Source organism: Dipodomys spectabilis, unplaced genomic scaffold (assembly GCF_019054845.1).
Source record: "Dipodomys spectabilis isolate Male_0828 unplaced genomic scaffold, ASM1905484v1 ptg000170l, whole genome shotgun sequence".
In the NCBI taxonomy this organism is placed as follows: domain Eukaryota; kingdom Metazoa; phylum Chordata; class Mammalia; order Rodentia; family Heteromyidae; genus Dipodomys; species Dipodomys spectabilis.
Window position 1 is genome coordinate 910,434 of NW_024870847.1, and position 72,089 is coordinate 982,522.

At 38.6% G+C, this 72,089-nt stretch overlaps 1 non-coding gene across 1 annotated transcript; it reads right to left on the minus strand.

Moving 5' to 3' along the window:
- Nucleotides 1-36,159: 36,159 nt before the first annotated feature.
- On the minus strand, nt 36,160-36,266 carry LOC122119486. Its single transcript, XR_006149573.1, has one exon. It is a non-coding gene; the product is annotated as a U6 spliceosomal RNA (small nuclear RNA).
- Between the last annotated feature and the right edge of the window lie 35,823 nt (nt 36,267-72,089).

Genomic DNA, 72,089 nt, shown 5'->3' on the forward strand with positions numbered 1-72,089 from the left:
TATCAAAATTGGCTTCATACTCCACAAATAAATTTTTGGCCATGCTGGGATTTAAACTCACAGCCTAGAGTGCCCAAACCATAAATGGGATATCAGACTTGGCAGACCATCCTCCGGCAAACTGACCTGCCAGAAAGTTTTGAGGACCTGTGATCAAGCCACAGTAGAGCCATATATATATATGTTGATAGATGTGTAGATTGAGATATATATAATTATATACATATATACACAGAGAAAGGGACTGTGAGGATATTAAATTATATACATATTATTACCAATTATTAGTTATTAACTTATGCCTCTATTTAATGAAGTATCCTGGTTGAATACTTGCAGTCCTAGCATTCGAACTCCAGGTCTGGGTAGTTTATTTCAAATGCAAACCATTGGAATGACACCGTGAAGATTGCAGATTGTTACGATTTAAAAAAAGAACAACAAGAAGACGAGAAAGCAAGCCCCAGAACACACACGTACACACACGGGCCTGTGCACATGCACACATTAATATCCTTAGGACAAACCAATGGCTTATACCAGCAATCCAAGCTACTCAAGAGGCTGAGCTCTTAGGAGGGCAGCTTGAAGCCAGTGCAGGAAGGAAAGTCTGTAAGACTCTTCTCTCCACTAAACTACTAAAACAGATAAAAGGTGAGCTGTGATTCAAGTGGTAGAGTGTTACCTCAGGGACAGTGCCTAGGCAATAAGTTCCAGCTCTGAGATGTTGTTTTTGATTTTGTTTTGTTTTGGTTTTAATAAACACCCTTTGCCATCCCAGCCCCTACTGGCCATAAATTCAGATTTTGGTCATCCTAGATCTCACTTCAGCTCCTGCCACTTCCACATCACTGCCACAATTGGCTGGTGTGTGGCCAGCACTGGGTTAAGAAGTGAACTTACACTGGGGGCATAGCCAGGTCAAGGCTAATGCCCCAAAACATTGAGGTACTGGACATAACAGTCTTTCATCCCCCAGTTCCCTGGCCCTGGAATCTAAAGTCTGTGCCTCTGTATTTTGGGCATCCGGAATTGTCCAAAAGGGCCTGAGAGGCCCAGCTGGGGCCAGAAGATAGACTTGCTTGCAATAAGGTACATTGACATTTCCTAGACACCAACGGATACTTACAAGCCACCTTGACCTCACCTCCAATGTAGCCCCAGATCCTCCTTGTTTGGGCAGCCTTCAGTCAGCTATCAAGCTCAAGTTGACCAGAGCCACTGGCAACCACCCTACTGCCACTCCACTGCCAGCCTGCTGAGAGGGATATGCAGCCAGAGGCCCAGATGAGGAAAAGGACAGGACATCTCATGACTGAGCGCCACCCCTCCAGAGGCAGAGGAGAACCTATGCCAGCCAGCCCTGCTGACCCAGAATTCCCTGGAGGCATACAAAGATATGGACAGCTAGACTTGGGCCTCAAAAAAAAAGCTGGAATATGCAGGTCTCTGGCGATTTAGGACTCATTGTAGACACTGATGGGGGCTAAAGGGAAGGTTGCTGTGGAGGAGGGGCATCATCCATGGTCAAGAAGAGGTAGACAGGTGTCCAGGAAGGGGACAGAGAAAGATAAGGGGAAAATACACACAAAAACATACAGGAGCATCCCAAGGCCTCCGCAGTCCCTGAGCAACTGAACATCCGAACCCCCAAGAAGATGGCACTACTATCCTCAGACCAAATGTAGAGAAAACTCAGAGCCTCTCACACGTTTGGAATGGCTCATAACACAGCATGGCATTTCCTGCTGTACACACCGCTATCCAGAAAACTCAGCTACCTTATTTGGGGTTGTCAGTCATGGGGTTTGAATTTTGGGCCTGTGAGTAGTCCCTCAGCCCTTCAGCTGAAGGTGCACACTCTACCAGGAGCAACAGCACCACTTCCAGGTTTCTGGTGGTTCATTGGAGATAAAGTCTCACAGACTTTCCTGCCCAAGCTGGCTTTGAACTGCGATCCTCAGATATCAGCCTCCTGAGTAGCTAGGATGACAGTTGTGAGCCACTGGTAGCACCTGGCTTCAGCCACTTTCCTACAACCAGGGGAAATCCAAATTGTCATGCCACCAACCACATGCAACCCTACATTTCGGACTTTGACACCAGCATCCAAAACCATTATTCCATGGATGAAGAAAATATGATTGACACTACCCTCCCACCCCTGCTCCCATTCGCTCACTTCCTGCCTAAGACAGGCCACGACCTCTGAGTTCTGGGTAAAGCAACCCCCACCCTTCTGTGACTTCACACTCAGGAAAACCTGGGGAGTTCTTAGATATGTCTGTACACTGAGGCCAGTACCTGGTCTCCCAACCACCGCACCCTACTCATTCACCATCTAATGCAAGCAAGGGATGTCTTTCTGTTTTTTTGTTTTTTAATTTTTTGGGTCCGGTCATGGGGCTTGAACTCTGGGCCTGGGCGCTGTCCTTCAGCTCTTCAGCTCAAGGCTAGTGCTCTACCACTTGAACCACAGCAGCGCTTCTGGCTTTTTTCTTTTTGCTTATGTGGGGCTGAGGAATCGAACCCAGGGCCTCATGCATGCAAGGCAAGGGCTCTAACACTGAGCCACTTTCCCAACCCCTTTCTTTTTTTTTTGGTTGAGGGGCTTGAACTCAGGACTTGGGTACTGTCCCTGATGATGATTTTTCCTCATGGCTGGGGATCTAACATTTGATCCATGGTTCCACTTCCGATTGAAGATTGGAGATGAGACCCTCAGAGGACTTTCCTGCCTGGGCTGGGAAACAAGATCCTGTGGATCTCAGCCTCCCTACTTGGGAGCCAGGCGTGAGCCACCAGTGCATGGTTTGTGGTTTCTCATTCTTTAGAATTTCCACCTAGTCCTTCTCTAGACACTACCACCTAGACTCTCCTCTAATTCCTTCAGGGACAGCAAAGGGAGGCTCAGAATCTGGGTAGGGCCATGGGCATTAAAAGGCCCCCTCCTCATCAGTACCCCTCTCTAAGCTCTCATCTGCCTCCTCTGGATGGCCTGGTCATCTGGAGCAGATCAAAACCAATAGGACTTCTGGGGCCTGCCCTGTATCCCCCTGCCCCAACCAATGGGTACCTGAGGATTTCTGGGTCTAGCTGCTCCATGTCCCGGTGGAAGATACTGTGAGAGTTGCTGATAACTAGGTCCAGGGGTGCCCAGGTTAGAAGGAGTGTCCAGCTCCTTTCTGTCAAAGAAGGAGACACAAAGCATGGATGGATCTACTAAGAGCTACAGGGCATAGCCATCCACCTGTCACCAAGGTCCCTTGGAGTGCTGTTTTATATTGACATTCATGGGGCTTGAAATCAGGGCCTGGGCATTATCCCCAAGCTTCTCTTGCTTGAGGCGAGTACTCTTCCACATGAGCCAAGGTGCCACTTCTGGCTTTTTCTGTGTATGTGGGACCTAGGAATCAAACCCCAGGGTTTCCTGTGTGCTAGGCAAGCCCACTACTGCTAAGACACAATCTCAACCCTGGATAGCTGTTCTTCTGTGACCCCTCGGGCCTGTCTCAGGACATTCTTGAACATCTGTACCGAGTTTCTCACCAGTATCCCTGGCTGGAAATGAACATACTCAGCTATGTTGTCCTTTATCTACAGCATCATTGCTCTTTGTGCTCCCTGTTAGATCCTCCTTGTTCAGCAAGGTCCCCTTTCAAGTGTTGCCTCTAACAAGTCTACTTCAATTGTTCTGGCAGAGGAAGATCTTCACCACTCTGCAGGCTGCCAGCCTTGTCTCACTCTGCCATCCGGCTGGTGTGGGTTGAAAGCACACAAAGGAGAAGGACAGGCTTACACCAACCAATTTATGAATGTTCTGATACACTACCCAGGGACTGGTGCTTTATCACACTCTGTGAGAGGGCACTAGAAGCCCAGACAGTCTGGGGGCAGCAAGATGGGGCCATTATTTTTTGTGGGCTTGAACTCAGGATGTGGGAGCTGTATCTCTGAGTTTTCATGTTCAAGGCTCCTGCTCTACCACTTGAGCCACAGCTCCACTTCTGGCTTTTTGGTGGTTCCATGAAGCGAAGAGTCTCACCAGCTTTCCAGCTTATGGCTGGCTTCAATCTTTGATCCTCAGGTCTCTCCCTACTGAGTAGCCAGGATGTCAAGCATGAGCCTGAGCCAGAGGTAATGGGCACCAGAGCCTTTCTTTTTTTATTGTGAAAATGCCATACAGAGGGGTTACAATTACATGGGCAAGACAGAGCCTTTCTTTTCAGCTTCTGTTTATCTCATGTCAATTAGCAAGCCCTAGTTAAAATAGTCAGTTAAAGGGGATCAGTTTCCTTTCCTAGGTCAGTTAATCTAAGGAGATAGTCTTTGAAAAGGCTAGTTTTAGTTGGCCTAGATGAATGTGTGTGTGAGAGAGAGAGATAGAGAGAGAGAGAGAGGGAGACAGACAGACAGACAGACAGACAGACAGACAGACAGACAGACAGACAGAGAAAGAGTATGCGTTTCGGTGATACCTACCCCTATCTCTGCAGTGCCTCATCCTAGTGGTGTGTCCATCCAGGATCCCCACCCCAAGGAAGGTGGGTAGGGGAGGGTACATGAGGTCACCTCAAGTGGGATGATCTGAATTCTATCCTGCAACTGAAGCCTGCAGAGCTAATAGAGAGAAGGATAGGTTTAGAGGAACATCGAGGGAAGCCCCTTACCTTTGGCTAAAGTACTAGAGAGAAGACTGAATCCATCGTTTCTGGTAGTAAGATAACTGGTGCCCAATATTCATTTACTTTATTATTTTTTGTGAGTCCTAGGGCTTGGATTCAGGGCCTTGGTGTCGTCCCTGAGCTTCTTTTTAGGCTGAGGCTCTACCACTTACACTACACCACCACATCTGGCTTTTTTCTGGAGGGAGGAGTTGGTTTATAGGAGATAAGAATCTCACAGACTCTCATGCCTGGGCTGGCTCTGAGTCATGACCATCAGACCTCAGCCTCCCAAATATTCAAGATGACTGGTGGGATCCACCGGCACCTGATTGCCACCATCCATTTATAATCTTCTAGGGCCAGTGCCGGGCTACCTGCACTGCATCCCCGTTGTTGTGAGTGGGAAGCAGACATGGGTGGGTTTGATACTTGAACAGTCTGCCTACTTTTGAACATTTTTCCCGGTCAGTTTGATGGCTTTCTCCTTATTTATAGCAATGACTTGGCTCTGGCACAATAACAAATGACCCCCAAGAGGTGCCAGGTCTTGGGTCTTTTCTCTCCACACCAGCCCCCCTCCCAGAAAAGACACACTCCAGCAAAGCAAAGTAGACAAAGAGTGAATTCATTTTTTTAATAACCAAGGTCTGGCCAGATAAGGGGTGGTGAGGATCAGAGGCCTGGTATTGTTCTGGGTGGTGGGACAACCCAACGCCTTCTTATCCATTTTCCTTTCACTATCTTAACAGAGGATAGTGGGGAAGGACTCATGGAATGGATGGACAATGAATAACCATCATGGTCTAGCCCTGGCACAGAGGGGCTTACCTCAGGGAGCTAGTTCAACCAAGTTAGGACATTCAAGTACAATCTCATACTGAGGATCCCCTGACCTTATTAAAGCCTCAGTGTCTCTCACTGTCCTGCCTCGACACTGGGCAGTGAGGTGAGGTCTAGTTATCTAATCACTGGATGTGGGAACAAAAGGATTTCTTGGCCAAGGGACGCATACTGGAGGGCTCTAGGTCCCTCCCTCTTGGGAAGGAGAAAAGGGCTGATCCATCCCAGAAATCTTCCTGGGTTGTTAGTATCCTCAAAGAAACAACCCTGCTCAGAGGCCAGTGCCTCTGGTTTTGTCACCAGCCTCTACCCAACCCTGCCCCACATTCAGTCAGCCCTCTTTGAATCCCAGATCTGCCATATAGACTAAAAGCTGAGACAGAAAAGAGACCCACCTCTGCCTCTGAGAATGGCAGTCACAGGATCCTAGTGCTCCCTAGAGGAAGTCTCGGGGCAACACGGGTCCCGACTTCCGCCCTCATTCCCTGGCTGTCCTGTGCCCATGGCACACTTACCTCTGTCTCTGTTGGAGGACTGAACACCAGGGGTGTCATCTTCAGATTGAGCCCTCGAAAGTCCCAGTCCCCAAGGATGTTCTGCACAGGCATCCTGACCCGGATGAAAGCCAGGGGGTCAGCGGTCAACCCAAGATGCCAGGACTTTTAATAGCCATGTGGCTGGGTCGAAGGCTCTATCACTGATGGTCTAGGTTGTCAGGAGAGGTCATGACTCCAATGTCCTGACACATCTGACCTGCGATCGTCCTCCCTCTTCATTTTCCTTCTTATGCCTTGCCCCCACCCTCTTGACACTCCCTCACCACAACACCTCCCTAGCCCTCGGACCAGAAAACAAACTTGTTGTGGCCGGGGATGTTTGAAACCTGGTCTTAGCCCTCTGGTCTACCTGAGGCTGGTACCCTCTGCAGTTGGCAACCACAAAGCTCCTGAATGTCATTAAGTTGCTGAGGTGGCAGTGGCTTGGTCCTACATACTGGCTTTAGGCTCTGAAACTGATCGCACAGAGAGTGTGAATGGTTGGCTCCCTTTATCCAGGGACTCCAAACCAACGCTCACATGCTCCCTTCTTCCTTACTTTCTTCTTTTTCCCTCCATCCATACCTCCTTTCTCTCTCTTTCCTTTATTTCTCTCACTCCTGGGCCTTGAATTCGGAGCTTGGGTGCTGCCTTTGACTCTTTTTACTCAATGCCAACAGTGTATGGCTTGAGCTACACATCCACTTCTGGCATTTTCTTTTGGGTAGTTAGTTGGAGATGAGTCTTACAGGCTTTCCTGCCCATGCCTTAAGCCTCGAACTTCCCATCTCAGTCTCTAAGTAACTAGGATGACAGGTGTGAAGCTCTGGCATCCAACTCAAACCAAGGTTTCTTCATGTGCTGTGGAACCAGCACTGGAACATTCCATCGTCTATGACCTCCCTGGAGCCTGGTGGACACTATAACTATTTGGGGATAAATAAATGAGCATCTGATTACAATACTAAAGAAAAGTCCCATCCAATTCAGGTAAACATCCTGGGTGGGGGCAAAGCCTGATGTAGCTCTCCCACAGTTCTCCCTCCTCCCTCTTCTGCCCTCCTGGTGCCACCACACTTAATTGTTTTGGCTACCAGGATGGGGGCCATAATGTACTTGCGATTCCAGGGCTTCTGAGATGCCTATCTTCTCAAAGATCTCTGTCCAGCGGCTGACTAGCTCTGTGGCACTCAATTCCCCTCGCAGATATGAATGAGGTTGCCATGAGCTGAAGAGCCTGCTCAAGGGGCTTCCACTCCTCCTGGGGCCAGACAGGATGGTCCACCATATCTGGCCGCCAAGTTTCATGTTGCAGAGGAAGGATCCTCAAGGCATCCAGGGTCTCTGAATCTCCCAGAGTCTAGTACAGGTGCTGCGTGGGGCTGGGAATGTGGCTCACTGGTAGAGTGCTTGCCTTGCACACATGAGGCCCTGGGTTCAATTCCTCAGCACCACATAAGCAGAAAAAGCTGGAAGCGGGGCTGAGGCTCAAGTTGTAGAGTGGGAGTCTATAGCTGAAGAGCTGAGGGACAGCACCCAGACCCAGTGTTCAGGCCCCACAAACAACAAAGAAAATAAAGAAACCACAACAGGTGCTGGGAATCGTCTCTGCTCACAGCTGGCAGACTGGGGATTGTGAAGTAATAATCTCTGCTCCCCACGACATCCTCAATTGTGGAGGTCACCCTAGAAAGAGCCGGAGGAGAATCAGCAGCTGCCAGAGAAAGGCAGTGAAGGCACGAAATTCATAGTAGGAGACCACCTGGCTTGAGAACTCTGACTGTGCCACTTTGAATGCCATTGGCGGCTGAAATGGTCCTTCTAATTTGACTCATAAATCCAAGCGTTAGTGGAAATTGCCAGGTTCAAGAAAAAACCCTGGAAAAGGTGGCATTTCACTTGCCCAATCAAACTTAAAGGGTTCCAAAGTCAGTGGTCCCCTTTTCCTTCCAGAAAGCCTACAGCAGGTTACAGAAACTGCCATTCAGAGAGCCCTAGCTAGCTGCCATATCCTGATACCGAGCAGACTCCAGCAGGGGTAACACACTTGCCTACTACTAGTGCCCAGCTGGAAATGGCCCAGGTGGGACACAGATTGCAGTCTGCAGGACTCCAGGGAGGTCTGCCCACCGGTGCATTGCCCCGGGAGGCAATCCACACCACCAGTAGGGGTGCGGAGCCACCTGCTCAGATGCCCATGGACACCGTCAATGCCCTGGGTAAAGTTGCCCACTCATCCTCGGATGTGTTGAACCATCTGCCATGTCACACCATTCACCACTTCCCAGACCCTCCTAGCTTCACAGCCCCTGCCATAACCCGCCCCCCTACTCGTTCCCTAATTGTGTTTGGCAGACACATTCCCAACCCTTGAATTAGCTCCCAAATAATAGGTCTAATTCTAACTCCATTATTTACTCATGTAAAACACACACACACACACACACTCATGGAAAACACACACACACACACACACACACACACACACACACACAATCTACATTTTCCTAGACTCCCCTTCTTGAGCAGTATTCAGTGCCATTAACTTAATGCTTGTTTTCTCCAAATTATTATGATAGGGATTAAACTACATTTGTATTAATGATAATGTATTTTTGTACTTTTTGTTTTGCAATTTTGTGTACTTATGTGAGAGAACAGTGATTTGTGAAGATTAACCAGAAATCAATGTGTCGGTAAATAGGTAGATGACAGGTAGAATCAAAGATGCAGATAATACCACTTGAAATTTTATTTCTCTAAGTTTAAATATATGCATATGTATGTATTTAAAATTTCTGCCAAGATTTTATTTGCATTAACAATGATCTATTTGTTCCATTATATAAATTTAGCATATTGTATGTTTCATAGTAGATTAATACTTACAGAATTTCTTTCCTTTGGAGACCAGGTTCTGCAGTGTAGACCAGGCTTTCCTCACCTCCTTATTCTCCTGTGTCAAGTTCCTGAGTATTGGCTGGCATTACCATGTGGTAGCATAGTACCATGTCCAGCTACATTATTTACATTTTTTACAGTAGAATATTACTGTGAACAGCTTTAAGCCATATATCTTCATGAGTATGAATGAATTTCTTGTGAAAATGTTATAAATAGAGTCACTGAGTGAAGGCAATTACAGTAGGCATGCCTGTAATCTAGCACCCAGGAGAATTGTCAGTTTAAGAGCTCCTTGAGCTAAACAGCAATTCCATTTTAAAACAAAAAAACAACAACTGGTGAGCTTGGAAGAGAGAAAGTATTGTTAAGTGGGGTGATAGGAACATACCAAATTTAGTGTGTGTGTGTGTGTGTGTGTGTGTGTGTGTGTGTGTGTGTGTGTGTGACTGTGTGTGACTGTGTGTGTGTGCACGTGCATGTGCTTCTGTTGGTCCTAGGGCTTGAACTCAGGGCCTGGGCACTGTTCCTGAGGCTTATGCTCCAGTTTGGTTTGAACCAAACTTCACCTCATGTTTTTTAGAGGCCATTGGAGATGAGTCTGATCCAGTTTCCTGTCCAGGCTTAGAAACTTGATCCTATTTTCTCAGCCTCTTTTGTAAGTAGGATTACAGGCATGTTGTATTATTGTTAAGTAATATAGTAAACATCATGCCAGTTTACACTCCTTCCAGCAGTGTTTGAGTGTTGCACAGACACCTAAGATAAAACCCACTTCACGTTTGATAATATCCAAATCTCATAATCCTGTGAGATAAGTATTCCTATGCTCAAGTTACCTGTGAAGAATTTGAGATCCAGAGAATTTAGTTTTGAGTCCCCATCTAGTATACAGTGGAGCCTGTATTCAATCCCTACTAGTTCTGTTTATTTCAGAAAACATGGAGTCATAATGCGGTCTAGTTAATGTGTTTTTCTAGCAAGTACTTCTCTTTGCAAATACAGTTCTGTGTCTGACAGATTACCTTTCTCTCTATTTAGCTGTTTGCACCCCCTTTCATTAGCTACGGAAAGCACAAGTGATGAGAAGAGCCATTCTTGAAGGGGAAATTGATAATGGGGTTTGACCTTGTTATCACATACATATTAGTCTGACCTTCCAATAGAGTTATGCCTCCAGCACTATATTTCTGTTTTTTTCTTTGTATTATTATTATAAAGGTGAGTTACACAGAAGTTACCCTCATATGTCAGGTATGGATATATTTCTTTTTTGAAATGTCACCCCTTCCCTTGCTCTCTATTTTTCTCTCTCACTGGTTTGGTTTTATTAAGTTTCTTCTTCTTCTTTCTTCTTTCTTCTTTCTTCCTTCTTCTTCTTCTTCTTCTTCTTCTTCTTCTTCTTCTTCTTCTTCTTCTTCTTCTTCTTCTCTTCTTCTTCTTCTTCTTCTTCTTCTTCTTCTTCTTCTTCTTCTTCTTCTTCTTCTTCTTCTTCTTCTCTTCTCCCTCCTCCTCCTCCTCCTCCTCCTCCTCCTCCTCCTCCTCCTCCTCCTCCTCCTCCTCCTCCTTCTTTCTTCTTTCTTCCTTCTTCTTCTTCCTTCTTCTTCTTCTTCTTCTTCTTCTTCTTCTTCTTCTTCTTCTTCTTCTTCTTCTTCTTCTTCTTCTTCCTCTTCTTCTTCTTTCTTCTTCTTCTTCTTCTTCTTCTTCTTCTTCTTCTTCTTCTCTTCTTCTTCTTCTTCTTCTTCTTCTTCTTCTTCTTCTTCTTCTTCTTCTTCTTCTTCTCTTCTTCTTCTTCTTCTTCTTCTTCTTCTTCTTCTTCTCTCTTCTTCCTTCTTCTTCTTCTTCTTCTTCTTCTTCTTCTTCTTCTTCTTCTTCTTCTTCTTCTTCTTCTTCTTCTTCTTCTTCTTCTTCTTCTTCTTCTTCTTCTTCTTTTCTTCTTCTTCTCTTCTTTTTTTATTATTACTATTATTATTATTATTATTATTATTATTATTATTATTATTGTGCTGTAGAGGATTTAGTCACATTAGTGTGGTAATGATTACATTTCTTTTGTCATTGTTTTTGTTTTAGTCAGTAATGAGGCTTGAACCCAGGGCCTGGACATTGTCTCTGAGTTCTTTTGTTGAAGAATGGTACTCATATGGAGCCACAGCTCTACTTCCCTGAGTGCATTCCTTTTTGGACAATGTAATCCTTTCCCTTCATCTCTTCCAGTTTTCTCATCCTTCCCCACAAACAAAATGCATAGGTAATTTTCAACATAGTACCAATTGAATACCAGTGCTGCACATGTTCATCCTTTGTCCTTCCTTTTCTATGACCTGTTTAACTTCTCAAACAGAAATAAATTTTTAAAATGACAAAAATGAAAGAAAATAAAGAAAAATATCATCTTGTTTCTGTTTCCTGGTCACTGGTTATTTTTGAGATAGGGTTTGTGTGTGTGTGTGTGTGTGTGTGTGTGTGTGTGTGTGTGTGTGTGAATGTGTGTGTGTGTGTATACTGGGGCTTGAAATCAGGGAGCTGACCTATAGCATTTTTACTCAAGGGTAACAGTCTATGACTGAAACAAAATTTCCACTTCTTGATTTTGAACGGTTAATTGGAGATCAAAGTTTCACAGGTTTTTCCTACCTAGCTAGCTTCAATTCACTTTCCTCAGATCTCAGCTTTCTAAATAACTAGAGTTACAGGTGTGAGCCACTGGTGGTGCTTGGCCTACCTTCTTTTTGTTGAGTAGTTGAAATATAAAACAGTTGAAACCATAGTAAAAAAGAAATCAATTTAACTTTCCCAGCTTCATTAACTTTTAATATTTTGTCACATTTGATACATACAGAAAAACATTTTTTGTAAATGCTCCTGCAATTTGGTTTTCATCTGTTTTATCCTCATGATGAACTTGATTTTATAGCTTTTTAACTCTAAATATTGATGAGAATATGTCCAGAGGGCATTAATGACCTTTTGTTGGCTTTCATAAGGAAATGGTGCAAGCTAACTCGTGATAAATTTGTGTGCACGACCCCGATAACATATCCACATTCTTCGCCAGAAGACAGTAGTGCCTGTTACAAATCATCTAGATCTGACAAAACTCTGACTCAGGCCTTGTTAAGACCTTCTTGTGTGTCCTCTTAGAGTGCAATCCTGACACTCCACTGACCATGACAGACCACTGATGGACCTTCTCATGACACAGCCAAGGTTACTAGTCAGGCATGGCACCTACAGTGTGATGGGAGACATGACTATTTCCTATGAAGGAATGACACAGGAAATGTTAAGTCCTTAAGCTCTCATCAGTACCAAGGGCTCCTTCCTCACTGAGCATTCGATCCTAAGATTTAAGGAGACATCAAACTCTCTCTTCCTTTTGCCAGTTGTGTGCATGTTTTTCCTCTTCTGCTATCATCTTCTGTGGAAAGAAACGATCTGAGCTGTATAAGCCATCTTGCTTATTCTAGGCCCTTTGGGTAAGTCTGGCTTTTATACATAGACAAAAAGAAATGCAGTGATAAAAAATAGGAAACAACATTTTTTCTATTCTATTTATTACCCAAATATGTTTTCAAATTCTACCAATAATTCTTATTAGTAAGAGACACTGAATTAGCAGTCACTTTCTCAAACTGCTAAATTTCTCAGTGATCTGTGCAAGAGAAACCACAGCGAGTGTTAGGGCTCCTCCAGTCTAACTTCTTGGCGAGGGAGGAGTGCCTGTATGCTAGGCATCCAAATTGAACAAAAAATACTTCTTATACCTCAGATTACATGTCCAAGCTATACATACCAAAGAAAGCTAAGGACAAGACATTGGTCTGATTTGGGAACAATGCAGACCACAAACATGAATTCTAAGTAAACAGAAATGAAAAGAAATTTTCCTCTGTTCATATAATGCAATAAAAAGAGCTACTTTTCTCATTATCACTTAATTGTGGTTATATGTACTTAGTACTAGCTTCTTGAAAGTCCTAAAAAGCTCTTTGACATGAACTCAGAAGTTCCATTGGTATCAGCTTGAGATTTCTTGAAAAAAAACTTTTTAATTTTTATATTTCTAAAAATCTATTTTACTATAAAGATGCTATTCAGAGGGGTTACATTAACATGAGTAAATTACATTTCTCATTGAACATTGTTACCAGCTCCAGTGTTTTTCTCCCTCTGTCCCTTCCTTTTACTCCCCCGCTCACCATTACATTGTAAAGTTAATTTCTGCCATAGTGTCCTATGAGTATCATTGTTGCAATGGGTCACCTTTAGTAGTTCTTTCAGCATTTTGTTATTTCCCTTCCCTTATCCCAAACAGATAAACGCATATACAGGACGCAGGGTACCAGAATCAAAGACAGGAATTGTCCTGGATAAAACCAATAGGAAAAGAAAAATGACAAAGTATGAAAAAAAAAAACTAGCTCCTGTACATTGGCTACATCAAGCTTGACAACTAAACAAAAGAAGACCTGCTGTTTCTATGTCTTGGTGTTCATTTCAATTAGCATCATTTTGTATGGTCATATATATGTTCATAACTCTTGAGTTATTATGATATACTTTCAGGAGTAACAGGCTAATGCTAATCATTGCAAATGAGGGAAGTCATAGAGCTCATGTTTTTGGGGGCCTGGCTTGCTTTACTTAATATGATTTTTTTCCATGTCTTTCATTTTCTTACAAAAGGAATGCTGTCGTTCTTTTTGATAGAAGCATAAAATTCCATTGGGTAAATATACCACATTTTCTTGATCCATTCATCTATTGAGAGGCAATTGAGTTGGATCTGTATCTTAGCTATGGTAAACAACGCTGTAGTGAGCATAGTTGTGCTGGTAGCTTATTGTGCCATAATTTGAGAACATTTGAATAAATGCTGAGGAGTGGAATTGTTGGATCTGTAGTAAGAAGACCCCTACTCTGGCAGGCAAGCCCACTGCGTTGTCTGGAGTGACAGAGCACACTGCAACAAAATTGTTACCAAAGAAGCAACCTTATTGAGAAGGTTTCTACACTGACCAGTCATGGCCATAGCACAGTCTCGGGAGCTAATACTTCGACCCCTAGCGGCCCAAGTACTTTGGTTTTTAAAGGAAAAATTCACAAGGTCAAGCCTGGTCACGCAGGTGACCAATGAGATTGTCACACACACACAAGATTACACTGTAATACTAGACTACATGAAGGTGGCCAATGAGGTTACAGTTTGTCACATAATAGTTGTTTAAATCAGCCTATCACCTTTGATTTAAATTAATCACAAATTAAGTGGGTAAGGCGAAGCACACGCAAAAGGCGGAATTTATAGTAAGCATACACAAATGAGTTTAGTGGAGTTTACTATAAGCACGTGAAAAAGGTGAAGTTTATGGTAAGCTGGAGAAGTTGCCAGTAGGAGCCAGATTACAACCTCTCTGTTTTATTGTTCAATCCATAACAGAACAATCAAGGTGGTTTAGGTTATTAAGGGGTTGGTGGGCATAGGGGCATTCTTTCCATCCAGGAAATGGAGCCAAGGTCTAGTAAATTTTGTTTAAAGGTTTTTTTTTTCTCTGAAATCCCTAAAACAAAGGAAAAGCCTGGAAAGAAACGATATCACCTCAAATCTCTCAGGGCCCACTTCAGATCTTAGGGGAGTTCTATATTTAGTCTTTTGAGGAACCTCCATACTGCCTTCCAGAGTGGTTGAACCAGCTTACATTCCTATCACCAGTGTAGTAGTGTTCCAGTTTAGCCACATCCACCCCCGCATCTGTTATTAATTGTTCTCTTGATAATGGCCATTCTAACTGGGGTGAGTGGAATCTAAATGTAGTTTTGGTTTTGATTTGCATTTCTTTTATGGCCAGTGATGCTGAGCATCTCCCTTTTCTTTCTGAGAGGCCACACTATTACACGTTTGTAGTGTCTCAACAGAGGCATAGAAACTTGTAATATTGTGTTTTTTTTGTAGTAAATTCACTTCACTTGGAGCTTCCAATGACTCTTATAACTTATAGTCAAGGTTTGTACTATTTCCCTTACTGATAAAAAGAAAAACACTGATTTTCAAAAATCATAGGAAAAAATCCCTTTGTCAGGGGTCCCTGTGAATACTAAGGAAAAATTTTTACTTGGAAATTTTATTTGGTTACTTGTTGTTTACATCACTTAAACACATGTTGAATTTGGGGTTTCCCCACCAAATCTTCAACAAACCAGAAACTATGTAGCCTCATTTGATGTTACTTCAAAAGTAAAAAAATATTTTGACATATTTTTGATTTGGTGTTTTGGGCATTTTTGGCTTTTGGAATGCTAGTGGGCCAGTACTCAGGCTTGAACTGAGGTCCTGGAACTCTCACTTAGATTATTTTACTCAATGCTGTCACTGTGCAATTCAAACCAAATCTCCACCTCTGGCTTTTTGCTACTTAATTGAAGATAAGAATCATGAGGATTTATTAGCTTTGGTTGGCATCAAACTGTGTTCCAGATCCCACCCTCCTGAGCAGCTAAGATTACAAAAATGAGCCAGAACCTGGACGTATTGTGCTCCCTATGAAAACTAAACAAGGGCACATAATTCTGAAGCATGAGTGTATGGTTATGTTTTTCTAAATTAGTTAGAAAAATATAGCCCTTTCTGTGTGTGTGTGAATGTGCTGAGGGAAATGAGGATGAATCTTCTGATTTTGAGGAAAGATTTCACCTAGGGCTTTTCACAGACTGAGATATACTATACGGAATTCTTGAGACTAAAGGTGAGGTAAATGATGTCATCATCCCATTCATCTACATCCCTTGCTAACATATGCATATACTGTGGAGTTGTCATGAGTATTTTGTGTATGAGAGCCAGTACTGGGGCTTGAATTCAGGACCTAGATACTGTTCCTTACCTTTTGTATGCGATGCTAGCACGCTACCATTTGAAGCACAGCTCAGCCTTCTTCTTTTACTGTTTAATTGGAGGTAAGAGTGTAATCTGCTATCCACTGAAGTGCCAAGCCTCAATCCCCTGGTGAAAATCACAACTGGTGTGCAAAGAAGAAAGTTGACATTGATTCAGAAACCTCAAAGATACCAAGTTTTAAAGGAGAAAACTTCTCTTTGTGCCAATGTCCACTTATTTTTTAACTTGTGTTTCTTCCTCCCAGTTATAGTAGAAGGATCTGTACCAATGGGAGGAGAGAAGGAAATTAAATCTGTGCTTCTCCTTTTCTGAACAGGACACACATGGGACTGGCTAAGTCCCACTTGGTAATGTAAACATGACAGACAAGAAGTGGAGATTTGTCTATTCAATTTCATGGAAATTCTGTGAGGATGCTTATATGCATCTGTCCAAATAAATGCACAATGGCTCATCCCTCTAATCCTACTAATCAAGAGGGTGAGATCTGAGGATCACAGTTTGAACTTAGACTACTTTGTAAAATTCTAAAGACACTTATCTTCAATTAACCAGCCAAAGACCAGAACTTAACCTAGGGCTCAATTGGTAAAATGCTAGAAATGGGACAGCACTCAGGCCTCAAATTCAAGTTCAAGTTGCAGCTTTTCTTCTGTCTATATTCCTTTAAAGATCTCCAAGACAGTGATTTCCTAGGTGATGTTGGGTGATGTTTCCTAAGATGTTGGGTGCAACTGGCTCATTCCTTTAATCTTAGTCTCTCAGCAAGCAAATTGCTAAGGCTCCACTAGCTTATGAGGCAAATGAAATGTTCTGGAAACCCAGTCCTAAGGAATTAGCTGGGGAGTGCACTTCTTTTTCCCAAGCCAAGCTCCTTTGATAAGACCCCAGTGAAACAGTCTCAGAGACTTACCAAGTATTCCAATACTATGCCAGGTGGTCTCAGCCCTGGGATTGAAGGAGGAACACTCACTTTTTTTTGTTCAGTCATGGGGCTTGAACTCTTGGCTTGGTTGCTATCCCTCAGCCCTTCAGCTCAAGGAGAGAACTCTACCACTTGAGCCAAAATACCACTTCCAGTTTTCTAGTGGTTTATTGGAGATAAGAGTCTCATGGACTTTCCTGCCGGAGCTGGCTTTGAATCATGGTCCTCAGATCTCTGCCTCCTGAGTAGTTAGGATGACAGGCATGAGCCACCAGCGCCTGGCTTAGGAACACTCACTTTTTAAACAGAATATCCAGCAACTGCTCCATTGTCCCCCACTGTCTATAGTGGTGGAGTAACTTTGCAACATAGAAGGGATCACCTTTCTGGTAGGCAGGGACCAGGTCCATTACCAGAATTTCCAGCAAACCTGAGTCTAGGTTCCATATATTATAAGGCACATTCAGGGTTTGGTGTGACTCATTTTGACACTGAGGTGGTAAAAAATAATAGATCTTTGAAACATGGAAATGGGAGTACACTTCAAATTGATTAATTGTAATAGAGTGGATTGAAAACTACACAGTAACTATTTTCTCAGTCTACACATATAAACACACACAAGAAGAAAGTTATAGTGTGGACTAGGATGAGATTAAATAGGTTTCCTGTCATAATTGTACCTGGCCTGAGTTGCCTTGTGATTCCCTTGGTTTCTTCTTATAAAAAGGCCTGAGACATTGGATTTGTGGTTTGGCACTGATCCAATATCTGCAGCATCGAGTAAGGCACTCACACCTCTCATGCCTGAGACCTGAGTCTCTTGAACTTTGCAAGCAACACAGGAAAATCTTTCTTGTTCCTGAGCCACAGGCCAAGTGTGCTGGCTTGAGCTGACTGTCGGTTCCACTCGCCTGGCTCTCAGAGTTCCACATTCTATTCCATTGTGAGGGAGGTAGTGTCATCTCTAGGAGACTAATGATCAAAGCTGCTTGCTCACATAAGACCATCCCAAAGACAAACTGGAGGCTGAAATCTCCCCTTCTACATCACTCTATACACATGTGGACATTGTCAAATCCCAACATCCTCAGCCAGGCCTAGATACCAGCATGGTCTCAGCCTCAAAGAGCCCTTCCAAGGTCAGATCCAGTTTGTCACTATTCCTCTCATCCTGCGCAAATCATTTTGCCTCTCAGGGCTCTCTCAGCCTTCCATGTGCTTCTCACATCTATTTTTGACATCTACTTCCCAGGACATTGTTAGGTTTTTGTTTCCTAATCTTCTGTTTGCACTTGAAGCCCCTGTGTGCTGTCATCTTGAAAAAAGGTAAGTATTTAGAGGTGGGAAAATCAAACAAGTATTGAAAAACAAACATTACACATACAGTCAGACATTTTTACAGGTGAACATTCTTGTAAGATAAAAGAGTATTTTTGATAATTTTGTCACATTTTATGACAGAGGGGAAGGGGAGAAGGGAAGAGGTGCTGCATTGTCTTCTCATAATTCAATGATTATTATTTAAATATAGTATAGTTAAAGGAATATAATATTTAAAGATAAAAAACTGTGCTTCTGTTCTTTTCATAAGCTAGTCATTTATAAAGTAGTCCTCACTAAAGTATTGTTGTCTGTGTCCCATGAACTATCTTCCTCCTTAAAAATAATCAAGGAAAAACCTTCACAAATAAGTGGGCAGTTTTCCAATCTCTGGATAAGAATTTAAGGTACAACATTGTCTGCAATTTTATGCATGTACATGTGTGTGGGAGTGTGTGTGTGTGTATGTGTGAATGTGTGTGCATATGTTTGTTTTAGGAATTGAACTCAGAGACAATATAACAATCCAGAAGCATCTTTCCCTTGACTGTAGTGCTCTACCAAGTTTGCCACAGTTCCACTGCACACTTTTTTGTAGTGAACTGGAGAGGAGAGGCTCATAAAATTTCCTGCTCAGGTTGTCTGAACTAAATCTCAGGTCTCAACTTCCTGATTAGCTAGAGTTATACTTATGAGCCTCCAGAACCTGGTGAAAAAGCATTGTTACTGGAGGCATTGGGGTTGCAAGTTTCAGTCCAGCTTCACAACATTCTATATCATAAAACAGCAACAGCAAAACCCTGTATCAAAATACAATAATAAGATGTAATTACAATACAAATTAGTGATATAGTCTGCTAGCATAACTTTCAGGAAACCTTGGTCTTAATGATTTAGCAAGACAAAACCAAACAAAATGAGAATTTCAGTAGACTCTACGAATTTTTAATTCCATCTTATTAATTTCAAAACATTATAAGAAACAAAAACATTCATACTTATAAGGAGAATGTAAAAAAGATAAAAGATGGCAGATTAGGAGGAAAATTCTACACTAAAGGAACATTCTGTCATGGTGAATATATGGTCGTATTCTTATGGTGAATATATGATAATGTTCTTCAAAGCAGCAATAGATAAATATATATTTACTACACATAGTCTAACTTGTCTATCCCTATCAACTTCTAATCTTCTAGAACACATTATCAATATATTCTAAAAAATATCTAGCAGAGTCAGGAGGTTGCCAAAATACATTAGCTTCAATGTTTTAGGAGATACACGTGCTAATTGTATTGACTATTCTATATATTGAACAAGTAGTGTGCTATAATTGTATCTCGAAGTATGTACAAACACTACTTCAAAGTGAAATGAAATACAAGAAGGGTTTGAAGGCATATGCCTGTAAACCTAGCTATCTGGGACAACAGTTCAAGACCAGTGTAGTTTTACCTGCAATGCTCCCCAACCACTGGCTCTGTGTAATGGAATACTTCTATCATCCCAGGTCCATAGGGAGCTGAGAGCAGGAGAATTTCCATTTCATGCCATAGTAGGCAAGAACTTCCACATGGCTCCATCTCAACCAAAGAAGATTCAACACTGGCTAGGATCTATCTCCCCTACCTAGGTGAAAATAAAAATAAGAGCATTCTAGTATAAGAAACAAACAATATTAAACCTGCCAATACAAACCATCATGAACAACACACAACTAGTGTTTGTTTCTCATAGCTTTAATCTGAATTATACCTTGGATTATATATGTGAGCTAGAGGCACTAAGCAGTTCCTCATTTTAAAAATGACTATTTGAGTGTCTGCTTTGACTCCGAGGTCTTTGATCCATTTGGAGTTTATTGTGGTGGAGGGTTTTATATAAGGATCTAGCTTTAGTTTTCTATAAGTAGTTAACCAATTTTGCCAGCACCATTTACTGAAGAGGCTGTCTTTCCTCCATTCTGTTTTTTTAGCTCCCTTATTGAAGATGAGAGTACTATACGTCTGTAGGTTCACTTCTGGGATTTCAATGCTATTCCATTGGTCCTGAAGTCTGTTCTTGTGCCAGTACCAAGCTGTTTGGATTACTATGGCTTTGTAGTAGAGTTTGTAATTTGGTATTGATATTCCTCCAGCACTATATTTTCTGTTAAGGATTGTTTTGGCTATTCGGGGTCTTTTATTATTCCACATGAATTTTTGGATTGCTTCCTCTATTTCCTTGAAGAATGAAGTTGGAATATTGATAGGTATCCCATTTGTAGGTAGCCTTGGGTAGTATTACCATTTTAATGATGTTAATCTTTCCAATCCAGGAGCAAGGGAGGTTTTTCCACTTTCTAAGTTCTGTTTGATTGCCTTTCTCAGGTTTTTAAAGTTTTCATCATAGAGGTCCTTCACTTCTTTGTTTAAGTTAATTCCTAGGTACTTTATTTTTCGTGGGCTATTATGAATGGAATTGCTTTCCTAATTTCAACCACGCTTTTCTCATTGTTGGAATACAGAAAACACAATGGTTTTTGAGGGTTAATTTTATACCCTGCTACTTTGCCAAAGTTTTGAATCAACTTGAGTAATTTGGGAGTGGAGTCCATGAATAGGAGAAACCCTAGATCTCCTTGGCATAAGCCAAAATTTTCTTAATAGAGACCCAGAAACACAACTAATCAAAGAAAGGTTGAACAAATGGGATTGTATGTAATTGCAGAGCTTCTGCATGGCAAAGGATATAGCTGGTAAGTTCAATAGAAAGCCCACAGATTGCGAGAAGATGTTCGCTAGCCATACAATGGACAAAGTTCTCATATTTAAAACATACCTGGAACTCAAAAAATTAAATCCCCCAACCACAAATCCTCAAAGAAACAATTGCCCAATAAATAAGTGGGCTAAGACTTAAAGAGAAACATCTTCGAAGAGGAAAGAAGGATGGCCAATAGACACATGAAGAAATGCTCAACTTCCCTAGCCATAAAAGAAATGTAAATCAAAACAACATTGAGATATCATCTCACCCCAGTTAGAATGGCTAGAATCAAGAACTCTAATAACAGATGTTGGAGGGGATGTGGACAGAAAGGAACCTTACTGCATTGTTGGTGGGAGTGTAAACTTGTTCAGCCACTTTGGAAAGCAGTATGGAGGTTCTTCAAAAGACTCCACATGGAGTTCCCCTATGACCCAGTAATCCCACTTTTGGACATTTACCCGAATAATAAAAAACAGGACCATAAGAAAGCTACCAGCACAACTATGTTTATTGCAGCATTATTTACCATAGCAATGATATGGAACCAACCCAGATGTCTCTCAGTAGATGAATGGATCGAGAAAATTTGGTCCATATACACAATGTAATTCTATGCCTCCATTGGAAAGAATGACATTACCCCACTTGTTAGGAAATTGAAAAGCTTGGAAAAAATTATATTAAGTGACATAAGCCAGGCCCAAAGAAACATAGGTCCCATGTTTTCCCTTATTTGCAATAACTAGTATATGTCTGAGACAAGCAGAAAAGTCCAGATAAGTGGATGCTAAGTGAAATGAACCCCAAGAGAGGGATTCAAATGTTTTTTTCTTTCTTGTGATTGTTTCTCACATATTTATAAGATGATTTCTTTGTTGCTTTGTATGTCCCTCCCCTACAGTATAACCCTGCTTTCACTGTATTTGATGTTGGTATAATTTGTGGAGAGGAATGGAAAAAACAAATTGTTTAAATAGGGATACAGGTGGACCTGTTGCATCAATGAGATATACAAGACGTTGTTGAAAACCAAACTTTGGCCAGGGGGGTGGGGTGGGGAGTGAGGGGTGTGGTGGTGGGGAGGTGTGTGTGGGGGAGATAAGAAGGGTTTGGAAGGGGAAAAAAGGAGGGGGCAACAATGCTTGGGAAGAAATGCACTCATTACATTGCCCAGGTAATTGTAACCCCTCTGTATTATATTTTCACAATTAAAAAAAAAAGACTATTTGAAGACAGTTCCCAGTGGCTCATGCCTGGAATCCCAGCTTCTCATGAGGCTGAGATCTGAGGATTGCAGTTCAAAGCCAGCCCAGGAAGAAAAGTCCCCATAAGACTCTTTTCTCCAATTAACAACTCAAAAGCCAGAAGTGGCTCCATGGTTCAATTGGTAGAGTGCTAACTAACTTGAGCACAGAGTCTCAGGGACAGTGCCCAGGCCCTGAGTTCAAGCCACACAATTGACAAAAAAATAAATGAACATTTAAATGTCTGAATTTCTTGTGAATTAAAATGACAGCAGTAGTATACAATTCTATAGTCTGCTACAGATTTCATTTTATTTGTGGTTAGAAAAAGTGGCACTTGAATAAAGGACATTTTTTTCATAAATTAGGACAGATTGTTCTCTAATTAAAGGAAATTGCTGGACTCATACATAATAGTTTGTTTGGTTTTTGTTATGTTTTTAGGACAGGATGAGAAGCCTTATTTCTGCCAATGGCCATTTGGATATGTATAATATCATTCACAGGCCATGCAGAACTAACAGTAAAGACAGGACACAGTCAACTGACAATAAACTTATTTGTCTTTATGCCATGTTCCAAATGATTTATTTAGCTTATATTTTCCTATGGCCTATAGTTTCCTATTCCTGCCTTCCTCAAAATACAAGCATGTTCCACCAATTCAGATTTGAGCCAGGCAATATGTAATATTAGTGACAAGAGTCGAAGAAAATTGTAACACAACCAGGGAAGCATGAAACCAACACTTTAGTAGCTAGACACTGAGGAATCAGGCCTATAATCCTAGCTACTCAGGAGGTTGATGATCACAGTTCAAAACCAGCTGGTGTGAGAAAATCTGTGAGACTTTTTTCTCCAATTAACAAGCAAACAGCCATAAAGGGAGCTGGGGCTTGAAAGGTAGAGTAACCTTGATTACAAAAACTCAGGGGCAGCACCCAATCCTGAGTTCAAGCTGAAGGTCAGGCACAAAAACAAAACAATCAACAACAACAAAAACAAAAACAAAACAAAAACTGGGAGAAAGCTCAGGAAAAGATTGCATTGTCTACAAGACAAATGTACACATTACATGAATTGTGAAATGGTAACATCACTGTACACACCTTAGTAAAAATTACATTTAAAAAATAATCTGAGAAATACCGAAGCCATGGAGCCTAATGATGTGCATCTACTTTCCAGAATTTCAAAGTCCCATCCTCTGAGCTGGTAGCACACAGGTTGTAGCCCAGGATGATGAGAAAATATGAAGCCAGAGATCTTTTCAGATTGTCCTACCAACTCTTTTATTACTTTAAGCAAAAAAAAAAAAAAAAAAAAAAAACAAAGAAAGCAAACAAAATAGACTTTATGGTTAATTAAGCTGCAATTAAAGATTCCAGGCCGAATTATATTGTTAAATGATGAGTTAGTACATATGTTTTGTAGATACAGAACTCACATGTGTCACAAAAATATCCATGGATTCATAACTAGAAACTTTGAAGTGTAAAGTATATTAATTACGTGAGTTTCATTAGGTAGCCAATGAAGAGGACACCACACCATAGTCAGTCAGGTAAAGTAGTTTATTTACTGAACTGCTGCCCATGCCATACACGATGGAAAGGCATGTACAAAAAATAGAGCGACCCAACCTCGAGCCAGGATATATCTAGGCGAAGGACCGAATGAGGTGTGGCCAGGTGTGAGACAAGTCTGGCCACACTGGATCTAGATGTTACTTCAAGGCCTGGGACTCTCCTCTGGTCAGATGGAAAGTGTGACCAGAGGCTGCCCAGGTTGTGACTTAGGAGGAGGGGGAGGTGGGTGCCTCCAGGTGTGCCAGATACCTAGGTAATACATAAAGGGTGGAAACTTAGCCAAGAAGTGAGGAGGTGTCTGCATAGGGTCTGCATGGCCTGGGGCAAACCTACTACCAAATACACGTAGTACCTCTGCCATGTGACTCCTGACTCCAAACAGTTCATTCTCAATTATTTTCTTTCTTTCTCTCCTTCTTTCTTTTTCTCTCTCTCCCCCCCTCTTTCTTTCTTTCTTTCTCTTTCTTTGTTTCTTCCTTCCTTCCTTCCTTCGTTCGTTCGTTCATTCGTTCCTTCCTTCCTTCCTTCCTTCCTTCCTTCCTTCCTTCCTTCCTTCCTTCCTTCCTTCCTTCCTTCCCTCCTGCCCTCCCTCCCGCCATCTCTCCCTCCCTCTCTCTCTCCCTCCCTCTCTCTCTCTCTCAATCTCTCTCTCTCTATTTCTCCTCTTGCTCACCTTCCCTCTCTCCCCTACCTCAGTATTCTCAACTCTCAAATAATGAACACTTGCTGAGTTGAACTCACAGGCTTGGAAGTGCAGCTCAATTGGCGAATATGAAATTTAATTTAATGTTACCTTACACCTCTACCACAGGTCACTGGAATCAAATAATGAACACTCAACAGCATGGCATCTCATGCCATTTGGAAGAGGAAAGCAAGGACGCTCACTTCGTTCTCTGAGGTCTATCCTGGGAAGGTGTGGAAGACTCCACCCTCCTCTTGGTGAAATCTCAGCCCAGTTTCTGCATCAGGAGAGGTGACTGCCACCAAGTGTGCCAGTTACGGACACAGGTACTAGGCAAAGAATTAACCTCTTGTGTTGCTGAGATTAATGGCATGATTCAATATGATCCACTAGTTTGTTGAGATTGAGACTTCCTAAATTTTTGGTTAGGCTATGTTCAAATTGTAATCTATTTATTTCTGATTGCTAACTATGATTATACATGTGAGCCAGCACATCAAACCATTCAAAGTCCTTTATCACACGTAGAAGACATGAAGTTTATTTTCCCAAATGACATACAAGTTGACAGACAGCAAAAGTAAATCCTTAATTCTGGTCGAGATGTGTTTTTAATGTGAAACAGAATTACTTAGCAAAATATCTGACTACTGTGATTATATTTTCAAACTTACCCTACATTTCAATATCAAATCACCTATATTAGCCAATGATTAACTCAAATTACCTGTAATCATTTACTTCTGTCATATCTTCTAGAGGTAGGCAGAACAAGAAAGACTAGTCTTGTTAGGGGTGGGGTCTCTTGTGGAGTAGGTGGGACTTTAGGATGGAGACTGGCAGGTGGACAGGTTTAAAGTGGAAGAAGGTGGGGTCACTGGGGAGGAGGCTGTTTGGGGCAGAGTTTGGAGGAGGAAGATCAAGATTACAAAGGAGAAGGTTACTTAGAGGAGGGGTTCTGGTGGAGCACTGTGAGCCTTGTGGGATATGGGTGGTGTTTCCCATAACGCAGGGAAGAGAACGCAGCCTGACAGAAGTAGAGGTTTATGACGCAAGAATGTGGAACTATGAGGAAGAGGCTTTTTGGGGTCTGGCTTTGAAAGGATAGGGCGGTGCTAGGAAGAAGTGGGCTAGAAAGTGGCGGGGTTTCTCGTGGAGAATGGAAGGACTTTGGGAAGTGTGTTAGGGTGGAGGTGAGGTTTCAGGCAGAGCAGGATGTAGTTCAATGTATGGAGGAGTTTTTCAGGACCAGGGCTTTGTGAAAGCAGAGATAGGATACAGTGGACTAAACTAGTTAGGACGGGGTTTCTGGTGTAGCCAGTCACCACTTCGAAAAGAGGAGTAAGGTTGAGTGGGGATTTAAGTGTTGCAAGGCAGGACAAGGACTTTGGACAGGGTTTCTAGTAGTGCAAGGTAACCTTCACCAAGAGACTGTGAAGGGACAGGGATTTACAGTTGAGCCTGGTGAGGCTTCCAGAGGGAGGCAAACTGGTGCAGTGGTTTCAAGTGGAGCAATGTGGGTGTTGAGAGATGGGATAGTGTGGTCGGGGTTTTCTAGTGAGGTTTTTCTGGAGCAGCGCAGGGCTTGGATTCATAGGCCTATTGGAGGAGGGGCTTTGAAAAGGAATGGAAGGTCTACAAATATATAGGATATTATGGTCAGGGTATCTGGTGTAGTAGGGTGTGTATCTGAGGGAGGACCCAATAGATGGAGGTTTATCTGGGGAGCAATGCAGGGCATTGAAAGAGTAGATATGGGAGGTGGAGAGGCTTGTGGTGAAGCAGGGCTGGCTTTCCCGCCAGAAGATGTGCTGTGTGAGAAGCTTCTGGTAAACCACGGTGGGGCTTCAAGGGCAGTTATATGTAAGTGGAGGGTGTTTGGTATAGCATGATGGGGTTTGTGGGAAAATTTATGTTCAGGGCTGAATTTGAGAGGTTAGGCCACTTAGAAATAGACTAGTTATGGGTGGAGTTTCTGATGAAACAAAGAAGGGCTTGAGGAAGAAGTCTGATTGGGGGTGGAGTATGAAAGGGAAGGGAGGAGCTTGGAGGTACTACAATATGGGAGCAATGAGACTGTGAGGGACTAGAGTAGTTAGGGGTGGGGTAGCTGGTGGATGAAGGGAGAATTCCAGGGAGGAGCCTGATGTAGGTGGGGTTCTTGGTGCAACAAGGAGGAACATAGAAGGAGGAGATATAGATGTGGCCTGGTTTCTGGTGGTAGAGAGCAGGGTTTCCAGGAAGGGGTGGAGTGGAGGAATACTTTCCCTGTAGCAGAGGAGGACTTTCAGGAAGGAATCTGGTCGCAGTCAGGACTTTGAAAGTTTATAGCAGGAGTACCAGGGAGTAGGTTAGTTAAGGTTGGGCTTTTTAAGGAGGAGGCTGCCCGGAAGTGTCTTTCCAGTGGATTCAGTCAAGTTTTATAGGAAGTAGGGTTAGGAAAGGGGCAAGACTTAGTGAAGAATGGAGAAACAAAAAATAAACCGTTACTCCTAATAGAACACCATTTTCTGTCAGTTTTGAATTATATTACTTTTATGTATGCAAGAGATACTGCAGGAAGTAACCAAGTAATAATTCCTTCCTAGTGAAATTTTTCTTTGTTCCAATTGAGTGAAAATAAAACCACAGGTCACATCAGGCTCAGAGACATACAGTGGGCTAAGACACATGAAGCACTGCACTTGATTCCCCAGCACAACCTTTAAGGACCACAAATAAAAATTTTAAAATGTCTCACTTAGTAAACAATGGACACTCTATTGTCTTAAAAATTGTGAATGAATATAACTTTTACTCTGACCATTTTAGAAATCATAAAAATAAGTAAGTAGTAATGTTTTAACTTTATATAACATTGGAAATTATACTAAAAATAATTAGGAAAATATAAAATTGTACACAGAATGTTTGTTCTCCAGCAACAATTTTAATCTAAAAGAATTTAAAACCAGAAAATTGCCATATAGTGAGATTGCAGCAGTGTTTCTTTTTAGTTCTCAAAATGGTGACTTAAGCAATGTGTCTTTATCATTGGATGCACCGATGTTAAAACATATCTAAGAATGTGAAGCACTACTATACAAACCCTGTAGAAATTCAGAAGGATCTGTGAAATGATGTTGCAATAAAATTAATGACTTATTAGAGTAGGAATTGATCTTCACTAGGCCCAAAAATATTTTCCAGAAGAAAAGGCTACATTGAAAAAAAAACCAAAACAATGAAAAGAAAGCAGGGAGGCAGACCTTGAAATAAACATTATCCAAAGAACAACATCTATTGAGCCATGATTGCAATCTTCTTTTACATAAGTTACAGTTACTGACCCATGTTCTTTCCTAATGCCAAATAACAAAGCCATGAAAATGCAGTAATCATTTTCAAGGTATTAGAATTTACAGAAAGAATTCAATGAATGTATTGCTAGAAAATAAAGATAGATGTCTGAGATAAAGAGTGAAGAAAATATCCCCAATTACTGGCCTTTTGTGATGAGAGGGGTACAAAACAATACACAAGGAGAATGGATGGAAGTACAGTAGTGCATACCAGTAGTACCCAAGGTGCAATGTTGAACAGGGGAGAAAATAAACATAACAATCAAAGGACTTAGCACTTGAGAGTAGAGCGAAGAACAGTGAAAATACATGGAGAATTACAAAGGATGCCCTTGCATAGTGTGCATGCAGAAGTGTGCATGGCATTGAAGTCTAAAATATGTGGAGTTATTATAGGAAACTACTTGTACTCAAATGGTGTTTCGATCAGTAATAAATTTATGATTACAGGACATTGAATAATCATAAAGGTCTTGCTTCAATAGTGCAGAGTTAAACCTTGATAAATTCTGTTTTGAAACAGCTAACACACTATAAAACCAAGACAAGAAGTTTCAAATTATATATAAGTGACTTGACTGCAACAAGAGAGTTCAAAAAATCAAATCACATAATGTGGATGCAAAAGGATAATATTATTAAGGTAATCTTTAAACAACACACATTTTATGTGAGTAGTCCTGATTATAAATTAATTGTTTTCCTTACAGATTTTGGATTCACAAAATCAACAAATAACAAAACAAAACAAAAGAAAACAAATGACACTTGGCAATAGAGCTGGATGCCAGTATCTCATCTCACGAGGCTGAGACTGGAAGATCATGGTTCACAGATGGCTGGAGTAGCAATCCACGAGACATTTATGTTCAATTGTTCAAAGACAGAATGAAACCTTGGTTCAAATAGTAGAGACTCAGTCATGAGTGAAAAAAAAAGCTAACAAGGTTTTGAGGCTCCGAGGCAAGTTTCATTACTGCACACACGCATGCACACACACACACACACACACACACACACACACACACACACACAAACACACACACATACAAATGGAATCAGAGGAAGAGGGAGAGCAAAAAGGGAACATTAATAGTTTAAAAAGTGAACCTTTCTGATGGAGGCATAGAATTCCATTGTGTATCTATACCTCATTTCCTTGATCCATTCATCTACTGAGGGACATCAGGGTTGGTTCCATATCTTAGCTATGGTAAATAATGCTGCAATAAACACAGTCATGCTGGTAGCTTTAGTGTGGCCTTGTTTGTGATCATTTGGGTAAATGCCCAAATGTGGGATTGCTGGGTTATATGAGAGCTCTATGTGGAGTCTTTTGACGAACCTCCATACTACTTTCCAAAGTGGTTGAACAAATTTACACTCCCACCAACAATGCGGTAAGGTTCCCTTCTGTCCACATCCCCTTCAGCATCTGTTGTTATTAGAGTTCTTGATTATAGCCATTCGATACAGGTGGATCCATTGCAAGAAACAGATATACAAGTCATTATGTGGAAAAGCAAACATTACCACTTGGGGGGGGGGGGGAGGAAGAATGGGTGGGGGACGTGGGGAGGATGGGAAGGGGAAACCAAGGAGGAGGCTACAATGTTTGATAAGAAATGTACTCATTATCTTGCCCATGTAATTGTAACCCCTCGATACAGTATTTTCACAATGAAAAAAATAAAAGTGAACCTATCTGCCAGGACTATCCTAAGCATACATTAATTAATGAAAATGAGGGAAACCATGGATCCTATGTTCCTTTGAGTCTGGCTTCCTTCACATAATATGATTTTTTCCAAGTCTTTCCATTTTCTTAAGAAAGAGGTGTGTCATTCTTTCTGATAGAAGCATGAAATTCCATTGTGTATATATACCATTTTTTTTTGATCCACTCATCTATTGAGGGGCATTTGGATTGGTTCCATATTTTAGCTACGATAATAATGCTGTAAAAAACATAGTTGTGCTAGTAGTTTTAGTGTATGTATATGACAAAGATATGATAATAAGCATATATCAAAAGGTAGAAGCATGAAGATATTAAAAACAGGAATGAGAAAAGGATGTCCACTCTCTCTATTACTCTTCAATATAATAGAGTACTTTCTAGCAAGAGGAATAGGCAAGAGAAAAACATAAAGGGGATCCAAATAGGGAAGAAGTAAAACTATCCCTTTTCACAAGTGAAATGATCCTATATTTAAAGGACCCTATAGTTTCCTTCCTCAAGTTAGTAAAGGTGATGTTAACCTTCAGCAATGTAGGAGGGTATAAAACCCACAAGAATCAGTAGATTTTCTGTGTTACCAACAATGGGAATGATAGATCAAAGCATAATATTCTGCAATTGTGGCCAGCCTGGAGCACATTTTCCCAAGAATATTCTGTAGTGTAAAAGAGGACCAACTATCAAAATAAAGGTGAAAATACTTGTATACTAGAGACTGATTCATGTTGCTTATATCTGTTGTTGTTTTAATTACTTCAAACACATGGATAATTTATATTTGGATTACACAAATTGCAAAGGATTAATGGAATCAAAATTCAGTTTACTTTCATATACCCAATATAATACAATTAACCCCTTATGGAAAATTAAGTCCAACTGTAGAAACAATGTCAGGAATATAAAATAAGCCCTCAGTAAGTATAATCTGGCACACATACACCATCATCTACTCAGAAATTCAGTCTCTCTATAAATATTTATTTGATACAAAATAATAAAAACTTAATTACTGAACGTGAATTTATGAATCATCTGAAATACTCCTCGTGTATATAATTTATATAATTGTATAGATGTCACCTAGACAGGAATTTAACATGCACATAGAAATCAAATTTCCACAATTTAAGATAGATGAGAGTAGTCATACCCTAATGTACTGTGTGGTGTGAATTTTACCACAATATTGAACCCTTCAACCTAATACCAAATTCATGTGGAATAATTTATTATTTGATGTTAAGTGCTAAGTGTAGAATACAACTTGAATTACTACATTAATTTACATAAATGAAACAATAATGATGTATTCTTTAAATTTTAATGCTTCTCAATTTTACAATTCCTGAAATATATCATTAAAATTAGTTCCACTTTTTTCTTTTCTATAGCTACTAAAATTATATATTAAACATTCAATATTAAGAAATCAATAAGTAACATATTATTAAAATGATATACTATTAAACGTTGATTTGAATTATATTTCTAACAAATTGTGATGTAAAAAACATTTAATAGAATTATGGGTAATATTTTTTAAACTTACCAGCTAGTTGTTTCCTAGTTGTGTCATTTGTTATTGTTCCAAGTCATCTCTCCATGTTCATAGTTTTTTTATATTTGTTTTTTTCGGGGGGCTGGGGGTCCGGTCGTGGCGCCTGAACTCTGGGCCTGGGCGCTGTCCCTCAGCTCTTCAGCTCAAGGCTAGCGCTCTACCACTTGAGCCAGAACAGCACGTCCAGCTTTTTTCTTTTTGTTTATGTGGTGCTGAGGAATTGAACCCAGGGCCTCAGGCATGCAAGGCAAGTGCTCTACCACTGAGCCACCTTCCCAGCCCTCCACCTTAATTGTTTAGTTTTCTTTTTTATCTCTATTGGCTCGCTGATTGTGCATTTTGTTTTCCCTTTTTAGTGACTGACATGAGGATGAAAATCTGTATGATAGCTTATTACTTCCTATGTTACTGTAAAATTCCTGTTCTCTACAGCTGTTCTACTCTTCGTTGTATACTACAGTATTTCCCCCACTCCCATCTCCTGTATTGCTGCTCTCATGTATGTTATTTTATTTTTTATTTAAATTTTATTGTCAAGGTAATGTACAGAGGGGTTATAGTTACATAAGTAAGGTAATCCTTTTTTTTCTAACTTGTTACTCCTTCCCCCATTTTCTCCCTCTTCCCTCCCAATCCCCCCAAGATTATTTCCAATATATTGTCTTGTGAGTATCACTTTTGCATAGGTTTCCCCTTTGTTCTTTGTCTCTCCATTTTTTTTCACTTTCCCTTCCCTAGTTGAAATTAACATAATTACAAAACCCAGGGTATCAAAATCAAATATATTGACTATAGCGGATAAACCTATAAGTTGGGAAAACACAAAAGGTTAAAAAGAAATCACATAGTATATTAAGAACAACAACAACAAATAACATGTTTTGGAGTTTATTTCACTTGGAATCACCTTATATGCTCATATTCAAATAACAATTGAGCTATTCTGCTCATCTACTAAGATTATCCTTGATGTACACAATAATCGTCCCCTATGACCCAGTAATCCCATTTCTGGGAATTTATCCAAGTGACCACAAGCAAGGCCATACGAAAGCTTATTTACCATAGCTAAGATATGGAATCAACCCAGATGCCCCTCAGTAGATGAATGGATCACGAAAATGTAACACACACACACACACATACATACATACCTACACATGGAATACTATGCTTCCATCAGAAAGAATAATACCACTTCTTTGTCAGGAAATGGAAGATCTTGGAATAAAACACATTAAGTGAAGTAAGCCAGACTTAAAGAAACATATGTCCCATGGGTTCCCTTATTTATAATAATTAGTTTATATCAAGGATAATCTCATGTATTTTAATTTGGCATTTTGTTCTATGTTGAGCATACTTATCGCTATCTTGTTTGTTATTATTTCTACAAACAGGCCGGTATATTTAAAGAATTACATTCATCTCATCCGTTACTGAAGGAGAACAACTAAAAGAGCAACCCCTACAAGGAAGAACAACTCCTACTTAATTAGATTCATTCCTATGTAAAGCCAGTGTTTTTCCCTGCATCCTCATGTTGTACATTACAACTCTGTACTCGGTCATCCTGTATAACTACTATAATCTATATTGGGACATAAATGCCCCAGCTATTCCAGTTTGCTTTACTTTTTGAAAAATTTCTCTGTTGTTTTAGGTTGGTGTGTATGTGTGTGTGTGTGCGTTTGTACAAAGATCAGAAGACAACATTTTTCTTCATTTAGAATACATCTTTCAGGTCATTGTAAGTTGTGGCTAACTGGAGAAGTCTCTTGCTAGTTTAGGTATGAAACAGAAAAATATATTTGTGCATGCACCACAGTTGTTTATTAGTATGTAATTGAACACAAAACTTCGATTTATATCTTGCCTGTTGTCAATAATGTGAATAACAATGAACTATAGATGTATTTACTAGTTACCCAGAGAGAAATAAACATATGATTGGTGGTCGGATGATATTTCAACTCTGTATTTTTTTAGAAAACCATACTACATTCTAGAAGAGAATAGTAACCGGTATTTTGAACAAGAGTGTAGAAAAAAATTTCCTTTTCTCGACGCTATCACCAACATTATTACGTTTTGAGTTTTTTGAAAAGGCAGGTTTTTACTATGTGCAGTACGCCAGACTAGCCTTAGACTCAAATCCTCTTACTCCAACCTGCCAAATGCTTGCATTAGAAGCCTTTACCACCACACCAAGTTCCTTTGATTTTTTTGATAAGAGTTATAATAGTTATGATGTAGTATCATAGTAATTTTGAATTGTATTTTTCTAATGACTTCTGTTCACAAAGCATTAATCCAGCATAGAAGTGGTATTAAACACAACTTTGTAAACCCACTGGTGATTTTCAGGGCATTTTGGAAAATATGTCTACTCAGAACTTTTGTCGATTTTTAATCAAGTTCCTTGTTAATCTCATCTTTAATCTCTATATACAAAATCAGTAATTAATTCAATGTAGTAGAAAGGAAAAAATTGAGAAACTCCTCACAATTTTCAATTTTCAATAACATGATATTGTTTAAATCATTTTCTGTTTACGCTTCATCCTATATAATTCAATGTATTTAGACCTTTTACAAGGCTATCTGTATTTTATTTATTTTATGCTGATTGCTTTTTCCAAAGCCTGCATGTCTAATTCTCCTTGGTTTCTTGCAGTCTAATGTAGTTCAGCTTTCAAACTGAAGAATAAATTGAAGGAAGCAACCAAAAAAAGAGAGTTCCTCTCATCTGATGATGCCTCTACAAGAATGAGAAAAGTGTTCATCCTGCTAAGACCTATGATAGGATATCAAAAGGAGAATTCTTTCTTCTAGGTCTTCTCTACCTTTGCAATTTACCTTAAATGATGTAAAACTCAATATACTGCTCAGTTACTTTTACGTTTTATCAGTTTTGCACATTATCATATGGACTTCACCTCAGTCTACAACATTCCTTCATTATTCTGTCCCTGATAGTTTTACACTATCAAGACATGAGATAACCAGTTTGATTTACAGCATGAGAAGTTATCCAGCTGGCTTCCTTGGAAGCACAGCATAGTCAATAGACTTCTGGTTGCTTACTACATGTAATGATTTCGGTAATATATATCACATTCTGTTTAATACTAAAAAAACTGCTGGGTAAACTGAAAGCTCATTCATAGAAGTTTATGTTAAGTTTTTCACAAGTTTTATGTCTCTTAGGTCTTAAAACATTTGCTATAATGGTAATGTTATTACCATTTTAGTGTTGAGAAAAATTGTAATTCAAGGCACTAAGTACATGACCCAAAGACACATAGTGAGGAAGGAAATGAGTCAAAATTTCCAAAAGCCTTTCAGCAATACAAAAATGTAGGTAAAAATCTCTTCATTCTCTTATACACTCAATTCAATATTGATATTGTCCAATAAATAATAGCATAAAAAATATAGCCATGGTAATTTTTTCTATCACATTTTGTCTTCAACACAGACTGTGTTGGTGACATTGGGTTATCATGCACAGAGCTGAGATTATAAATTGAGGTCCAAAGAGAGCCAAATTTCTTCTGTCCCACAGTTCCAGTATCCTTTTTAAAAAGCATTAAAACTTTTAAATACCATCACTTACTGTCTTTTAAGAATCCCAAAACGTAAAAAATTCACATATAATCACTACAAAAAGCTTTAAAAGTAGGAAATAATAAAACAGGCCCTCGTGAACTAAAGTTTCTTCTACTTTTGAAATTATTCCTAAAGCCTTGTACTGGTTTATCATACCTGTAATCTTGTCTACTTGGCATATCTACTCAGGAGCATGGGATCTGTGGATAGGAGTTGGAAGCCAATTAAGGCAAAAAAAATTCACAATATTATTTTTCAAAAATTTAAATGAACTAGCAAACGTCCAGGAATGGAGATGTAGCTCACATAGTAGCTCACCAAGCTAGAGAGGGAAGGCCTAGCGAAACCTTGAAGCCCTGAGTTCAAACTCTGAGCATGCCAACATGCAGGCACATACACACACACGCACGCACACACACACACACACACATACACTTATTCAAAATATCTTCAGGTCAGTGTTTTGCATTAATTTCTTTGTTAATGATATTATATGGTTAAAATAATAGAAATAAACTCTTCCATCTCAGAACATTTTTAAACGTTTTTTATTGTAAAAATACTGTACAGAGGGGTTACAGTTACATGAGCAAAGTAATGAGTACATTTCCTATCTAACATTGTTACCTCCCCCTTGGTTTTTCCCCAAAAACCTCTTCCCTTCTACCTCCACAAGTACACCCTTCACCCCCTCCCTCCCACCTAGCCTAAATTGTAAAGTTAGTTTTTCAACCTAGTGTCTTGGGCAACTCATTGTTACAATGGGTCAACCAGTATCTCTATTTAAGCATTTTGTTTTTTCCCTTTCCCTCTCCAAATTAGAGAAGTGTATATAAATGAAGGCGCATCAACACCAAATACACTGAAAACAGAGGTTATACTGTGTGGGACGACCATATTAAAAAAAAAAAAAAACCACATCGTTCATTACAGGTGCATTAGAAACAATAGCAAGAAAGGGGAAAAAAAAACAAAAAACACTTGTGTCCCTATCTTGGGTTCATTTAGCTTAACATCAACTTATCTAGTCATATGCACATAGCTTTTGACCTTTCTGCTTATCCCAGACATATATAACTTATTGCAAATACGGGATACCATGGGACCTATGTTTCTTTGGACTTGGCCTATTTCAGTTAATATAATTTTTTCCAAGTCTTTCCATTTCCTAACAAATTAGGCAATGTCATTCTTTCTGATGGATGATAGAATTCACACACACACACACACACACACACACACACACTCACAAGGTTTTCTTGATCCATTCATCTATTGTGGGGCCTCGGGGTTGGTTCCATATCTTAGCTATGGTAAATAATGTTACAATAAACAGTTGTGCTGGTAGTTTTAGAATGGCCTTGTTTGTGATCATTTGGGTGAATGCACAAAAGTGAGATTGCTGGGTCATAGAGGAGCTCTATGTGGAATCTTTTGAGGAACCTCCATACTGCTTTCCAAGTGGGTGAACAAGTTGACACTCCAACCAAGAATGCAGTAGGGTTCTCTTCTTGCCACATGCCCTCCAGCATCTGTTGTTGTAAAAATGTGGAAAGCTTCACGAATTTGGGTGTCATCCTTGTGCAGGGGCCATGCTAATATTCTCTGTATTGTTCCAATTTTAGTGTATGTGCTGCCGAATTGAGCACAGAACATTTTTATATATAAATTGGAATTGATTTTCTTAAGCTAGATAATTCAACAAAAAGCAAGTTCAAAAGAATTGTGAAATTTTAGAACCATGTATTTCTTACATAAGCACACATTTAAGAATAAAGTCAAGATTGATATGACAAAAAAAAAAAAAACGAATCCAGATGTTTGTTGTTCAAGAGATGTGTAGGAGGAGGAATTCAATTATTCTACACAGGGCACCTGTCATAATGAACACTGCAGCAAGTGTTAAGGTATGTAAAAGTTTTAATGTTTTAAATTTTTAATTTTGGGAATTTGCTTATATATGCCAAAATTAAGACTGTTTGACAGGTCATAACACTTTTCCATAAAGTATTTAAATTTATGGTAGCTGACATATACTACTAAGTATGTACATTTCAGAGTTTATAGAAAGTTTATTAATGAGAAGATGCAAAGTCTTTGTGTAAAGAAACAGAACAAAGAGTTAAGACTTTAACTACATAGTTTCTGTTGAAACTTTAGGGCTTCTTTTCTTTATATGTTAGCAAGGAACAAATGATGATATAAGCCATGTACCAGTGGTGAGATGAGACATAAATAGTTATCATACAGTGTAAATTTAAAGGGTACTCATAGCCTATAAAACTCTTGTTGAACATCATAATCTTAGCCAGTTTTAAATGTACAGGATTATGAGCAAATAGCAAAATCTAATATATAGTATACTTCAAATACTGGAAACACTGGTATTTGGCTTTTATTTTATCAATCATTAATATTTAATTATTGGTTTTCTTTATTTGTTGCATTGTTTCCCTTGTTACAATATAATACAACTTTTTTAAGTTGTCATTATGAGGTATTTTGAAAATGTTACTGTGATGACCATTTTTTATAGGTGCATGTGAATTCACAGAAATCAAAATTAAGAACAAAATATTCATGAAAAATTTTCTCAAGTAGAGTTTGAATCAGGAGTGTTGATTAATGTCCATACATAAAATCTTAGCCTTAGACTGAAGCAGTGGTTTTACAGAGTTGAGGTCACAAAAGTGAGAGACTGTGTTTTTTTTAGTTTTTTGGTTTGGTTTTTGTTGGTTGTGGGACTTGAACTCTGGGTCCTGGGTGCTCTCCCTCAGATCTTCAGCTCAAGGCTAGTGCTACCACTTGAGCCACAGCACCATGCCTATTTTTTCTGCTTATATGGTGCTGAGGAATCAAACCAAGGGCCTCACGCATGCAAGGCAAGCACTCTACCACTGAGCCACTTTCACAGAACCCGAGAGACTGTTTTTTTTAAAAATCATCTGAACAGGGGAGTTCTGGGAAGAAGGCGGAGGAGAAGCTGGAGGCTAAACAAGCTCTCCCATAGAAAGCAGTTTTAGAGTTCCAGTAAACAGTCCTAAGCCAGATAATCACACCAAGTGTGCCATCACAGGACAGAGAGTTAGGCCCTAGAGGGAAAATCAAGGCATGGAGACATATCTGAGCTCTTGCCAGCAGCCGCCACCGCTGCAGCAACAGCCATGGTGGCGGTGGCAGAAACCGCCATACCTGAATCACAGAGATTCCGTGACAAAGGAGCCAGACACAGTGGGTGAGCGGATTCTACACAACACCAGCAAGAACTGACAAGGAGCGACATCTTCATCCTGCAGTTTGCAGACCAGAGACGACCCAGGAACCAAGATGGCATGAGTAGAAGCCTGACTTTTTCACTCCTCAGGGAGCAGAGGAGGGAAGGCCACCCCTCCCCCCACCCAGTACCGGAGATCTCCATCTTGGATACCGACAAAGCTCTGCCGAGCTGCTAAGTCCAACTCAGGCCTTGGAAGAAATCTAGTCATTTAGCAGGTCACAAGAACCTAACCTGACCTTCCAGACTCAGCTCCGCCTAGGGAAAAGTCACCCAGCTCGGGTGCCAGCCCAGGGAGTGGCTTTATTCACTGGGTAATTAAAGCCAGAGGCTGCCCCTCCCTTTAGCAGCCTTCACAATCAATTGAAATTCAGTAAATATAAACCCTGAGAGTGGCTCCAGGCTGGGCTCTGAGAGTTTCTCACAAACTAGCCCCCGGGAAAAGCTACTGTTTGCTGAAAGGCCTCAACTCTACCCAGAACCTCGCCTCATCACAGCATCTCCAAACATGAGGAAAAAGCCATCTCCCTCTTTTGTGATACTCAATGCAGATCTCCCTCCCGTTGAACTAACCTGGGAGGAGGATCGCAAAATCCTGGGTAAAGCAGAACATTTTTCTGCCTGTCCAAACAAACTGACTTAAGAAACCAACCAAGCCACAGGACCACAAGCAGACCAGAGACTCCAACAAGACACTAGTTATGGACACAAAGGAGATACAGGATTTTTCCCAACCCTCCCAAAAAATAAAAGAACTTTTTTCTTCTTCTTCTTTTTTATACCTTTTATAAATATTTTTTCTTTTCTAAAACTTTTTTTAATTTTTAATTTTTACCTTTTTTGAAAAAAATTGTTTTCTAGTAACTTTTTTTTCCTCCTATAATTTTTATTTTAGGGATACATGTGTGTGTACATTTTTTTTCTTTTTAAAAAATTTTTCTTTTTGTTTTGTTTAGCTCTACTGAACTTCTGATCTTTTTTTCTTTCTTTCTTATCCTTTTCACCTTTTCTTCTCTTTCATTATTCTTTATGTGGCTTAATTGTTGTTCTGCACATACTCAGATAAACCTGTAGTTGACTATTAGACCCTATCCCCATTGTGTACACACTTAATCCACAAATTTATTACTCAATTCAAAAAATCTGAGACCTAAATTCCTTAATAGCAGTACTACCTCTTTAAACCTATATAATATTTTAAGTATTTTTATTTTTAAGTTTTTCACATCTCCGTTATATCCCTCCCGTTCTCTCATGATATTCAGATTCTTTGAATACTTTGTTCTCGAATCTGCATAATACTTTTAATTTTTACTTTTCTATTATTTCTGGTCTATATTTTTCCTTCTCTTCTTTTTTCCTCTCTCTCTACTTTCATCCAATCCAACCTATTTCCTGCTTTGAGATTAGGACTTAGTTAATTCTCTTTTTGCCTTCCCACATCACTCTATTCCTAATTTCACCCACATATCTCCCTAACCCTAATAATTTCTGGTTTTCCAAATTCTTCTTTGCAGTTTGTAGCCTATTAATATATAGTTGTTTGATGTTGAATAGAGATATCTGTTGAACTAGATTGTATCTGCAGATTATTGACTGTACAAATTCAGACTTTGGTTGATGCTTGCCTTAAGTTAGTGTTCTAGCACAAAACTGGTGTTATTTTCATTCCAAATAGCAGAGTAAGCCAGAAAACCACAAGAAAAATGGCAAGTCCGGGTATCTCCACTCCCACTCATGATAATCCGGGTACAGAACAGATAATGAATAATCCAGAGGAGAGATCCCAAATAGCTCTACAAACACGGCTGGCAAACATGATAAATGAAAATATTGAAAACATACAAAGGACTCGGTATGTGCATGATATGGAGAGAGAGGAGGCAAACAGAAGGTCAATGCAGGAAAAGATTGAAAATATACATAGGACTCTGTATGAGCGTGATAGGGAGAGAGAGGAGGCAAACAAAATGTCAATGCAGGAAAAGATTGAAAACCTACAAAGGACTCTGTATGATGGTGATAGGGAAAGAGAGGAGACAATCCAAAGGTTTATACAGCAATATCATGAGCGTGAGGAAGGTACTCAAAAACTGATACAGGATTTGCATGAGCAGCCTGAGAATACTCAAAGAGAAAGGCAGGAATGGCGTAAACAGGCTGAGAACACTCAAAGAAAACTACAGGAATGGCATGAACGGGAGGAAGCTAAGCAAAGAGTAATACAGGAATTGAGAGAGCAGGATGAGAATACACAAAGATCACTAAAGGCATTCATGGTATCCATTAACAAGAGCTGAAGGAAGTCAGTGAGACCACAAAGGGAATGCTGAATGGAACCCAACAGAAGGAATGGGAGTCCACAGAAACCATAACCAATCAACTAGGTGATTTGAGAATAAACACTGAACACCAAATTAAGGATGTAAAGAAGTTCATACAAGATCTAAAACAACGCTTCAACAAAGAATTTGAAGCCATCAAAGCTGACCAATTTTTTTTTTTTTGCTTATGTGGTGCTGGGGAATTGAACCCAGGGCCTCATGCATGCAAGGCAAGCGCTCTACCACTGAGCCACCTTCCCAGCCCCAAAGCTGACCAATTAGAAGGAAAGAGATAAAAAACAAAGTAGAAAGTCTTGACAGCAGGTTAGACCATGCAGAAAATCGAATCCCAGGAATTGAAAACAGCCTAGATATTATAGAGAAAGAACATACAACCATCCAAGACAAGTCCAAGAAATATGATAGATCTATCCAACACTTGGAAGACACCACCAGAAAGCCTAATCTAAGGATAATGGATGTAGAGGAGCACCTAGAAACAGAAGTTAATGGTCTAGGAAATTTGTTTAACAGGATCCTAGCAGAGAACTTCCCAAACATGCAAAAAGATAGGTCTATTCAGATACAAGAAGCTTTTAGAACTCCAAATAGACCAGACCAGAATAGGACATTCCACCGTCACATTATAATCCACACAGGATCAACTCAGTCCAAGGAAAAGATCCTTAAAGCTGTCAAGGAGAAAAGATTAATCACCTATAAAGTGAAACCAATTAGAATCACCTCAGATTTCTCAGCAGAGACAATCAAAGCAAGAAGAGCCTGGAATGATGTATGCCATGCCCTAAAAACAAAAAACTATCAATCAACAATACTGTACCCAGCTAAACTCTCCTTCATACCTAAAGGCCAATAAAAACCTTCCATAGCAAAGAAAAATTGAAATAATACATCTCCACCAAACCAGCCCTACAAAAGTTTCTTAAAGATGTCCTACACATAGAAAACCAACAAGACCACAATAAAGGCCAAGAAACTGCACCCAAACTGAGAATCCAAGAACCATATGAAGAACCCAGTTTTCACAGCCCCCAAGAAGGTGGATAACATGGGAGGAACTCCCAAATACCTCTCAGTCCTATCTCTTAACATTAACAGACTTAACTCTCCAATTAAGCGACATAGACTGTCTAGTTGGATTAAAAAACAAGATCCTTCTATCTGCTGCCTTCAGGAGTAACATCTTGCCCGTAAAAACAAACACATTTTCAATGTTAAAGGCTGGAACAAAATCTACCAAGCAAATGGTCCCCATAAACAGGCGGGAGTTGCAATCCTATTATGAGATAAAATAGACTTCAAATTAAAATTCATGAGAAGAGATAAAGAAGTCGCTACATACTAATTAAGCAATCTCTCCTTCAGGAGGATATTACAATTCTAAATATCTATTTGTCAAAAAACGGAGCACCCAAATTTATCCAAGAAACACTACTTTCCCTCAAATCCCACATCGATCCAAAGACATTAATTTTGGGGGATTTTAACATATCACTCTCCCCACTAGATAGATCAATTTGGCAAAAACTCAACAGACAAACCACAGATTTAAACAACTGCATAGATCAACTAGATTTAACAGACATCTACTGAATATTTCACCCAGCAGCAACAGAATACACGTTCTTCTCACCAGCACATGGAACATTTCTAAAATAGACCACATTTCACGCCACAAAGCAAACTTGTCCAAATTCAGAAACATTGAAGTTATACTTTGTATTCTTTCTTACCCCAAAGGAATAAAATTAGAACTCAACAACAAAAGCTAACAAAAATGTCTGCTAACACATGGAGGCTGAACAACACACTGTTGAATCACGAGTGTGTCATGGAAGAGATTAGAATGGAAATTCAAGTGTTCATGCTATTTAACAAAAATGAACACACAAATTACCAGCTCCTCTGGCACACAGCAAAGGCAGTACTCATAGGCAAGTTTATAGCTCTAAGCTCCTACATCAACAAATTGGAGAGATCTGAAACCAACAATTTAATGACACACCTAATCCTCTTGAAAAAGAATAGCAAGATAAACCCCAATTCAGTAGACGGAACAAAATAATTAAAATTAAATCACAATTAAATGAATTTGAATCCAAAAAACTATAGAATGAATCAACAAAACAAAGAGTTGGTTCTTCGAAAAAATTATCAAAATTGACAGACCCTTAGCAAATCTTATCAGAAAAGAAGAGAACACACCCAAATAAATAAACTCAGAGATGAGAATGGAAACATCACCACGGAAACACCCAAGACTCAGAACATTATAAGGAAATATTTCTCAAAACTTTATGCTAATAAGTTTGTGACCTTGGCAGAAATGGACCTTTTCCTAGCAAATATTGACATGCCAAAACTAAACCAAGATGAGTTAAACCATCTTAACAGTCCCATATCAAGCATTGAAATAGAAACAGCAATGAGACCTCCCAGCTAAGAAAAGTCCAGGACCAGATGGTTTTACAGCGGAATTCCACGAGGCCATCAAAGCAGAGCTCACACCAATACTCCTCCAACTCTTCAATGAAATTGAAAGAGAAAGTTCACTACCAAACACATTCTATGAAGCCATCATAACCCTCATTCCCAAAACCAAGCAAGGACTCATCAAAGAAAGAGAACTATAGACCCATTTCTTTGATGAACATTGATGCAAAACTTCTCAACAAAATTTTGGCCAATTGACTTCAACAATTCATCCAAAAAATCATACACCACGATCAATCAGGATTCATTTCAAGGATGCAAAGCTGGTTCAATATACGCAAATCAATTAATATTATTCATCACACCAACAGGTGCAAGGATAAGAACCACATGGTTATCTCCATAGATGCAGAAAAAGCATTCGACAAGATCCAACACCCCTTTATGATGAAGGTTTTGGAAAAAAATTAGGAATCCATTGAACATTCCTCAATACAATAAAGGCTGTATATGACAAACCTACAGCCAGCATTATAATTAATGGTGAAAAAATAAAGCCATTTCCTCTTAACTCAGGAACAAGACCAGGATACCCACTCTCTCCACTTCTCTTCAATCTAGTATTAGAATGCCTAGCTACAGCAATAAGACGAGATGCAAAAATAAAGAGGATCCAAATAGGGAAAGAAGAAATAAAACTCTCCCTCTTTGCAAATGACATGATCTTGTATGTAAAGAATCCCATAGACTCCACTCCCAAATTACTCAAGCTGATTCAAAACTTTGGCAAAGTAACAGGGTATAAAATTAACCCTCAAAAAATCAGTCTTTTCTGTATGCCAACAATGAGAAAAGTGAGGCTGAAATTAGGAAAGCAACTCCATTTGTAATAGCACCACAAAAAATAAAATACATAGGAATTAACTTAACCAAAGAAGTGAAAGACCTCAATGATGAAAACTTTAAAAACTTGAAAAAGGAAATCAAAACGGAACTTAGAAAATGGGAAAACCTCCCGTGCTCCTGGATTGGAAAGATTAACATCGTGAAAATGGCAATACTTCCCAAGGCTAGCTACAAATTCAATGTGATATCTATCAAAATTCGAACGCCATTCTTCAAGGAAACAGAAGAGGCTATCCAAAAATTCATATGGAACAATAAAAGACCCCGAATAGGAAAAACGCTCCTTAATGGAAAGAACACAGCTGGAGGAATATCAATACCAAGTTTCAAACTCTACTATAAATCCATAGTAATCAAAACAGCTTGGTACTGGCACAAGAACAGACCTCAGGACCAATGGAATAGAATTGAAAACCCAGAAATGAGCCTACAGAGCTATCGCCATCTAATCCTCGATAAGGGAGCTAAAAAAATAGAATGGAAGAAAGACAGCCTCTTCAGTAAATGGTGCTGGCAAAATTGGTTAACTACATGTAGAAAACTAAAACTAGATCCTTATATATCACCCTGCACCAGAATCAACTCCAAATGGTTCAGAGACCTCGGAGTCAAAGCAGACACTCTGAAAAAATTACAGGATGGAATAGGAGAAACCCTAGATCTCCTTGGTACAGTTGCAGAGCTTCTGCATGGCAAAGAACATAGCTTTCAAGATCAATAGAAAGCCCACGGATTGGGAGAAGATCTTCACTAGCTATACAACAGACAAGGGTCTCATATCTAAAATATACTTGGAACTCAAAAAATTAAATCCCCCAACAACTAATCCTCAAAGAAACAACTGTCCAATAAATAAGTGGCCTAATTACTTAAAGAGAAACTTCTCTGAAAAAGAAGGATGGCCAATAGACACCTGAAGAAATGCCCAACCTTCCTAGCCATAAAAGAAAAGCAAATCAAATCAACATTGAGATACCACCTCACTCCAGTTAGAATGGCAAAAATCAAGAACTCTAATAACAACAGATGCTGGAGGGGAAGTGGACAGAAGGGAACCTTACTTCATTGTTGGTGGGGATGTAAACTTGTTCAACCACTTTGGAAAGTAGTATGGAAGTTCCTCAAAAGACTTCACATAGAGCTCCCCTATGACCCAGCAATCCCACTTTTGGGCATTTACCCAAATGTTTACAAACAAGACCACACTAAAGCTACCAACACAACTATGTTTATTGCAGCATTATTTCCATAGCTAAGATATGGAACTAACCCAGATGCCCCTCAGTAGATGAATGGATCAAGAAAATATGGTATATATGCCCAATGGAATTCTATGCCTCCATCAGAAAGAATGACATTGCCCCATTTGTTAGGAAATGGAAAGACTTGGAAAAATTATATTAAGTGAAGTAAGCGAAATCCAAAGAAACATAGGTCCCATGGTTTCCCTTATTTGCAATATCTAGTATATGTATGATTCAAGCAGAAAAGCTCAGATAATGTGATGTTAGGAAAATGAACCCTTAGATATGTATTAAAATGTTTTTTTTCTTTCATGCATTTGTTTCTAACTCATTTATAAGATTATTTCTTTGTTGGTTTTTATGTCCCTCCCCCACTGTATAACCCCTGCTTTCACTATATTTGATGTCGGTACAATTTGTGGAGGAGAAGGGGAAAAACAAGTCGTTTATGGATAACTGTGGACCCGTTACAACAATGAGAAGTACAAGTTGTCATGTTGAAAATGAACTTTACAACTTTGGTGGGGGGGAGAGAATGGGGTGGGGGTCGGGGGGAGGCTGGGAAGGGATGTGAAGGGTAAACAAAAGGAGGAGGCTGCAATACTTGATATGAAATGTACTCATTATCTTGCCCATGTATTTGTAACCCCTCTGTACAGTATGTTCACAATAAAAAATAATTTTTTTAAAAAATCATATAAACAAAATTTGCTTTCTGCTTTAGGTTATATAAGGAAATATATGAATATCTTTTTATGTTTTTGTGAATTGTCATAGTTCTAAATTTATACTAACTCCAGCCTCTTCATCCTTTTCAAAGGCATGAAATATCTTTGAGAGTTTGCTTCTGTGAAGATCTTATTACATTTATAATTTCTTCTGGGTAATCTTTAATTATTATCAAAATCACTTTATATTTTTATATTGATGGGTTATCACACATCAAATACCTTCAAATGTACATGGAGAGTCTAAAGATAGGAGTATGAATATTCTCCTACATCTCTTGTTTATCTGTTATGCACTTTCAGTATTATGATATTTCTCTCTCTCTTTCTCTCTCTCATTTCCTCTCTTTCTCTTTCATGACTCATCTCTTCTATTTAGAATTTCTGCGGGTCTACTATTATCCTTTAGGATCCACTGGCTTTGTGGGAACATGATAGGGACCATCAGTTACCCTTGCATTCTTTAAGAGTTATAACAGTGCTTTGAAATTATTCTTTGCCATTCTAAATGGCAAAACAACAGATCTAGGAATTCCTTTTCACTTTTATTTCTATTATAATTTTATCTCATAGGCATCCATTGGGTCGGATAAGATACTTTTTTTTTTTTTTTTTTTTTTTTTGTCGGTCATGGGGCTTGAACTCTGGGCCTGGGCGCTGTCCCTCAGCTCTTCAGCTCAAGGCGAGTGCTCTACCACTTGAGCTACAGCGCCACTTCCGGTTTTCTAGTGGTTTATTGGAGATAGGAGTCTCACGGTCTTTTCTGCCCGGGCTGGCTTTGAACCGCGATTCTCAGATCTCAGCCTCCTGAGTAGCTAGGATTACAGGCGTGAGCCACCGGCACCCGGCGGATAAGATACTTTTAACTTGTGACATAAAAGTTCTTTTTCTTTTTCAAACAATATTTTTCTTTTATTACCAGTAATTAACACAAACAAAGCTCTCCTAGAGAAAGTAGGCTGAAGTTGTGCACAGGAATGAAACACAAGGTAATGGGGGAAGTGAGCACAGATCCTCAGAGCAGTTTATCATGTATACTTTGTGAGCATGGCAGTGTGCTGGGAACTCTAGATTTAATCACTGAACAGCTGATATATATGCACATATATTTATATATGTATATTTATTTATATATGCATATATGTGTGTATATGCCATTATATGTACACATGTATGTTACTATACACACAAATATACACACATATATATATATACATGCACACATGGAGAAAGACAAATAGATACAGCCAACACAAATTTCACTAATTGTTGAATATGCCTTACACGGAATGCTTGGAACCAAATATGTTGAAGATGTATTTGTCTCTAAGAGTTCTTTTACCACTCGTCTTATCTCCTAAAATTGGTAGTTTTTGACAGCATCTACTTGCAACATGCCGCACAAATGATACCAAATCACTCGGAAATGTCAGTCAGTAAAGGTCTTATGGTGTGTCCTTGCTCCCCATGGAATGCTTGCTGTTGTAGACAGTCTCAAAACCAAAGCAGTAGAATATCCTGGTAAAGAATAAAATTATAAGGCTTTAAATGACATCCTTCCTTGTGCTCTTTTCCAAAAGCTACCATCAATTCCTTGAAAGCTTGTTTGGGGGTTCTAGAAGGGGAGATCAGCTACTTGTATAGCCTTGACCTAAGACTGGTCCTCCTCTATCGGGAATGGTCATCCTCTTCGACTGAGCGCGCAGTTTCAGGAGGAACACACATGTAGCGGTGAGGGAGGAAGGGGACACCCGCCTAGACAGCCAAATCAGCCGAATCAACCCCAGCTATCAATGGGGTGACAGATGTCACAGCCAGTTGGCCCTCACATCCAACTACCATCAATTCCTAAGCATATATATGAGTTCTCAGAAGACTGGACCTCAGGTCAACACTTAACCAACCCATGTGAAAAGTCTAATGTTAGAAATGCTGACACAGGTCTTAACATTTCCTGGCCAAGAAATTAAGAAAAAAAAAGAAAGTATTTTTAATGTATTAAAATTTGAGAATAATTTGTAACCTGTCAATAAATGTGTAGAATACAATTATACCAACTGACAAAAGATGATGTGCATTTCATTTATGTGCTTTTGGACTTGGTGAGTGACTTTAGGTGTGTCTACACAAGTAGAATCAGCATAAATCAAGCCAGTATTTCTTTAAGATACAAGAAAAGGATCCATGTTGACCCATTGTAGCAATGGGATGTACAAGACACTATCGGGGGGGGGGTAAAGTGGGGAGTTGGGGGGGTGTGAAGGTAAGGGATGGTAGGGAAAATCAAAGGAGGGGGTAACAATGCTCAATAAAAAACGTACTCATTACCTTACTTATGTAACTGTAACCCCTTTGTACACGATATTTACAATAAAAAATATGTACAAAATACAAGGAAAACTTCTTCTATACTTATATGATGTATTTGTCACTCAATATCTGTAAGGTACTGGTTTTAGGACCACAGGCATATTAAAATTTTGGATGTTCAAATTCTCTACATAAACACAGTATATTATTTACATTAGAATCTGCCTACAACCTAGTGCAGTATAATTGCTATGAAAAATTTTGCTACATTCTATATTTGTGGTGGAAAACTATATGCACTATCAACAGATACAAATTTTTCAGATAATTTTTGTCTGCATATTGTGGATGGAATTGGAAGAGCAATTATAAAAAGCACAAATTTCATCATCAAGAGCTGTCTGTAAAATGTAACAAGGATCTAATACAGCATCATTGAATGGTGTGGATCTTCAAGAAGAAGTACTTGAGTTGAGACATTATCAGAAAGTGTAAGCACGAAAGGACATTTTTAGAAATGCAGCTGCTAGATTTCTCATGGAGAGCTTTCCTAACACTTTGTGAAACACAAGTCAGAACCTCACTGAAGTGTAGACAGTTTTCTCTCACCTTTCTGTCAAGCTCAGTCATTATCAATCAATTTATAGGTAATCTTGAATTATCCTCTAATAAGAAAATGTTTATGGAGTGTTATATGCAGAAAAGCTGGGAAGGCTAACTTTTTCCAATTAGAACTGAAGGATTGACCTGTCCCCCCCCCCCCCCCCCGCTATTGTCCCAAGGCCATACAGACTCCAGGCAAAATCCCAGGTACGTGTGACCTCCTTGGAAGTGCAGGGAAATCCACCTAAGCCCATTGTGGGTCCAACAGAAAGTTCCCCACCTTCCTTGACCTAGGGGCTTTTCATTAACCTCTACCTCCTTATTCAGACCTCCTATAAAACACAGATCCTGTCCCAGCTCCCTCACACAACCTCCAAATGCACTGGAAGGATTGTGCCCCTCATTGTTCCTCAATAAACAGTCCTCACCTGTTGATGATGGAGTTCAGCCTATTCCTTTTCCATTCTCCACCATTTTCCTAACATATGGTGTTGACACCCAGGAGGACTGGGTGCCCTCTGCCCAGGAGCCACACACCTCCTTGCCACTTCTCATGGAGGCTTTCTGCTACCTTCCTCCTCCTTTCAAGGCCTTTCTCCACTGGGAGGACAGAGCCCTCTGAGCTTACTTTGGGCTAAACAGCCACATGAAAGACCTCTTGGCCTTTGCCTTTGTAAGCAGTGCAATCAGTGGACAGCCACCCCGCTGTGGCTTGAGGTATTATTGGCCCCATGCATAACCCCTGTGGAGAGCTGCGGGAGCCGGAGCCGCGACCAAAGACAGCATGGCCGTAAGGCGCGGCCGCAAAAATGGCGCCGCCGCATGGTGTGGCTGCGACCAAAGATGGCGCTGGCTCCCGCCTTCCGTCTTCCCGGTGACTAGTGCTCTCTGTAAAAAACAACTCCTTATATGGCTATGACTTGGCTCCTAGTTTGCTTCTGTGTTTGCAGCCCTATTGGTATATGCCACGTGGCGCTTCGGGATTGGCCATCCAGGAGGCTTATAACCTGACCGCGGGGGCGGAGGGCAGGAGAAGCGGGAAGAAGCGGGCAGAAGAAGCGGGAGAGAAGATGTTGTAAAAGGTCCTGAATAAACCGCCTGAAAGAAGAACCTGTTGTCGCGTCATCCTTGCGGGTCGAGGCGGTCGCGACAAAACCGAGAAAAGGTCTTGTCTCTCCCCCTATTCTCTCTCCTTTACCCTGTTCCTGGACTCTTATCTCCAGGCTGGAGGCTCTCTGCCTTTTGGTCAACTTCACTCACCATGTAAAAGCCTCAGTACAAGATAACCAGCCCGGTCTCTGGTGGAGGTGCCACGAAATGGACCCCAGGAATCCAGGATTCCCTTCCTTCCTTCCTGTCTTGGGAATCCAGGAGACTCCAGGAGTGTCTCTTTTCCTGAGCCCATGACCCCCTGTAATTAGGACCTTTGCGGATGCCCTCTCCTAATTACTGGGATCTGTCCATCTGCCTTCCCAAAACACCAGGGATGCCTGGAACAAAGGGACAGACTCCTTAGTCCTACCAAATTTTCCAAATTGTCTCTCAGAGACACCCCATTCTTATGCCTGTGGTCTAATCTTAAGAAACTGGGCTGACTGATTTACAGTAAAAAAAAATCTGACTTGTTTTTCTTCCGAAATCTGGTCTCATTACCATGGCCAACACTGGCCTAAATTAGGAACCTTAGGTTTTCCTCTTAGTGATTTAAACAATTCTCCAACAAAACGGTGAGGAGTCCAGGTCCCTATACCTAAGCCCTCCTCTACCTCTGCTCCAGAAAACCCTCACTCCGCTTGTTCTGTTCTGTTCAACAAGTCCTTCTCTGACCTCCACTCCAGAGGTCCCCTCCTACCCGCTCTCCAGCCTTGCTCACCAAGCCCTTCTCTGCAATGAGCCTCCAATCTATCTCCTCTAAAAATTAACTCCTCATCTTGTAGCACCTCAATATGTCTCTCACCCCTTTTCTCACTTTCTCTCTCACTCTCTTTTCTTTGATGACCTCTAGCACCAAAGATCCTTTTCTCTTTCCTTGCTCTTCTAACTACACTCTTGCTATTTGCAGTTGGTCCAGATTCTCTAGGCTAAGACTGTCTGCCTATGTCAAGCAAACTCCTTCTGCTCACCCCTGTCCCTGTGCTTTCCTGTCTGCCTATCTGTGTAGCTGACACAAGGTCGGGGTGGGCCTCCAAAGATAAAACAACAAGCTAACAGCCTTGTCACAAATCCCTCTAAACAAACCCCTCCATACTTATACACTTCTCAAACCTCTTCTATGGTTAATACAACTTCTTCCCTTCCAGACCCTAAATAAATAGACCTCTGCTCTGGAAATTTATTAATCTGGCAATGAAAGTGTATGGGTGGCAAAAACACTGAGGACAGCCTCTCTATTTTACTGCTCTCTCCCTTTACCATACAGAAATCCCATAAAAGAAACAAACCGGTCCTTTTTCTTTTTGGACTTAGACAATAATCCAATCCTTTTCTCTTTCCTGAATCCACTCACTTCAAAATCTTTATTCTTAATTTCTTCTCTAGGAGACTGCAGAAGAGATAACCTTCCCTCTCACATCTTCCAATAACTCTCTCTATCCACTCATTCAAACATTCACTTTTCAGCACCGTCATTATGCCACATCTTCCCTTTAAATGTCTTCAGGTTAAAAGTGTTACTTCTTCCCCTTATGGTGGCTGTTCAGCCACCCTTTCCCCAAATTCTCTCTACATGCCCTGGAAGCTGACACCTAGAATGTGACAAAGACCACATAATGAATTTTTCTACAACCCCCCACTCTTCCACCAACCTTACTCCACTCTCTTCACTCTTCTAGGGGTTAAAATATTTAATTCATATAATCTGCCTCATCACCAAAATCAAGTTAAAGAATTTCTGCTCTTGTTATCAATGTTTGTTTAAGGGTGTAAATTCTGTTTGTCAAAATTTGCCTTGCATTGTGTTTGGTATTGCCTACTTTTCTGACATTGACACGTGTTTTTATCATATTGGGCAAAACAATATCATTTTGCCACTGGAATTCCAAAAAACACATATGGTTGGTTTTCATTTTTTTAAAAAACCTAAGTGTACCTTAAAACTTTGGTTTAAGTGTAAGTGTGTGAACATGTTCAGCACAATCTTATTAGAATACATAAAACCTGTGTAAAAAGTTATCTTCTTCTATTTCTTGATACTGATATTTCCTATCAAATGTGCTGTTTCTTAAAAGAAAACATTTTTATCAAGGGTAGTAGTAAAAGGAATGAGATCCAGCTCATCTACTAACCAGCTGTGATGAAAAACACCAGTAAGGAGGTAAGAATTTTCTTAAAATGTTTGTTCTACATATCTGTTTCTGTCCTCAGAAAGTTCGAGTATTTGGGACATGGTATGAGTATGCCTTAAAAGACAGTTTATGAGTAAAGTTTTCATGTAATTGTTGGCTGTGATTTAACATTAAAACAAGAATGTTATTCTCTATGTCCATCTAAATTCAAGTGTCTTTAACCAGTCTGTGTATAATGTTGTAAGTAGTTAACCATTCATCCGAGGGATGCTGTGTAGCCCAGATCCTGCCTGGAGTATGCTACCGCCACCGTGGTATTCTGGACTCCTGCCTGACTCGATCACAAACAGCTGATTCTTGGTAAAAGACTCCTTTAGATTTACAAAAACTAGACTCTTGTGGGACACTCTCTATAAACCTTACCCAGCCTAACCTAAAAAAACAGCTATGTTGTTATGCAATTGAAACATGCATAGGCCAGGAGAGCCTCTTATACACTTTGGTTATCAGGTTTTCCAGGCAGCCAAGCTATACTCAAACCCTCATCCTATCTATTGAGTTCTGTCATTGCAGAGTTCTGGGAAGTATTTGGTGATCAATTTTTGACAGGGTGCACATAAGTCCTACTTGTTCCCACTGATCTCCTTGTTACTTTAATTGGAAATAATAAAGTGTTTTTGTGGCAAAGATTGTAGTTCAAAGCCATCCCAGGCAGAAAAATCCCTGAGACTCTATCTCCTATACAACCAGCAAAGAGCCAGGCTGGAAGCTGGCTCAAAAATTAACCTTCCAAATGCTAAATGTGGCCCTGTGACTCAAAGTGGTAGGATGCTAGCCTTGAGCAGAAGTGCTCAGGGAAAGTGCTCAGGCCTTGAGTTCAAAGCCCATATCCTAGCCAATAGCAGCTAGATTCCAGGACAAGATGGAAAAGAATAAGAGGAGGTGATGTCACATCAGCCACTTTGTGCCTGTCCTTTCAAAATTAACCAGAGCCAGGAGGTCAATAGAAACAAGTTGAGAAGATTGTCCATCTAATGTCCATATCTGTCTAACTTCTAACTGGACAAGAATTTACATTCTTGACTTTGTTACCTGCTATTTATAGGAAATGATCAAGGTCTCTCACCAGTTCCTTTACCTTAACTACTCCAATCCAGCCCTAGTTTCTGACTGGATCCAAATGGAACTTTTCTGGTTTGTGCCCTGGGTGTGTTTTCCTATGTAACTCATATCAACCAGCCCTGCCACCTTGTCAGCCTTTCGCCTGATCTCCGCATTTTCAAGTTTCTCTCTAACAGGATAATAGCCCTTACTCAAGACCTGGGACCACGTCAAGGCCATCCTATTAATGCAGCCAACCAGAGGTTTTGCTTACATTGTCTTGGACCAAGCACAGACATGGACCTGAAGACCCCAGCCGCAGTGACTCCTTGACACTCCAAACCTGCTGGAAGGGCTGTGCCCCTCGCTGTTTATCAATAAACAGTCCTCACCTGTTGATTATGGAGTTTAGCCTATTCCTTTTCCATTCTCCCTCATTTTCCTAACAAGGACAGTCTGTTTTCTATGATCAAGAAGAGAGAAAATTAGGTAAGCATCCATTTACAGCCTTCTGAATAATTCTGATTCTGCCCACGTCAGTCATCTACCCATACCTACGTCTGAGTGAGAGGATTTTAGAAGAATTTAGTGTTTTAAAATTTAAAATTAAATGTAGAATGAAATTGGTTCCACTGCATCACATTAAGATATTTAGAAACAACTGGGAAACCTAAAGGTCTATAAGAATTTTTTATTGAAAGTGAAGGGATTGTGGAATTTGGTTCTCTATATTTTAAGCAATTTGCAAAAAGAATTGGCAAAATAAAATTTACATTTGCAGCAGACTTGACACATTAATTTTTGTATAATGAAAGAAACAAGTCATAACAATATGTCAATTCTATCCTCTTATTTATTTCTAAAGCTTTATTATTCTTGTCTCTTGATATTAAAACTTCAAATTTATTTTAATCTTTAGCAAGTTGTGCAAAGGGGTTTCACTTCATCATGTCAGTGTTTAATAGAATATATGTGCATTTCAATGTACAATACATGTGGAACATTGACATCTTTCCAATTTTCTTCCTTCCCTTACCCCAACACCACCTATCCCTTCAAGTATCCTACTTATATTCTCACATATGTACATTGAGTGATATGACTGTATTAGTCCACCATTTCCATTAGGGCAGAAGTGCCCTACGCCCTTTAAGCCCAGATCTCCCTTTCAAGACTTGTTTCAACTTCATGGTATTTTGTTAAATTTCTCTGCCTTTGGCATTTGGCTTTTGGCTTTCCTCATTCTCTCTTCCATGTTTAACCTTCATAAATGATGCTATTTCTCCATATTTCTAATCTCTGAATGGCTGAGATAGGTCTCCTTTACTATTCACCTTCTGTCTTTTTATCATAATTTGTGATATTCACTCAAAACTACTTTGCCTTTGGTCAGCCATTGGGCTGTTATAAGAGAATACTTCAAAGTAAGTGGCTTAAAAACAACAGGATTTTATTACCCATATGCTAGAAGCTTAAACATTGATTATAAAAATGATTGTTCAAAGCAATTCCTTGTCTTATGGGGGTCCACTTTCTGGTTCATCATAATCTATTTGCTGGACATTCACATGGCAGAGTAGTTATATTGGGCTTCTATTATCAGGATCATTATTGCAATGTCATCTCTGAAAGGTTGATTCTAATGTCACCAGACGGGGGAATACAATTTCAACATGTGCATATGAAAGGAGTTACAACCTCCAATATATATGTTTGCGATTTTTTTCTTTAACTCAGTGTAGCTGTATCATTAGGATATTATTTCATAGAAGATAATAACTTAAGAAAAAGGTTATATCATGTGACTTATGGGAATGATTCTTCTTGCAATTGGAATAATTATAGTGATGGCAAAGTGAAGTATGATTGTTCAGTGGCTCTTGAATCACATCATAGGTAATCATGTAAACGTGGTACAGCCTTTCTACGGCCCTTCTGATGTATTTGAACAAGCTCTGATGAGTTAATGGCTTTCAGAAATATTCGATTGAGCCAACAATTACAGATCTCCTTTGATTTTAATGATGGCCTGCTAGTAGGACTCAAACAGACACCAAAATCAGAGGATGCTAATTTCTCCAATAAAATATGTAATAAAATTTTTATAGTTAATATAGCATGAAGACTAATATTAATAGCACTATAAATACTTGTACTCACATTATAAAATATATTGACATCCCTTGGTTTCATCAGTTTTTAGAATATTTATAACTAAATATAAATTGTATGAAAATAGTTATTTGATGATGTACAGAAAGAGAAAAAGATTTGCATACATATTACTACAGACGTAAACATATTCACCTGGTTATATATGATCCTTCATTTTTTGGTTTCATTCATGCATAGAGAACAGGCAACGAAGTGAAAATTGCAAACTTGAATTTACTAAAGGATTAATTATGTGCAGTTTATGTTGGGCTAAATAGACTTTATAAATTAAATTGTCCCTTCCTTTCTCCCACCCTTCCTTCCTTCCTTTGTTCCTTGATTCCCTCCTTCCTTCCTTCCTAATTTTCTTCCTTCCTTTCTTCTGTCCTTCCTCCTTCCTTCCCTACATCCCTACCTCTCTCTCTTTCTCTCCTTCCTTCCTTTATCCTTTCTTGCCTTTTTCTTCTTAATTTCTTTCTTTCTTTCTTTCTTTCTTTCTTTCTTTCTTTCTTTCTTTCTTTCTTTCTTTCTTTCTTTCTTTCTTTCTTTCTTTCTTTCTTTCTTTCTTTCTTTCTTTCTTTCTTTCTTTCTTTCTGTCTGTCTGTCTGTCTTTCTGTCTTTCTTTCTTTCTTTCTTTCTTCTTTTCTTTCTATTATTTTTCCAATCTTCTTTTCTTTCTTTTACTTAGAATATTTCTTATGGCTATAGAAAAATACGAACTGCTGTACTCTAAGGTGTTATGAGTAATTATAACTATTAACTAGATTAATATTAATTTTAAATACCTATGTTATATCTGAAGACAAATTATACTAAAAACAACTTCACAAACATTGCAAGATATGTAACAAATATTACTTTTCCTCATATTGTTTATTTCTTCAATCTAAAATAAGCATTTAGACATATATTGTGTGTGTGTTTGTGTGTTGTTCTTGTGATTTTAACTCAAGACCTATCCCTTAGTTTTTTTTTTTTCCCCTCAAGGATATTGCTCTATCATTTGAGCCACAATTCTATTTCTGGCTTTGTGTGTGTGTGTGTGTGTGTGTGTGTGTGTGTGTGTGTGTGTGTGTGTGTGTGTGTGTTGTTATGTGTGTGTGTGATTAATTGAGATGTGTCTCACAAACTTTCTTGCCAAGGCTGGCTTTGAACCCCAGCATACTGAGTAGCCAGGATTACAAGCTTGAGACACCCATGTTTAGCACAGATTTCATATATCCAAGAATATAATAAATTTCATATTATTTGAATGTGAGAGAATCAATTTAACAAATAACATGGATATTTATTTAGTTATTAAACCTGAACCTGCACTGTGAAAAAGTTTTCATTTTTATGAAAAATATGCACTCAAAGATTTAAATGACAGAATCTTTGGACAAATTGAAATAGTCTATTATTCAATAGCAAAAAAGGGATCATTAATCAAATTTCTCATGTAAGCTAAAGGCAATAGGCTCTGTCAGGCTGAATGAAGCAAATTTTTATTAAATTAAATATTATCTAATGCGGTCACATGATTTTCACTTCTTTTTAACCTAAACGTTTTTGACATAAAAATGTAGCTTCATATATTTTTTGAGTATTTAAAAATCTTAGTTACTGGTCATGTATTTCTGAGATTTGATTACGAAGTCATTTCAGAGAAACACTGCATTTCATTTATGTTATGTCAACAGTGATTTTTACAAATTGAATCAATCTCAGTATAAGATAACTAAAGCAAGATATTCTACCACTTATCCAATTATTCCTATAGACTTGAAGATAACTTATTTTTGAATGGTAAGAAATTCATATTATACCTACACTTTATAGAATAACTAATATAAATGATTATTTTTCCTTCAACTTGAAGGAAAGAACCCCACTATAGATGATAAATACTTGAATGGAAATACTATAAAATTATGAAAAATTCAAGTCATTATGAGTTAGATGAAATAGTCATTTTTGAAGCTTCCTCATCTGCTAAATGTCTTTGCATTCAAAATATTTCATTCATCTCTCCAGCAATGGTATAACCAAACCACTGCTATGCCAAATAGCATCTCTGATATTTAGGAACAGAAGTTATCACAATTGTATAGAAAGATCTACCCACTGCTCTAGAAAGTAAATCTGAAATCATAAAGGATTGTGATTAATAATTAGCTTTCACTATGTTGCCATAAAGAGGTGAACCCTTTCAAATGGGCATAGTTGAAGAGATTAGGTCACTGAGAACTTGAAATCAAAGAGGATATTAATATCAAGGTCCTTTCTTCCTCTTCCTTCTTTAATTTCTCTGTCTCCTCTTTTCCTTCACCCTCTCCCTCTTCCTCTCATCTTTTTTCTCCCTTTCCCACTCTTATTCCTCCTCTTCATTACTTCCTGGCTTCCATGAATACAAAAAGGCCATCACATGTTCCTGATATGTGGTACTGTACCACCACCAACACAAAGCAATGAGGAAAAGGCAAGTAAATTGAAATGTATAAAATCAGAAGCCAAGATAAACCTTTCCTCCTTTTAGTTAATTTTATGAAGTATTTTGTCATATTGATAGGAGTTTGACACAGCATGCTCTCATTATTATAAGGGATAAGATTCACTGGAAATAAATCTGACCAAAAATGATTGAATTAATATTATATTTGGAGAACCCTACTTGTAAATATCAGATACACTTCAATAAGAGGCAAAAAAATGTGTTCAGATGAGGCAAAAAATGTGTTTAGATGAAGATCCGGAGGAGAAGCTGGAGGCTAAACAATCTCTGGCATACAAAGCAGTTTTAGTGTTCAAGTGAACAGTATTAGGCTTGAGAATCACACCAAATGTTCCATCACAGTACAGAGAGTTTGGTCAGAGAGGGAAAATCAAGGCAAGGAGACAAATCTGAGCACTTGCTGGTAGCCGCAGCTGTGGTGGCTGCGGCAGCAGCAGAGGTGGCCATAGCCTCCATACCTATAACACAGAGAGTCTTGGAAAAAGATGCCAGATGTGGCAGGTGAGCAGATTATACTCAACACCAGTAAGAACTGAGGAGGAGCAGATATCTTCATCCTGAAGATCGCAGGCCAGAGACAGCCCAGGAACCAATACTCCGGAGTGAGTAGAAGCCTGACATCCTCACTCTTTCTAAGGGAGCAGAGGAGGGAAGGCCACCCCTCCCAGCCACCACCACCAGAGATCTCCATCTTTGATATTGACAAAGGCCCATTTGAACAGCTATCTCCAACTCAGGCCTTGGAAGAAAACAAGAGTCATTTAGGAGGTCACAGGAACCTGACTGGAACTGCCTGGCACAGCTCCACCCAAGGGAAAGTCAGCCAGCCCAGGCAAAGGAGCCTCGCCCTGGAGGAGTGACTTTCTTCACTGGGTAAACAGAGCCAGAGGCTGCCTCTCCATACAGCAGCCTAGACAATCAGTTGAAATTCAGTAAACAAAAACCTGAGAATGGCCCCAGGCTGGGCTCTGTGAGGGTCCCAGGAGCTAGTCCCTCAGGGAAAAGCTACTGTGTGCTGAAAGACCTCAACTCTACCCAGAATCTAGCCTCATCACAGCATCTCCAAACTAGAGGAAACAGCCATCTCCCTCTTTCGTGATGCTCAAAGCAGATCTCCCTCCCACTGAACTAGAATGGGAGGAGGATCCCAAAATCCTGGGTAATGCAGAGCAATTTTCTGCTTGCTCATACTGACTTAAGAAACTAATCAAACCACAGGAAAAACAAACACCACAAGGAGACCAGAGACTCCACAGAGAGACTAGTTATGGACACAGGGGAGATGCAGGATCTTCCCATTCTACCCCTCCTCACCTCATCCACCTCAAAAAAAAAATCAAAGAACTCTTCTTTGTACCTTTTCTTAATTTTTGATTTTTTTAAAAATTGTTTTCTATTAATCTTTTCTTCCTTTCATAATTTTTATTTTAGATGTGTGTGTGTGTGTGAGTGTGTGTGTGTGTGTGTGTGTGTGTGTGTGTGTTATCTCTTCTGACCTTTTGGTCTTTTTTATTTTATTCTTTACATTTTTTTCTCTTTCTTTTTTGTGAGACTTAATTGCTGTTCTGATCATCCAGAGATATTTACCCATCGTGGATTATTAGACCTTATCTCCCCTTGTGTACACACATAATCCAGAAATTTGTTACTTAATTCGCAACCTCTTTGGCTTAAATTCTTTAATAGCAGCATTATCTCTTTATACCTTTAAAATTTTCAAGTAACTAATTTTAAGAATTTTTATTTTTTAATTTTTCAAGTCTTGTTCCTATCCCTCCCTTCCTCTCATCCTATCCTTTTCTTCTCTCAAGATCATCTATAAACTTACATAATTTTTAAGTGTGTCATTTTTTAAATTTAAATTTTTGTTTTTTCCATTTTTTCTTTTTTTTATTGTGAGAATACGTACAGAGGAGTTAAAATTACATGGGCAAGATAACGAGTACATTTCTTATCAAAAATCGTTGCCTCCTCTTTATTTCCCCTTCCTACCCCTTACAATACTCCACCATCCTCCTACCCGACCTTCCTCCCACCCCCACCAAAGTTGTAAAGTTTGTTTTTCGACATAATGACTTGTATATCTCATTGCTCCAATGGGTCCACATGTATCCGTAGTTAAATGATTTGTTTTTTCCCTTCCCCTCCGCAAATTATACCAACATCAAATACAGTGAAATCATGGGTTATACCGTAGGGAAGGGACATACAAAGCAACATAGAAATCATCTTATAAATATGATAGAAACAATTGCATGAAAGGAAAAATATACATTTGAATACTTATCTTGGGGTTCATTCCCCTAACATTAATTTATCTGACCTTTTCTGCTTGACTCAGACATATACTAGTTATTGCAAATAATGGAGACCATGGGACCTATGTTTCCTTGGGCCTGGCTTACTTCACTTAATATAATTTTTTCCAAGTCTTTTCATTTTCTAACAAATGTCGCAATGTCATTCTTTCTGATGGAGGCATAGAATTCCATTGTGTATATAGACCACATTTTCTTTATCCATTTATCTACTGAGGGACATCTGGGTTTGTTCCATATCTTAGCTATGGTAAATAATGCTGCAATAAACATAGTCATGCTTGTAGCTCTAGTGTGGTCTTGTGGTTTTACTGTGGTCTTGTGTTTTTCGTGTCTCCTTTCTATCCCTCCCTTCCTCTCATCCTATCCTTTTCTTCTCTCAATATCATCTATAACTTACATAATTTTTAATGTTTCACTTTTCAAATTTAAATTTTTGTTTTTCCATTTTTTCTTGTTTTTTTTTTTTTCTTAATGTCTCTCCTATCATTCTGTCCAATCCATTTCCCTCTCTGAGATTAGGACTTGGTTAAATTCACTCTCATCTTACCTCTCCACCTCCCTCTAATCCTATTTTTCCCCACATTTCTCCCTATACTTAATAATTTCTGGTTTGCCACTTTTTTCTTTGCTGTTCTTAGCCCATTAATCCTCAGTTGTTTGATGTTGAATAGATTGTATCTGTTTAACTATATTGTGTCCGCAGCTTTTTGACTGGGCAACTACAGAACTTTGGTTGATGCTTGCCTTATGTTCTAACACAAAATTGGTGTTACTTTCATAACAAATGAGCAGGAAAAGCCAGAAAAACATAAGAAAAATGGCAAGTCCAGGTATCTGAACTCCCACTCAGATAATCAGATGACAGAATAGTTAGTGAATAATCCAGAGGACAGTTCCTAAAAATCTGTACAAACACTACTGGTAAAAATAGTGAATGAAAAGATTGAAAACCTTCAAAGAACTCAGTGTGAGCATGATAGGGAGAGAGAGAGAGGCAAACCAAAGATTAATACTGGAATCTCATGAGAGTGCAGAAGCTACTCAAAGATTGGTACAAGAAGTGCATGAGCTGGTTGAGAACAGTTAAGAAGAAATACAGGAATTGCATAAGCAGGCTGAGAACAATCAGAGAGAAACACAGAGATTGCACGAGGAGAATGAGAACAGAAAAAGAGAAACACAGGTTTTGTGTGAGCACGCTGAGAACAGTCAAAGAGAGCTACAGGAATTGCATGAACATGAGGAAGCTAATCAAAGAGTAATAAAGCAATTGTGAGAGCGGGATGAGAATACACAAAGATCAAGAGAGGCATTCATGGAATCCATAAAGAGACAGCTGAAAGAATTCAGGGAGACCACAAATGGAATCCTGAATAGAGCCTGCCAGAAGGAATGGGAAACGAAGGAAACCAAAACCAATCAACTGAGTCATTTGAAAATAAACACTGAACACCAAATTAAGGAAGTAAATAAGTTCATACAAAATCTAAAAGAAAGCGCCAACAAAGAATTTGAAGCTATCAAAGCTGACCAACTAGAAGGAAAAGAAATTAAAAACAAAGTAGAAAGTCATGACAGTAGGTTAAACCATGCAGAAAATAGAATCTTGGAGATTGAAGACAGCCTAGATATTATAGAGAAATAACATACAACTATCCAAGACAAATCCAAGGAATAAGGGATAGATCTATTCAACATTTGGAAGACACCTTCAGAAGGTCTAATATGAGGATAATGTTTGTAGAGGAGCACCTAGAAACAGAAGTTAATGGTCTAGAAAATTTGTTTAACAGGATCCTAGCAGAGAACTTCCCAAACATGCAAAAAGATAGGATTATAAAGATACAAGAAGCTTTTAGAACCCCAAATATACCAGACCAGAACAGGACATGGCACTGCCACATTATAATCTGCACAGTATCAATTCAGACCAAGGAAAAGATCCTTAAAATTGTCAAGGAGAAAAGATCAATCACCTATAAAGGGAAATCAATTAGAATCCCCTCAGATTTGTCAACAGAGGGAATTAAAGCAAGAAGAGCCTTGAATGATGTATGCCATGCCCTAGAGACAAACAACTATCAACCAAGAATACTGTACCCAGCTACATTCTCTTTTAAAATCGAAGGTCAAAAAAAACCTTCCATACCAAAGAAAATCTGAAACAATATATCTCCATCAAAGTAGCCCTACAAAAGATACTTAAAGATGTCTTACACATAGAAAACCAACAAGATCACAATAAAGGCCAAGAAACAGCACCCAAACTGAGAATCCAAGAACCATAGAAAGAACCTAGTTGCCGCAGTCCCCAGAAGGTGGATAACAGGGCAGGAACTCCCAAACATCTCTCAGTCCTAACTCTCAACATTAATGGACTTAACTCTCCAATTAAGCAACATAGACAGTCAAGTTGGTTTAAAAAGCAAGATCCTTTTATCTGCTGCCTTCAGGAGTCACAATTTTCCCATAAAAAAAAAACACATTTTGAAAGTGAAAGGCTGTAACAAATCTACCAAGCAAATGGCCCCCATAAACAAGTGAGAGTTTCAATCCTAATATCAGATAAAATAGACTTCAAATTAAAATTAGTAAGGAGAGATAAAGAAGGTCATTTTATACTAATTAAGGGATTTCCCATTCAGCAGGATATTACAGAACTAAATATCTATTCACCAAACAACAGAGCACCCAGATTTATCCAAGAAACACTACTTTCCCTCAAAGCTCACATGGATCCAAAGACATTAATAGTAGGGGACTTTAACACACCACTATCCACACTAAGTAGATTAACTCCGCAAAAACTCAACAGAGAAACTGAAGATCTAAACACCTATATGGATCAATTAAATTTAACAGATATCTAATAATTTTTCACCCAGCAGCATCAGATACATGTTTTTCTCATCAGCATACAGAAACATTTACAAAATAGACCCCATTTGAGGTCACAAAGCAAACTTGTCCAAAATCAGAAACATTATAGTTTTAAATTGCATTCTCTCACACCACAAGAGAATAAAATTAGAACTCAACACCAAAATTCACCAAAGAAAGTCCTGTAACACATAGAAGCTGAACAACACACTGTTGAATCACCAGAGGGTTATGGAAGAGCTTAGAAAGGAAATTCAAATATTCATGATATTCAACACAAATGACACAAATTACCAGCTCCTCTGGGACACGACAAAGGCAGTACTCAGAGTCGTTTATAGCTCTGAATTCCTACATCAATAAATTGGAGAGATCTGGAACCAACAATTTAATGAGATACCTGAACCTACTTGAAAAAGAGCAACAAGATAAATCCCAATTCGGTCGATAGAAAGAAATAATTAAAATAACATCAGAATTAAACGAATTAGAATCCAAAATAAAAACATAGAAAGAATCAACAAAACAAGAGTTGGTTCTTTGAAAAAATTAACAAAATTGACAGACCCTTAGCAAATCATCAAAAAAACTAGAACACACCCAAATAAATAAACTCAGAGATGAGAATGGAACAGCATCACAGAAACAACCAAGATTCAGAATATTATAAGGAATACTTCTCAAAACTTTATGCTAATAAGTTTGAGAACTTGGCAGAAATGGATCTTTTCCTAGCAAATATCGACATGCCGAAAATAAACCAAGATGAGTTAAAACATTTTAACTGGCCCATATTAAGCATTGAAATATAAACAGCATTGAAACCTTCCATCTCAGAAAAGCCCAGGACCAGATGGATTTACAGCGGAATTCTACATGGCCTTCAAAGCAGAGCTCACACCAACATTCCTCCAACTCTTCAATGAAATTGCAAGAGAAAGTTCACTACAAAAATCATTCTATGAAGCCATCATAGCTCTCATCCAAAAACCAGGCAGGGACTCATCAAAGAAAGAGAACCATGGACTCATTTCTTTGATGAACATTGATGCAAAACTTCTCAACAAAATTTTGACCAGTCGACATAAAAAATTCATCCAAAATATCATACACCACAATCAAACAGGATTCATTTCAGGGATGTGAATCTTGTTCAATATACACAAGTCAATTAATATAACTCATTACATCAACAAATGGCAAGGATAACCACATAGTTATCTCACTAGATGCAGAATAAACATTTGACAAATCCAACAAATCCTTTATGATGAAGGTTCTGGAAAAATTAGGAATCCAGGGAACATTCCTCAATACAATAAAGGCTGTATATGACAAACCTACAGCCAGCATTATAATTAATGGAAAAAAACTAAAGCCATTTCCTCTTAACTCAGGAACAAGACAAGGATGTACACTCACTCCACTTCTCTTAAATTTAATATTAGAATGTCTAGCTACAAGAATAAGACATGATGTAAACATAAAAGGGAGAGGCTGGAAAGGTGGCTTAGTGGTAGAGTGATTGCCTAGCATTCGTGAGGCCCTGTGTTTGATTCCTCAGCACCACATTAGCAAAAAGAAAAAAAGATGGAAGTGGCTCAATGGCTCAAGTGGTAGAGGACTAGCCTTGAACTGAAGAGCTGAGGGAGAGTTCCCAGGCCCAGAGTTCAGGCCATACGACTGGACCCCCCCCCCCAAAAAAAAAACATAAAAGGGATCCAAATAGGGAAATATGAAGTAAAACTCTCCCTATTTGTAGACCATATGATTTTCTATTTAAAGAATCCCAGACTCTACTCCCAAATTACTGAAGATGGTTCAAAACTGTTGCAAAGTAGCAGGGTATAAAATTAACCCTCAATAATCAATGGCTTTTCTGTATGACCACAATGAGGAAAGCATGGGTGAAATCAGGAAGGCAACTCCATTCATAATAACGCCACCAAAAATAAATTACCTAGGAATTAACCGAATAAGTGAAGGACCTCTATGATGAAAACTTTAAAAACCTGAAAAAGGAAATCAAAACAGAACTTAGGAAGTGGAAATACCTCCCATGCTCCTGGATTGGATGGATCACAAACATGAAAATGGCAATACATCCAAAGGCTATCTACAAATTCAAGGCAATACCTATCAATATTCCAACCTCATTTTTTCAAGGAAATAGTAGAGACAATCCAAAAATTCATATCAAATAGTAAAAGACAGCAAATAGAGAAAGCGATCCTTAGCAGAAAGAACAGTGCCGGAGGAATATCAATACCAAATTTCAAACTCTACTACAAAGCCATACTAATCAAAACAGCTTGGGACTGGCATAAGAAAAGACCTCAGGACCAATGGAATAGAATTGAAAACCCAGAAATGAACCCACAAATCGATAGCCACCTAATGTTTGATGAGGGAGGGAAAAAAAAATAGAATGGAAGAAAGACAGCCTCTTCAGTAAATGGAGTAGGCAAAATTGGTTAACTACTTGTAGAAAATTAAAGCTAGATCCTTATATATCACTCTGTACCAGAATCAATTCCAAATGGACCAAAGACCTCGGAGTCAAAGCAGACAGCCTGAAAACATTACAGTATAGAATAGGAGATACCCTAAGTCTCCTTGGCACAGGCCGAAATTTTCTTAATAGAGACCCAGAAACACATCAAATCAAAGAAAGGTGGACAAATGGGATTGCATGAAATTTCAGAGCTTCTGCATGGCAAAGCACATAGCTAGTAAGATCAATAGAAAGCCCATGGATTGGGAAATGATCTTCAATAGTCATATAATATACCTGGAACTCAAAAAAAGTAAATCCCCCAACAAGTCCTCAAAGAAACCACTGCCCAATAAATAAGTGTGCTAAAGTCCTAAAGAGAAACTTCTCTGAAGAGGAAAGATGGATGGCCTATAGACACATGAAGAAAAGTTCTACCTCCCTAGCCATAAAAGAAATGCAAATCAAAACAACATTGGGATACCACCTATCTGAGCTAGAATGTTTATACTCACGAATTCTAATCATCACAGATGCTGGAGGGGATGTTGACAGAAGGGAACCTTACTGCATTGTTGGTAGGAGTGTAAACTTGTTCAACCACTTTGAAAAGTAGTATGGAGGTTTCTCAAATGACCCAACATAGAACTCCCCTATGACCCAGCAATTCCACTTTTGGGCATTTATCCAAATGATCACAAAGAAAGGTATCAGCACAACTATGTTTATTGCAGCATTATTTACCAAAGCTAAGATACGGAACCAACCCATATGCTCCTCAGTATATGAATGGATCAAGAAAATATCGTATATATATACAATGGCATTTTATGCCTCTATCAGAAAGAATGACATTTCCCAATTTGTTAGGAAATGGAAAGGCTTGGAAAAAATTATATTAAGTGAAGTAAGCCAGGCCCAATGAAACATAGGTCCCATGGTTTCCCTTATTTGCCATAACTAATATATTTCAGAGACAAGCAGAAAAGGTCAGATAAATTGATGTTACGCAAAATGAACCCCAAGATAAGGATTTAAATGATTTTTTTCTTTCTTGTAATTGTTTCTAACATATGTATAAGATGATTCCTTTGTTGCTTTGTATGTCCTTCCTCCAGGATATAACCCCTGCTTTCACTGTATTTGATGTTGTTTTAATTTGTGAGTTGGAGAGAAAAAATAAATTGTTTAAATATGGATACAGGTGGACCCACTGCAGCAATGAGATGACAAGACTTTATGTAGAAAAACGAAATGTACAGCTTTGGCTAGGGGAAAGATGGGAAAGGATGGGAAGGGGAAACAAAAGAGGAGGCAACAACGTTTGATAAGAAATTTACTCATTACCTTGGCCATGTAATTGTAACCATTCTGTAAGGTATTTTCACAATTAAGAAAAAACAGAAGAGGCAAAAAAATCACCTCTATGGTTTTGTATGAAAAGACAGCATAATACAATCTGTTCCTCAAGGAAATTAAGCAGTAACTGGCAATATTTTCAATTTCATAAACGATGTAAGAAGACTGAAGAACAAATTTCAAATCAAACTGGGTGATATAAAATTTATTTTGTCCCCTGTAAACAACCTTTCAATTCCATCTATATCTTGTTCCCAAAATGATTCATATATTATTCTAATAATATTTTTTAATTAACTTTAATTAGTTGAATAGGATTTGCTGTTTGACAAAGCAGTTTATGAATAGTTTTTAGTGAGTTTTTTTTCTTTTTCTCTCCTGAGGTTTGGCCTCTTATCCTGGGTGCTGTCCCTGAACTCCTTTGGATGAATACATGAACTCTACCACTTGAGGCACAGCAGCACTTTCAGAATTTTCTGAGATTTAACTGGAGATAAGAATCTCGCAGACTTCCCTGCCAGGGTTTGCTTCAACCCTCAATCCTCAGCCTCCTGTGCATCTAGGACAAAAGGCGTGAGCTCCTAGTGCCCAGCTTAATACAATGCATCTTTTTATTTTTAGCTAGTTCTGGGGCTTGAACTCAGGGCCTTGGCAATGTCCTAGAGCTTCTTTTCCTCATGCTAGCAATCTATTGCTTGTGTCATAGTGCCAATTCCAGCTTTTTTGTTTATGTAGTACTGAGGAATCAAACACAGGGCTTCACATATGCAAGGCAAACAGTCTAACACTAAGCCACATTTCATGGCTAATACAATGCACCTTGAAGTCCATTATCCCTTATCCATCTCAATCCTTTCTCATCCTTCAATTGACATAAATTTGAAGAATATTCTCTGACTTGCAGTGTCATATATAGTCACTCAGAGGATATGTCACAAATCATATTTTCTTGATAGTCTTATTCATCAACATACTAAACTGGATGTTTTGATGATGTCTAAACAGACCTTTCTTTGTATCTGTTTAACATAAACTTTAGAAATATCAGAGAATTTTACCTCTAAATCCATTATTTCCACCTGTAGTCCTTATTACCAAGAATATAACTAACACAGTTGCCAACCAGAGATGTGGAAGCACTTCAGATTTCTTCTTAACCTTCTGCTCGCGCAGATTAGATAAGATGAATGATCAAGATTTTCTCAGTTTCTGTCACTAATATAATTTGTATGTACCCATTTTTATGCCCCTGACACCAGCCTGTTTCAAGTATTCATCACTGGTCACCTATTCCTAAAACGACCATTTACAAAGTATGCATTTTCCCCATAGTCTTTTCATATTGGTCCTCTCCATAACCAAATTACTCTCCTTGTGAGCAAACAGAATGAAGAACTCAGACACAAATTCCAGTATCATTGTTTACTCACTACAATGACGGTTGGCCTCACATTTATCATATGTAAACGGAGTAATCTACTAGAAATATTGAAGAATATATTTGTTGACTTCTAGAGAAAGCAAAGAGAAAAGTGAAGAATCTTTACATTTTCCACCTTAGCTTGCAAATAAGGAAAGAGTCAAATTCAGTTTATTGGTGTAAAGTCCCAAATTGTTTCATGCAGAAATAAAAATAAATTTTACCTCCTGGCTCTAAGGTTTGTGCCTTTTAAGGCAACTACAGATATTTAAGTGGTACTATGTAAATTGTTTCATGTGTTCCCAGTTGTATTGAAGAACATACTCTTAATATATTATTGAATATCATTGGTTATTGAATAATATCTACATGAGAATATTATTTGAAATAATCATACTAAGTTGAAAACTGTATCTTAGTCCATCAAAATGTGGAAATAATCGATTTTATTAAAAAAATTCCAACAAGAAAAGTCAATATTCATTTGAGACTGCAGGGATAACATTAGGGTTTTTACTGTCTCTACTTGTTTATGTGATTGTATTTCTTGATATTGAAACTCTCCTCTTGTTATTCTTATTGTATGTAATCCAATGTTGACTATTACTATGTATTCAATGTGGGAAATCTACTTTCAAGGATGTCTAAAGGTTTTTCCTTTTCAATCCCAACATTGTCATTATCGTGCTACACTGTGATCATCATCTTCTACAAAATTATTATTAGCATCATAAGTGCTAATTATTGAAAGTGTGTTTTGTTTCTATGATTTTGTTCTTGTCTTTTGATTCATAATTTTAATGTTAGCACTTTGCATGCATCCATATTAAAATTTTGAACAAATAAAGAAACAAAAAATACTAAACCATATCAGATAGCTTGACTATGTGCTTATCACAAGTTATGGAAGAGATTTTTGAGGCATTGCAAATTCCTAACCAATATGAATTAACTTCCTCTCTCCCTGGTACTACATACAAATATTCAACTGTTTGAACAGAAATTTTTCAAGTGATATATTGTAAATGATACAATATCATCAGCATATCTAAAATTTCCTTGAAAGTAATAACTCTACTTTCTATTGAAATATTAGTTATTTTAATCTAGGAAAGTTTTAGAAAAATAGACTGTATATCTTTGAAATGAAAAAAGGTCAAAAAGAGTAGCATATCAGTTTTTCAGGGATTCTGTCTTTTATAAATATATATATATATACATATATATATGTTATTTATAGAAAGATACATTTTTAGAACTGTCTTCAGAAATATATACATATATCTAAATTCATGTGTAGAATGATATATGTTATAGTGAAACAAATATCTTAAAACATAATTAAAGTTAAAAAAAAATCATCATACCAATTGCTGGAAACTCAGGCTTATAATTTGAGCTATTCTGTTTGCTGAGATCTTAGAATTGTGTTCGAAACTAGCCCAGACAGAAAAGTACATATTGGATTCTTATCTCCAATTAACCACTAAAAACAGGAATTAGCTCTGTTCCTCAAGTTGTAGAGTGCTCACCTTGAGTATAAAAAGGCTTAGAGACAAAGCCCAGGCCTTGCAAACAACACCCACAACAACAAAATATATCACATTAATTTCACAAAAGCATCTTTTAACTGCTGTGAACATTTCTTAGAAACATGAATACATCCCCCTGGAAAATATTAAGTAAAACATAGAATATATTGAAGATATGACTATTTAGCTTGTTTAAGATATTTAGGTAATGATTAGGAATTAAGAATAATGATAGGTAGATAATATATTGGGAATAGTTTCTTATTATATTTTACGATAGAAATAGAATGATAATTGTAAAGATTATATAAAATTATTCTTGCTTGGTATTTGAATTATAATAAGTGATAAACATTTTAAATGATTTCCAAACAAAAGAATATAAATTCTTTTGTAATTTCAAAACAATTAAGAAAATTATTCCAAGGCTGGTTGACTCTAAGACTATATTTGTTTTCTTCTTCTAGTTTTCATATGTTCGTAGAAATTAAAATTCAAAAATTCAACGGATATTCGCATTCAGATACATCTTCATAGATAATAATATTGGAGTCCCTTAAGTGGAATTGTTTTATTTCATTTGTTATTTTCACAAATAAATCAAGATGATTGTGTATTTTGTTTCTTTTCACTGCTATTGTCTCTTATCTTGAGAATAATTTTTTCCTAGCAAAGTAGAGAAAAGCAATTGGACTGAGCAAGTAACCTATGGATTTCATAAAATGCAGATGCATAGATTTGGGTCTTCTGTCATTTGCTAAATGTTACTTCCAGAAAAGGTTATCAATAATTTGTAAGTGGTGCATAATTCACATACACAGTTTGATTGAGTTATCTCTGTATAAACTAAAAATAGACAAAAAACTCTCAAAATAAACAGAATTCACATCTTTGTTTTAAACACTGTAGTTTACAAAGAGTTTTTAGCCAACACCGAAAACATCTTTATAAGTAATAATCTACATTTTGTTTGAAGAATTTTTTTATTTTTTTAAATGTAATTTATTTATTTATTTTTTGTGAACATACTGTACAGAGGGGTTACAATTACATGGGCAAGATAATGAGTACATATCTTATCGAATTTTTAACAATAGTTTTTTTTTTTTTTGCTGACATGTAATTCACTTGTAATATACTATCTCCTTTTACTATATACATTTTAGTGCTTTGGAAGTGAATTGTATCTTCATAGGTTTTCAAAGCCTAATTTTCACAAACTTGCATTTCTTCAAATAGAATGCTGTAAATTTTAGAACAGACATAAAAATAGAAAAATTCAGCTACAGGAATTTTTCCAGCATACATTCTCTAAAGTATGTCTTTTCAAAATTTGTTTTTGGGGATTATTTCCAGGGTCTCACACATACTATTCATGTGCACTCTCAATGAACTACATTCCCTATCCAAACAAGTTTTATTTTACTTTTCTTTAATACATTCATAGAAATGTCATGCATGGATCCTCTACAATTCTCTTTGACCTTTTGAAGACTTGAAAATGTGCTTGCTAAAATGATCGCAGTATTATAAAAATCAATCACTATGATCAATTTCTCCACAAATGAATTACTATATTTTGTGTCATCTTTTTATATTATGATCATACTAGTGAGTTTTCTTTTTTTTTTTTTTAGATACTAAAGAGGAGCTTATTTCATATACTCGTCTTATTGACTATTAATTTATATATGTTCTTTAAAGAAATATCCTATTCGGGAAAAAATTTATATAGAATTAGAAGATATAAAATTACTTAAGAGGGGCTGGGAAGACGGCTCAGTGGTAGAGCACTTGCCTTGCATGCATGAGGCCCTAGGTTTGATTCCTAGGCACCACATAAGCAAAAAGAAAAAATCCAGAAGTGGTGCTGTGGCTCAAGTTGTAGAGCACTAGCCGTGAGCTGAAGAGCTGAGGGACAGCGCACAGGCCCAGAGTTCAGGCCCCACAACCGGATCCCCCCAAAAAAAGTACTTAAGATTCAGAATCATTGTAGCATTAACAATGTAGCATTAACAAATATGTGCCCTCTATCTGTTGGACATATTTTCATTTCTGTTATAGTGTCCTATGAGTTATCAAAGGTTATCACTTGATATAATCCTTTTCTTTAGCCACTAATGCTTTCCATGTCAAATTTTTAGAAAACTTTACGGATCCAATGTCATGAATTTTTACATTTATGTTTTATAGGTTTTTACATCTCATATTTAGTTTGATAATCATCTTTTTTATTTTAAGTTTTTGTATTAGGATTGAGGTAGGCCAGGAGCCCATTGCTCATGCCTGTAATCCTAGCTACTCAGGAGGCTGAGATGGTAATAAGATTCAAAGCTAGTATGAAGGCTCAAGCTACACCATTTTACAAGATTGTCCTATAGACCTGTATTCCTTGAATTTACATACGAGTTTATTGAGCTGGTGGACCAATATTCTACAGAGCTATCTAGATGTTTGATAGTCACTCATATTTTGCACCTTGTGAAAACACAAGATCCTAGATATTATATATAGAAAAATGTTTTTAGAGAATGCTTGAAACAACTAAAATTAATGTAGGAATGAGTTAAGATTTAGATAACGCTGTAGC